Source organism: Triticum aestivum, chromosome 3A (genome assembly GCF_018294505.1).
Source record: "Triticum aestivum cultivar Chinese Spring chromosome 3A, IWGSC CS RefSeq v2.1, whole genome shotgun sequence".
Classification (NCBI taxonomy): Eukaryota; Viridiplantae; Streptophyta; class Magnoliopsida; order Poales; family Poaceae; genus Triticum; species Triticum aestivum.
In genome coordinates, this window is record NC_057800.1 from 23,875,532 (window position 1) to 23,947,620 (window position 72,089).

At 45.0% G+C, this 72,089-nt stretch overlaps 1 protein-coding gene and 1 long non-coding RNA gene across 3 annotated transcripts; both read left to right on the plus strand.

The window, feature by feature from the left end:
• The first annotated feature begins 32,182 nt into the window (after positions 1-32,182).
• Positions 32,183-37,489, plus strand: LOC123057657 (uncharacterized). 2 transcript variants are annotated; one of them, XR_006426903.1, is made up of 7 exons: positions 32,183-32,676; positions 32,943-33,010; positions 33,134-33,230; positions 34,525-34,622; positions 34,944-35,089; positions 36,525-36,685; positions 36,801-37,489. It is a non-coding gene; the product is annotated as an uncharacterized lncRNA (long non-coding RNA). The 2 variants fall into 2 exon arrangements; XR_006426902.1 differs by having other exon boundaries at positions 34,944-36,685; positions 36,801-37,487.
• Positions 37,490-45,687: 8,198 nt separating this feature from the next.
• On the plus strand, positions 45,688-49,181 carry LOC123059951 (uncharacterized protein DDB_G0286299). The gene is made up of 2 exons (XM_044482507.1): positions 45,688-47,346; positions 48,708-49,181. Exon 1 carries the CDS (start codon positions 45,771-45,773, stop codon positions 47,313-47,315), a length of 1,545 nt encoding a protein of 514 aa, XP_044338442.1. The 5' UTR covers positions 45,688-45,770; the 3' UTR covers positions 47,316-47,346; positions 48,708-49,181.
• The last annotated feature ends 22,908 nt before the right edge of the window (positions 49,182-72,089 follow it).

Genomic DNA, 72,089 nt, shown 5'->3' on the forward strand with positions numbered 1-72,089 from the left:
TGAGTTGTCATTTGATTAACAGGATCACATCATTAGGAGAATGATGTGATTGACTTGACCCATTCTGTTAGCTTAGCACTTGATTGTTTAGTTTGTTGCTATTGCTTTCTTCATGACTTATACATGTTCCTATGACTATGAGATTATGCAACTCCCGTTTACCGGAGGAACACTTTGTGTGCTACCAAATGTCACAACGTAACAGGGTGATTATAAAGGTGCTCTACAGGTGTCTCCAAAGTTACTTGTTGGGTTGGCGTATATCGAGATTAGGATTTGTCACTCCATTTGTCGGAGAGGTATCTCTGGGCCCACTCGGTAATGCACATCACTTAAGCCTTGCAAGCATTGCAACTAATGAGTTAGTTGCGGGATGATGTATTACGGAACGGGTAAAGAGACTTGCCGGTAGCGAGATTGAACCAGGTATTGAGATACCGACGATAGAATCTCGGGCAAGTAATATACCGATGACAAAGGGAACAACGTATGTTGTTATGCCGTCTGACCGATAAAGATCTTCATAGAATATGTGGGAGCCAATATGAGCATCCAGGTTCCGCTATTGGTTATTGACCGAAGACGTGTCTCGGTCATGTCTACATAGTTCTCGAACCCGTAGGGTCCACACGCTTAAAGTTTCGATGACGGTTATATTATGAGTTTATGTTTTGATGTACCGAAGTTGTTCGGAGTCCCGGATGTGATCACGGACATGACGAGGAGTCTCGAAATGGTCGAGACATGAAGATTGATATATTGGAAGCCTATATTTGGATATCGGAAATGTTTCGGGTGAAATTGGAATTTTACCGGAGTAACGAGGGGTTACCGGAACCCCCTGGGGGCTTAATGGGCCATAGTGGGCCTTAGTGGAGAAGAGGAGAGGCGGCTAGGGCAGGGCCGCGCGCCCCGCCCCCTCTAGTTCGAATAGGACAAGGAGAGGGGGCGGCGCCCCCCTTTCCTTCCTCTCTTCCTCCTCTTCCCCCCTTCTCCTAATCCAACAAGGAAGGGAGTCCTACTCCCGGTGGGAGTAGGACTCCTCCTGGCGCGCCTACTCCTGGCCGGCCGCCTCTCCCCCCCTTGCTCCTTTATATACAGGGGCAGGGGGTCACCCCAAGGACACAACAATTGATTTGATCTTTTAGCCATGTGTGGTGCCCCCCTCCACCATAGTCCACCTCGATAATACTGTAGCGGTGCTTAGGCGAAACCCTGCGTCGGTAGAACATCATCATCGTCACCACGCCGTCGTGCTAACAGAACTCTCCCTCAACACTCGGCTGGATCGGAGTTCGAGGGACATCATCGGGCTGAACGTGTGCTGAACTCGAAGGTACCGTGCGTTCGGTACTTGATCGGTCGGATCGTGAAGACGTACGACTACATCAACCGCGTTGTGCTAACGCTTCCGCTTTCGGTCTACGAGGGTACTTGGACACACTCTCCCCTCTCGTTGCTATGCATCACCATGATCTTGCGTGTGCGTAGGAATTTTTTTGAAATTACTACGTTCCCCAACAGAAGACCCGTCCGGAAGCGCGGTACGCAAACAATCCGGCGGACGCATTTGAGCAACCGAAACCCCACATGTCCGGGAGGGACCCCGTCAGGGCACGCGGCGGCTATGAGCTATCCTAGGTCGGCCTGACCGCCCCTAGGGCCTTGAGATTCACCGCTCTGCAAAGAAGAAGAACTAACGAAAAACGAGAAAGAACAAGAACAAGGGAGAAGGTAAAAGTGGTAGATTGATTTGATTGATTGTGTGTTGTTCAATCGGCCATCATCTCTCATCTATTTATGAGGCGGCTGAACTTTCCGTACAAGAAAAGGACTCCAAATCCCGTCCAAATCTTTTTAAAATTAACCGAACTCGGATTAGGTATGTCTGAGATAGCAGTTCGGTTTTTGTGTTTCACAGGCCAAATACAACCTCGGATGAAGATGTGCCCAAAAGCAAATTTAACCGCTTCAACGAGGAGAACAACTTTTGTGTTGAACATTTTTTGATTCAAGGCCATCTGAGGGCCGAATCTCTCACGCAGAACAGCCGATTGGTGGCGCTACCCATCAGACACATGTGTGGTGGGGCGCGCCATATGTAGCCTCCTGGCAGAGCTGCATTCGAATGGCTCTAACTTTTGCATACGATCTCGGATTGAGATGATTTTTATATCAAAATCGATCAGACGAGACAAAGACAACCATGTAGAACATTTTCTCATATGAGGTTGTCTTGGGGGCTTAATCAGCCAAACTGTACTCTGAATATAAGATCTTAGTACTTTTAGCATAGTTTCGACCTTCGAGATGAAATCGGACGGCGATGGCCCAAACTTCAAAGATGTTCATATCAACAATACTGAATTCTTTCATGTATATCACTTCTCCATTTGAGGCCATCTTAAATAAGTTCTTGACCATGTGAAAATCTGGTGTCAACACATGCCCCCTGTTTTTCGGCAAAGTTTGTGTGCCAAAAAATAACTTGCACATAGCTTGTTCTAAGGACGATGTCAACACTCCATCGGCCATTTTGCATGTTCTTAGGATGACAAGTTTATATCGGCCATTGCTTGCGTGACTATTCTGATGCAGGCTTGGGTGAAACTTTCTCAACTTCATTAATCCGACTATAAAGTTCCACAGATATGCATGTCAAAACCATCCATCAACCATATTGTCCACCCTTCTGCTAGGATCTTGCAGATAATGAACAATGAACTTTATCGAATCCTTTCTTTCCCAGCATAAAAATTTCATTAGTAGCCGAAGCAGTGGGTTTTGGTTCGGCCTTACCTACGTTGGCGAGAATAAACGTCAGCTATTGATAGATATATGCAATACACCATGATCAACACAGTAACCGGATGCTTCTTGTGCAAACTCATTTGCTCTTCAATTGTCATGTCTAGATATATGAGCAGTATTAAAGCAACCCAAGGTAAAATTTACATCTAGACATACCTCAAGATAAATTATAAGTGATTCGTCAAAACATTGATAACCCTTAGATATTTGTTGCACTTCTCATAACGAATCACCGAACGCCTCAATATGTATAGCACCTATGGCAACCAAATTCTTGTCCCGCTTTACAATCAAACTAAGGATGATGTTAGGATACTACACCGGCCATTCTTTGACATACTCTAAGAACGATAGATAAATATCGGCCATTAACATAAGATCCATGTAAACTTCATCCACCAAATCAATTATAGGCTAAATAAACAAATGAAATGACAAATCAAATATTTCGGCCCTTTGGATCAGAAATAAACCTGTAGCTAATCAAATATATAGTGACTTGGTAATACCCTTTCATAATATAAGAACTTATACTGCATCCATGGATCTAAATAAGACCATGGAAGGTGACCGATCGTACCTGGGGATGAATTCCATGGCAAAGACATAAATGTCATGTTTGGCGAATATGGATGATGTGCTAACCGGAGATTTTGATGGGGTGATGCAAACCTTCAGCTTAATTGTTTTTTGCTTTCATCCTTCTCTTTCTTCACTTTTGTAACACTTGTTGCAATAGAAGGTTGCACATCATTTTTATTTTGACTGCTCCTCTTGGGAACCCATGTCATGTTCTTCTTTTTCAGCTCTTATGCACTAAGCTTTTGTAGTTTCTTCTTTTGCCAATATGATAAGCCGAGTGGACACCCCGACTATGATTTTGTTTGAAGCAATGACAATTCTTGTTTTACCTTGTGCACTCTTAACTTCCTCTCTTCAGATTTGACACTTGATTGACTTGCCTCATTGCCTTTATTAGCCAATGTCAACACTTTAATTGACTCCTTTTCATTTCAGATCATCTTTTTTAACATGGTAAACTTGTTTGACCACCTCTTTCTTGTTCCTTGAGCTCATGACCGATTCCTTATGATTGAAACGGCCTTTGAGATGTGATTGTTCATCAAATGTTGATCTTTTTGGAGTTGCATAATGTTGGTTAGATGGTCTAAAATAAGATGAATAATGTGCCCTTGTATCATACATGTCCCATCATGGATATGGATTTACATGAGCATAGGGAGGTATCTACGACATTGGCATTGGTGGCCCAAAGTAAGGTTATGGATATGCTACATTGAGATTCTCACTTTGCCAATATCGATCCTCGGATTTGCGCCTAGGGGATGATCTTGATACTTCTAAATTACTTGGCCGATAAGCACTTTTCTCCTCACTCTTCTTCTGATATTTTTCCAATAGTTGCATGAAAGTGACTTTTGACCTTTTACCTTTGTGCTTACCTCAGTCTGTGCTTTCTTTTGGTTTGCTTTCATAGATCATTGGATTTTCTTGCTACCCCTAGTCCTTGGCGTCTTCATTGTAGCTTCGATGGAATTCTTGCCCTCAAGTTTATGTTCATTATGATCTTCAACAACTTCTTTACTTGAAAGCTTAATCCCATCACCTGTAGTTTTTACCTTCTCCTGTTTAAATGGATCGACTTGAAGCAACCGATGCAAAAAAACTTTTTCCATCAGGACCAATCGGAATAGACTGGTCATCTCTTGGTATTTCAACAAATTTCAATCGTCCTTTATCAATGGCCGATTTAACTATTTGATGAAACGTGTTGAAATCCTCAAAATTATGCTTGGACGAATCATGGAACTTACAATACATTCGTCCTTGGTCCGATGGCTTGACATGGTGATCAAGAATTCTAATGTAATTATTTTTCAGCAGCAAATCAAATATTTGATCCCACATGCTTGAATTGAAGGTATACTTCTTGTTTTCTAGCCGATCTTGGTGTGCGAACGGCTTTGGAGGTAAGCAAATGAATGGTTCAGATTTTACATCACCCAATTAGGTTATGCGTTGTGTTTTGCACTCTATCTTCGATGTCTTTGAAAAACAACTTATACTATCATTGGTTTTCTCAACAGAGTATAACATTGGCTTTAAATTTCTGAAACGAAAATAGTTAGAACATACATGTCTCAATTGAGACCAAATGCAAGCCAAGTAATAAATAGGAAAAGCTAACCAATTAGATATGAACTTTAGATAAAGCAATGGAGAAAGCCTTGGCTGCAACAATAAGTCACTATCAATCTTTATAAATGGTGCAATGGGTTTACCGATACGCTCAATAACAATTTTATTGCTAGAAAGTAAATTACCCTTCTCCATTGGTCTTTCAAAATTACTTGTGAAGATTTTTCTAATAGATGCATCAACAATAAAGTTGTGACCAAATCTGAAAACAGGTAAATTACTTGCAAGCCATACCTCTTCAAATATGTTGGGAGAGCATGATGGTGGTGTGACTTGAAGAACATCTTGATCCGTCTTTGGATGGCTCACTAACGTCTTGTCATTATATTTTTCTTGATTCCGTGCATAATTGCTTTGAACATCCATGTCAGCGGAACTTTGTTCGGCTACTTGTTCTTGTCATTGAGGCTTGTCAATTTCTATGGCACCGAACTCATAGGGCAGGAAGTAGGTTCCATTGATGGACCCGGAATATATACTACTTGATTAAGCTTTTTCAACCGAAGCACTTTCATGTTCCGAATTATCCTTCTTTTCATTGATTCTACCAATTGGCGATGCTTCTTTTATTTTAGCCAATTCTCTTTTTTTCTGGCGGTGAGCAGCAAAATTTGCTTTAAGTTTTTTCTCAATTTCAGCCCACTCAGGATATGATTCCCCCCCCAATGCTTTTGGATTCTTTCGGCAATAACACATTGGTGTTGTCGAAAATTTACAATTGTGTAGGGGGTGTACGATACGATGTTGTACTAGATGAAGGCATATGCATTGTTGTAAAACCATATCTTTGCTCGCCAATTCTATCAATTGGAAAAGATCCATTTTCTTGCAAAACTCTAGCTCTTATTGCATTATAATTAGGAACTAGCCCCTTATCATGTTCTTCAAGGCAAAGAGCACTAATCTTGTTATTTTGGGTTATATCCCTTTTTAACGTAGCCACTTCCCATCCGGTAAGGGATTGCTCTGCAATATTTTTAGATTCTTTGGGCAATGAGGTGTTGCCGAAATTATGCAATTGCGTAGAGGACGCATTATATGCTACAATATTAGATGATGGCATGTGCATTCTTGGAAATTTTTCACTTACTCGGATATGACCATGAATGTGTGAAGCCGAATTATGAGCATCTACAGTTGTATACGGTGCCAAAAAATACTAACATGATGTGTCGCATATGACGATTGAGAATAACTGGCCGAATAGCTAGTAGTAGCATGACCCATTCTCCCATCCATCGGCATGGTTGATCTAGTATATTGCAAATTAGTTGCCGATGAATAAAAAAGTGAAACACTTTGTTGCATGCTATTGGAAGTTCACGAGGTGTTTCAACTTGATTGATCAAACTCATCATGTTGTTTATCAGCATAACAATTTCTGGGGTTGCCGATGCATGAGAGTTGGAGTACATATGGTGCATGTTACTAGTATACTAAGAAATTGAAGCATGTAAATTACTTTGAATCGGCCTATGCACGTAATTAGATGCATGATTAAAAAGCTAGGGCTGGCCGATAGGGTATACTCATTGAACGATCTAGTAACACCATATGAATTATTTGCATCTGTAGTAGGGAATTGGGTATTCATATTACCTTTGTAGATTGCAAACCCTAGATGACGATCACTTCATAGCAAGAACGGGCTGAAGACCGTTCAAAGCTTCGTCCCCAACGGAGTCGCTAAAAAGTGTGTTCGCACATGAACACGTCATCGTGTACCTCCAACGCCGAGGGTGATGCACCGTAGCTCACGTCGAAGGAGACCCATCCGAAAGCACGGTACGCAAGCAATCTGGCGGGCGCGTTTGAGCACCTGAAACCCCACGCGCCCGGGAGGGACCCCGTCAGGGCGCCCCGCAGCGGCTATGGGCTTCCGTAGGTCGGGCTGACTGCCCCTAGGGCCTCGAGATTCGCCGCCCTGCAATGAAGAAGAACAAACGGAAAACGAGAAAGAAGAAGAACAAGGGAGAAGGTAAAAATAAAGGTAAAAGTGGTAGATTGATTTGATTGATTGTGTGTTGTTCAATCGGCCATCATCTCTTATCTATTTATGAGGCGACTGGACTTTCTGTACAAGAAAAGGACTCCAAATCCCATCCAAATCTTTCCAAAATTAACCGAACTCGGATTAGGTATTTATGAGACATCTGTTCGGTTTTTGTGTTTCACGGGCCAAATACAACCTCGGATGAAGATATGACCAAAAGAAAATTTGACCATTTCGACGAGGCGAACAACTTTCGTGTTGAACGTTTTTTGATTAGAGGTCATTTGGAGGGACGAATATCTCACGCAAAACAACCGATTGGTGGCGCTACCCATCAGACACGTGTGTGGTGGGGCGTCATATATAGCCTCCTGGCAGAGCTGCATTCGAATGGATCTAACTTTTGCATACGATCTTAGATTTAGATGCTTTTATATCAAAATCGATCGATTCGACGAGACAAAGACAACAGTGTAGAACATTTTCTCATATTAGGTCGTCTTGGGGGCTTAATCAGCCAAACTGTACTCTGAATATAAGATCTTAGTACTTTTAGCATAGTTTTGGCCTTCGAGATGAAATCAGACAGTGATGGGCCAAACTTCAAAGATGTTCATATCAATATTATGAAACTCTTTCATGTAGATCACTTCTCCATTTGAGGCCATCTTAAATAAGTTCTTTATCGTGCCAAAATCTAGTGTCAACATTATGGTACATCTAGATGTCTTCATTATTTATTCATCACCACCCGCCATCTAGTTAGCTGCTTTAGCTTCTGGGACTACTTAATCAAACGCTAGGTTGCATTAGCAAGTGTACTCGCTGCCTCGTGGCTCCTCTCCCCCAGAGAGCTTAGAATTCCTTCCCCTCCCCCCAGCGCTGCTGCCGGTCCGCCTCATCTTCAGTGGCGGAAGGGCTCCATTTTGACGTTTCTTTGAGTTTTATTAGGGTTTGCGTCCTACTCAATAAGGCGAGACGATGGCGGCTTTCTGAAGATGGAATAATGTTTTCCCCGCCCAGCCCTGTTCTGATGGTGTGTCTAGCATCGTCGATGTCTTGTGGAGGTGTGTCTTCGACAGATCCGTCCTTGATAGATTTGCTCGGATCTGGTCGTAGTTTGTCTTCGTTCATGTGTGTCTTCAAGTTGGATCTTTCCGATCTACGCTACTCTTCATCGGTGACCGTTGATGTTCTGGTGCGCTAGTCCTATGGGACATTAACACGACGACTTCCCGACTGTCTACTACACCAAATTTTTCTCGGCTCCGAGAGGGAGGGACAACGAGTACATTACTGTGATATTCACGTGACTATAGAGGCCAAAACAAATCAACTCCTCTCTGAACAAAGAACAACTTCCTACAAATTATGAATAAAGAAATACAGTCAATAAATCAAACCCTCCCTGAACAAAGTATCTTTATATTTATGGGGCACATGCAAGAGCAACGGCCATAAGAAGAAGAAAAATGCACATTCCACATGACCGTGCAAACAAGAATATATATGTATTCCGAGTTGGCACTTGTGTTAATTCTTCACCTTCTCTTAAGATCAAAGGTTGTAGTTGTTAGGAAATATTAGAAGTTAGCAAGTAGCGTTAGTTTTAGGCTACAATAGTAGTTAGGATTTCCTAAACTAACTTCCTGTAAGTTAGCGTTGCCCAAACGCTATCGATGCCTAAGGGACATCGTGCCCGTTAGAAGAGATGCGATCATTGTAACAGACGCTTGTACATGCCTGTTGGGGACATATAAATACCCAACTCAACATCAATGAAAACACACTTTTCACTTCAATCTCTTTCTTTCTTCTCACGTTATCAGCACGCATGCTTTGAAATAGAGCGAATAGGCACAGAAGAAGTACAGAGAAAACAGGTGAGAAAAGACGGCAACTTTGCCGGAACTAGTATTTGCCTTTGCAAGACCTGTCGCAAGACGCCACCGCCTCAGGTTTGCTAGCCGGAACTTCGGCATTGCTACTTACCGTCGCCAGGCGTTTGGCACTCGCCGTCATGGTCGCCCGGACAAGAACGGTGGCCTTCGCCGCTGGGTGTCCCGACGCCGCTACGGCCCTGGTGGTGGCCTCCGCCGCCGCAACCGCTGGATGCAGCGCCACCACTCCAATCTCCAATGGAGCAGCAGGGCCAAGCACCAGGACGGTTGTGCCCAGGGAAGTGACGCCGGTCATACCACAAGAGGCCGCTGCCGAACCAGTGGTTGTTGACGAACGAGGATCCCGCTGAGCTATGGCCCGTGTCGGAGTTCGTCTCGCCGTCGGCTGCGGCTCTCGTGGACGCGCACCCGCCAATGGTGAAGACGGACGAGGTCGAAGTCGCGCCCGCCGCACGCGCCCCTCGGGCTCTCCCCGACCTCAATCTCCCAACGCCGGAGAATGCATACGTGGCGCCGTCCCTCGGACTTCCGACGCCCTCGCCGGAAACACGAGTGCTGCTCCGCCGCTTCGCGTCAACCATGGCGGCCCGCACCACCGAAATCCATGCCGGGACGTGGTCCCCGGTGTTCCTCGGGCTCATCAACCGCCTTTGGAGGGCTCCGCCTCGACAACGGGACGAGCCAACGCTGAAGTCGCCGGTCACACGGCGCCGACGTGCAGCAGGGCGGCGGCCATGGGTGTATCGGGTGAGGATGAGTTCGATTTGGAGTCGGACCCAATCAACTCCTCCCCGTTTCCCTTTTGACCAGCTGTCCAATGCTCCGAGCGGTGCCGACACAGGAAATGGGCCTAACCGCCAAAAGGCCTAAGGGCATCTCCAACAGTTTGTATGTTAGCTTGTTGATAAAATATGACATGTCATCAATTAACACTTTAACATACAACAACTTCAATTGATTGTATCTAGTTTGCCCAATAGGATGTGAGATAATAAATAAGGTGCTTTCTCATTCTACATTGGAGCTTGTATAAGGGGTGTTGGTTCATGTACATATAACCTTCCTCTCTTTCCTCATTTATTGTATGACACATCATCAAAAATCCTATGTGGCAAAATCTACCAACAACTATCTTACAACCATTGGAGATGCCCTAACAGGCCACGTCCTAGACTTGCTCATATTTACATATATAATAAGAAGAAGCTGATTTACTATTTAGGCGCTCTTGCGGATTATATTTCCTGGCTGCAGTTCTGCCCCTTTAGAAGTATTAAATGTACTGTAAATTTATATGTAGGACCCTGAGTTTGTCCTTTTAATCAGCTTAACCATGTATAGTGTTGTAAATATATATTCTAGATCTTACGTCTGTTACAATTTCAAAATGTGCAATATGACATGTTAATACATTTGCCCTTGGCAGATTATAACATGTTATTTGGTACAACAATTTTATTTTTGCACTTGACATCTAATCTTTGTTGCAAAGATTTCTCATTAATATGAGATAAAAAAGGCCCAATAAAATATGTGATTATTTCGAATGATATTTGTGCAATCACAAGGTAATGGCATCAACTGTATATTACAGATTGTCCATTACCCCGAGGCATATTTAAACCTTCATAGTGCTCTTCCAAATATATTAATGTCAAAATATAACACAAGAGAGATGTATTCCATAATTTTGGAAATTATCTACAATGTGTTAACTTGAAATTCGATAATCTACATATATATGGCCTAAAATTATAAGTGTTTCTCTAGAACACATTTGTTGTTTACCAAAATAAATTTATTATCAAGTAAAATTAATCAAATGCATGATCATACATGCAGGAAATATGGCTGACATCATTAAGAAAGAATTCCAAGAACTGCAAATAGATGGAAGTAACTATCTATCATGGGCCATGGACATGAAAATATTCTTATGTGGACGTAACCTTGGTCCTTGCATTGTCGCACCCCCCCCCGAAAATGCTCCAGAAATACCCCAAATGGTAAAGTATGCAGCATTGCACTACATAAGACACCACCTCCATCCTGATTTAAAAACTGAGTATTTGATGGAGGAGGATCCATTAGCTTTATGGGACTCCCTCAAAGAGAGATATGACCAACAAAGAGCAGTAATGCTGCCAGAAGCCCAAAGAGAATGGTCTCTCATAAGGTTTCAGGACTTTAAGTCCGTTGCTGCATATAATTCTGATATGCATAAAATTAACTCCAAACTAAGATTTTGCAATCAACAAGTTTCAGATGCAGACTTAATCGAGAAAACTTTATGCACTTTCCACCCCTCGATGAGGATATTGCAACAGCAGTATCGTCAACATAAATACACAAAGTATTCTGAGCTTATATACACATTACTTCAGGCCGAGAAGCATGATGAACTTCTGATGAAGAATCATAATGCTCGCCCAACAGGTGCCATGCCTATCCCTGAAGCACATGCTAATGCTCATTTTACTGGTAAATTTGGAAACCATAAAAGGAATTTTCAAAAATTCAAGGGAAAATGGAAACAAAATAATGGTCCGAAGACCAACGGTCAAACTAAGGGGAAAGATCATTTCAAGAAGCATGATCAAAATGACAGCTCTCAAACTTGTCAAAGGTGTGGATGCATGAATCATCGTACTAATCAATGCCGAATTCCCAAGCACCTTGTGGATCTATACATGAAGTATGGACAAAAATGCGAACAAGTTCGTGGAAAGAAAACTAAAGCTCACTTCAACGCCATTCAAGATAACCCTCAAGCCGGTCCTCCTCAAAGCGCTATTGAAGTATTCAAGCCGAAGGACGATATCATCCTCGATGAAGACATGCTTGTGGATTACACCCAAGATGTTTTTGGAGACCTCAGTTCATCTCCATAAACAAGTTGATGTCACTTAGCTATTTAAATACTACAAAATGTTATATACAATATAACAATAAGTAGAATAAAGTCTTTCAAACTATGTATATTATATTGTGTGAATCAGACATAATATTGTAATGTATTTATATTTGAATTTTTAATATAAATACCTTGTATGTAATTTGATGAATATATGAATAAAATAATATTTATTCTAAAATATTCTCTTCTATTCATAGAACTTCTACGGGAAATAATCCGATGGAGGAAGAATTATGTTTAGTGGATAGTGCTACCACTAACACAATTTTAAGGGAAGCAAAATATTTCCAAACTCTTTCTAAGAGAAATAAAAAATGTTATGACCATACTGAAAGTAACAAAGCAATTATTGGTTCAGGAAGAGCCACATTCACACTTCCTATGAGTACTGCTATCGTAGTTCAGAATGCACTCTTGTATGCTGAATCTACACGTACTCTTATATGTTTCAAATATATCCGAACTAACAGTTTCCATCTAAAAATAGTAGAGGTGGATAACAAACAATATTTGTTTTTAACAAAAAGCAACGGATATGAGAAAAAAAATCCTTCATTCTCATCTGGATTATACTTTACATACATCAAACCCGTACTTTATGTTGCGTACAAACTATTTTTCGGATATTTATAACTTAAGATATTTGGCATGAATGCCTAAGTCACCCCAAAATAGGGATGATACGAAAAATTATTGACATTTCTTTTGGTCACAACATAAAAGCTGCAAAATACTCTAGTCATCAAATTTTATGTGCACCACCACATGTGCCATGATTTTTTTGAAGGACTCTCTCACCTTAAAATCATAAAATAGTCACTTAAATTTCTTGAACACATCCAAGAAGATATATGTGGACTACTCAACTATTTTTGGGGCATATATTCATTGCATCCATAGACATCTAATAGATGGTTTTATGTGGATCTCTAATCTCCACAAATTTATGATTTTACTAAATCAATCGCTCAAATTATCAGCAAAATTATCCTAACATATGGGTTAAACCCATTTGAATGCCATTTTACGAGTATTTATGATTTTACGAAGTACCTCATGTACATACCCAAAATGGCATGTACATACCCAAAATGGTGCAGCTAAATTCTTTATCAAAAGAATCAAACTAATCAAATGACCACTTCTAAGAATTTTAATTTAGCAACATCTCGTTGTAGACATGCGGTCTTACACACCGCAGATCTATTCTAGATCATTCCAACTGCATATCATATTGCTTCCCCTTGCAGTAAGTACGTGGAAATCAACAAGTATTTTCCATCTGCGAGAATTCGGTTATATACCGATATCACCACTCCAGCGTACATTAACGGACCCTCACATTAAATTTGGGATCCATGTGAGTTATAACTATTTATTTATCAGTCAATCATAAATATCTCAAGCTCCTATCAGGGGAATTGGTTATAGCATGTACACTGATTACATTGAAATAAGGACTCGTACCACAATGAATGCCGATAAATTAGAAATGTCATGGACTTTCAGTCATCATATTCACGTACTTCAAAAATCTGAACATGAAGTTCAATCATATATTTGCAACACATTGCAAATTTGCCACATACATTTACTTATGACAAAGACGTCATGAAATCACATTATGCATGCAAGCAATGTGACATACAAGTGGAAGTACCTCATACAACCCCTATTCTCCCTAAATGAGAGCAAAAGGGGGAGAAACATGGTCACATGAGAAATGAGTTCTCATATGCATCCGCGGAAATAAAGGAAATTATATCCTCGGCTAGTAAATGTAGTTCATCCTCAAGTTGAATAACACATAACAGATGCTCATCATCCAAACCCAACATAAACATGCACAGAATTTAAAGTGTTGGGCATCGAAACACCTTGACTCCATTGTTATGGGAAATCATGAGGAGTGAAAAGACCTAATATTATTTCCACACATTCCATTGATTCAACAAAATCATATAACATAAAGACTACAGTTGTCGACAAATATTTATTCTTGAATTGCTAAAACCTTTAGGGCCCTGAACCAAAGTCCATGGCAGAGTGCCTCATGCACTCATATATTGGTTCAACTAGAAGGAGGCAATTAAGAATAGCACTCGTTCAACAAAAGAGAGGTATTTACCACAGTAATACATTCTCCTCATAAGTATTTTTCCTGCTGGAAGAAAAATGATTTTTCGTTCATAACGAAAACAGTGAGATGGTGAAAAAGCGAGGCTTGTAGCACAAGGGTTCACACAGAGACCCAACATTAATTATGATGTAAAAATACCCTCTTGGTATAAGTGGAATTAAGTTTCAATATTAATATTATTGGCAATTACAAATAAACTATCCCTGCAGTTGATAGACACGGTGATTACATATGGATCACTCAATTCGGATATATACATAAACGTCCTTAAAAGACATAAAATCCGAATCCAAAAACCAATCGCAACATATATTATGTAAAACATCAAGTCACTTCATGACTTAAAAGAGTCGAAAATTGTGTGGTACAATCGACCATGAGAGTTCCTTATTCAAAAGGATACTCGGATAAAGATTGCTTACATGTAGTTATCAACAAAATCCCTCCCTGGATTCTACATGACCTATGTATATGCCGATGATTTTATCATCGAAGTCTATACAACGCATGAAAAGTGCTCACAATCATATCAAGACGGATATTATGTAGTTAAGATTCAACAGAATCATCTTCCATTATCTTTCAAGATAATACCACTTGTATTGCACAAATGCATACAATTTATATACATAACAATATTGCAAATTGAAATTTTGCAAAGTTCAGGGGGAGAAAACTCCTAGAACTAAACTTACTAATTATCATCCGATAATAATATAATGTACTCTTTCCTTATGAGTTTTCCAATATTGCTTTCTCATATGGGTTCTATTGAGTCAGTTACTATACCTACGGTATATCAAATTCCTATATTTGCTCCTTATATTTTTCACAGGATCGTCGGTGGATATCAATTATACAAGATCAAGATTAAGGATTATGAAGATCATTCAAGATTTTTTAGCACTCAAGGATATGTGAAGAATTTCAAGATGATGAAGTATTAAAAGGACCGCGTTTGTCCAAGGGGGAGTGTTAGGAAATATTAGAAGTTAGCAAGTAGCGTTAGTTTTAGGCTACAATAGTAGTTAGGATTTCCTAAACTAACTTCCTGTAAGTTAGCGTTGCCCAAACGCTATCGACGCCTAAGGGACATCGTGCCCGTTAGAAGAGACGCGATCATTGTAACAGACGCTTGTACATGCTTGTTGGGGACATATAAATACCCAACTCAACATCAATGAAAACATACTTTTCACTTCAATCTCTTTCTTTCTTCTCAGTAGTTAAGGGTGTAAGGGAGCAGCACCGTACCATTGGGGCCGCACCGTCGGGGTAGTCCTCCGTGTAGGGAAGCAACGTCATTAGGGCCACACTGGCCATCTAAGGGAGATGGGGCCGTGCTGTCCGGGTAGTCCTTTGGTAATATACTAATATTGAATAGATTATCTTCCTCCTAAAATTAACATGGCCACCTTCATGTGATTGTCTACAGGATGCAAATAAGTAGATATTTGATGTCTTTGTACTGGAATTATGTAACTTCAATATTCAATTGGGTAACTAATTGCTAAATTTTCCGGTTAATGAGATACAATATCGAGTCAAGAAGATGCAATATTAGGCATCCTTGTAGGAAAGACACCCCGGGTCTGGAGCGGCGGCTCCATTGGCAAGGCACGGCCGGCTAGCAGCCATGCGGGCGATGGATCTGGCGTCCCGGCCGCGCGGGCGGCGGGATCCGGTGGTCGTTGGCGGCCGGCGACGGTTTCTGCGGTGACCGGTGCGCGCGATCTGGCGCCTCCCCTCCTCCCCTGTTCAGCATGCGGGCCAGCCTCGTCGGGGTGCGCTTCCTTGGGTCGCCGGTGTACAGGAGGCGCTGCTGGTGGCGGGGATCTAGTTCGGGCGAAATCTCTGGTTGGCCATGGCTGGCCGCGTCGACGGCGACGCCTGAGGGCGCCGTTCCCCTCCTTGGAGGCGCCGGTATGGACTGATCCCCTCACTTCCCCTTCCCCTAAGTCTCCCGGGCGAAAGCCCTAACTTTGTTGGACGGCAACGGCGCTCACAACGCCGTTCCCTTCTTGAAGGCACTGCTTTGGGAACCTTGAGGCTAGGTGGCGCTTGTGGGTGGTGGGCGACGGCGGTGGTGCGGCCCTATCCTAGCATGGATCTGCGTCCGTTGCTTGGAGATGGACACGTGTAGGTGGAGGTCATCGTTTGGCGTCATGGTGGCATCGATGGCGGAGGCACCTACCAAGGTTGGCACCTCAATCTGCTATGAAGATGGACCAGTTGGAAGATGGCAGCGACGGCACATGTGAGTGCGTCAGACCGGTTTGTGCCCCGGACCCAGTATGTGGCTTGGTCCGGGCCTCTGGCTTTAGATGTTAGACTTAGGTGAGAGGTCTGGGTATTTGGCCCAGCTTGCACCCCTTCATCATATGGATTGAAGTAGCGGCAGATGTTGCCAAGATGATGGATTCAGGCATATTGTTGTACTACTTTGTAAGGTCCTTAAGAATAATCAATAAAATGGCCGCATGCATCTCCTAGATGCAGAGGCCGGGGGTCATCCTCCTTTTCTAAAAGAAAATCATGCACTGAAGCTTAAAATTTTATTTACTTGAGGCATCCAAAAAGCAAGTAGCATGTAGATTGGCGATGCCTATGCATGTAAGTAACTAAGTACTCACTTGTTTTGTTAAACTTTCCTGTATGAACAAGTCTTGCAGGATAGAACCTCTATACTCTCTAGTTTGGTTACTGAAATGGGAGATTACGTTCCTTTTATCAGGAACAAAAAAGTAATTGAGTTTAATTGTTCCTAAGCAAATTGTGATAGTGTACTTAAAGTTAGTCATTTGTAACGCTTTTCATAGTATATCATATGCTTAGTCGATTAGTATGCCATCCAATATATTTGTATGTGAAGCAAACTATTTATGAACCAAAGAACATGCCATTTTAAACAACTGATGATTCAGGCTCATCAGACTTTTGAGATGATAGCGGACCATTCCACTAGGGGGAGATCGGAGAACTATAGATCACAATCCAGAACCAAGTAATCAAGAAATCAAAAACCATATGGACTAAGAACCCTAACCCTGCAAATTCATAGGGAAGAGATACAAAGGAAGAAGAGGGGATGCAAGGTTTGTGCATGCAGTTCCGTGGACAGAAAGGCCACCATCTCCGATGGGAGGCAATGGTTCACAAGGTTCCACCGGGAAGTCCACATCAGGCGTCAAGTTCTAGGGTTATTGACGGTAAATTTAAAGAGCAGAGCAGATGGTGGATCAATGGAGAGGAGGGGAGAGTGGTACATTTTGGAAAAGATTCACCTTGAGGAGATGGTGGATCAATGGAGAGGAGAGGTGTCGGGATGCACAACCATCATTGGTAGCGGGAGGGAGATGGCGAATGGGGACGGGCACCGGTGGGGAAACGAACCGGGAAGGAGAGACTCTGATGTGTCGCTCGGGGCACGTCGAACCGTTTTCTCACTGAGAAGACTGATGTGGGACAGAAAACCGATAGACGAAAAAAAGCGGCAGATGTGGAACCATCGACCGGAGGAGGCTGTGGGTACTAAACGATGACGTACGAGAGATTGAGGACATCAAGAATCGTCAACACAAATTAACTCTGCAATTTCTTTAATAGCGAGCTGCATAATTGACGTCGGTACAGATGACTCAACCGTCAGTGCGTGACGCATGCGCCTATCCAGCACAACTGCACAAGGGATTCACTGTACATAATGCTTGGTTGGCCATGGAGTTGATAACAATGAGCGACCTAATGCCCTGACTGAAGCGAGAGTTTTAGACATATAATGGCCTACAGACTCCTAGAGATCATGAAGTGACCTGTGATTCTCAACCATGATACATGACATTTGCTCAAATGCTTAATGCATTGGCTCCCTTATGCAAGTGTAATAAAGCTATGTTTCTCCCGATACCACTCAAGCCACATGGTTACTGTTTGCCCCCCCCCCCCCCCCCCCCCCCCGCGTTCTCTAGCTATAGCAGTGTCTCGCATGACCTTGGTTCACAAAATGCATATACAGCTTTCAGCATGTATATTTATACATGTGAAACGAATGGGCCAAATCAATATTCAATGATCGGGACATGATCCTGAGAGTCAATGACATCACAACCCATGTACGTGTGTGCGTTTCAATGCTTGACTAACACCATATGCTACTTCATATTTAGTACCAAGCGACATAGTAAGAAATTTTTATTAATGGATCAAGTGGGGCCTTATATTTTACGTGCTTAAGTTTTATTTTGAAGTTTCGAAGAGCTTACTTGATTACTTTTTGTCCAAGAAGAAGGCTAAGGTTTGCGAGGAGTGCGGGTGGAGCCAGGATTCGGCCAAGCCCCGGGGCACAGGCTAATTTTTTGCATAGCTTTGTAAATTCTAGATTTTCAACATTGTGAACCCAATAAAATCATAATATAAGTTAAACATATGACTATAAATGGTCTGAAAAGTAATTCACAATAAACAATCGTTTTCATTACAAGAAATGTTCAAATTTGAATAATTATTACAACACCAAATTGTTCACATCACACACAAATACATATGAACAAAAATGTGGATCTATCCCCCATAGAGTTGCCAACGATGCTTAATAAGATCATGCTGGAGTTGGTTGTGTGAATCACGGTTCTCGATCTTCCGGTAGGTGTCAAGAAATGCAGTGATCTCATCTGCATCCCTGGTAGGCTTCACACAACTACCAACATTGTCATAATAAAAAATCTAAATCCATACCCCTCTCATCCTCCACGATCATGTCACGTAAAATTACACAAGCAGTTATGATGTTTCTGATGGATTTTTTATCCCAAAAGCCATCAGGACATCGAACAATGGCAAACCAAGCTTGCAACACACCAAATGCCCTCTCAATATCCTCTCGGCAAGCTTCTTGTGCTTCGGCATATTTTTGTGTTTCTTGGTTTTGGGGTCTGAGGGAGTCCTGGATTAGAGGTGTCCGGATGGCCGGACTATACCTTCGGCCGGACTCCTGGACTATGAAGATACAAGATTGAAGACTTCGTCCCGTGTCCGGAAGGGACTTTCCTTGGCGTGGAAGGCAAGCTTGGCGATACGGATATGTAGATCTCCTACCATTATAACCGACTCTGTGTAACCCTAGCCCTCTCCGGTGTCTATATAAACCGGAGAGTTTTAGTCCGTAGGACGAACAACAATCATACCATAGGCTAGCTTCTAGGGTTTAGCCTCTCTGATCTCGTGGTAGATCTACTCTTGTACTACCCATATCATTAATATTAATCAAGCAGGATGTAGGGTTTTACCTCCATCAAGAGGGCCTGAACCTGGGTAAAACATCGTGTCCCCTGCCTCCTGTTACCATCCGGCCTAGACGCACAGTTCGGGACCCCCTACCCGAGATCCGCCGGTTTTGACACCGACATTGGTGCTTTCATTGAGAGTTCCTCTGTGTCGTCACTTTTAGGCCCGATGGCTTCTCCGATCATCAACAGCGATGCGATCTAGGGTGAGACTTTTCTCCCCGGATAGATCTTCGTATTCGGCGGCTTTGCACTGCGGGCCAATTCGTTTGGTCATCTGGAGCAGATCGAAAGCTACGCCCCTGGCCATCAGGTCAGATTTGGAAGTTTGAACTACATGGCCGACATCCGCGGAGACTTGATCTTCGACGGATTCGAGCCACAGCCGAGCACGCCGCACTGTCACGATGGGCATGATTTAGCTCTACCGCCGAACAGTGCCCTGAGGCCGCACCTGTGTCCGCTCCGACCCCTAGCTCAGAGCCGATCACACCAAGCGAGGATGGGTGGTTAGACACCGCCTCGGGGGCTGCAATCTCTACGGCGATCGAGCCGAACACTAGCCCTATTCTTTGCGAAGCCCGTGACTCCAAGGAGCCGGACTCCTCTCCAGACTCTGAGCCCTCCGCGCCCCGACCGATCGAACCCGATTGGGCGCTGATCATGGAGTTCACCGTCGCGGACATCTTTCAGCACTCGCCCTTCGGTGATATTTTGAATTCACTAAAGTCTCTCTCTTTGTCAGGAGAGCCCTGGCCGGACTATGGTCGGCAAGGTTGGGATGCGGATGATGAAGAAATTCAAAGCCCACCCACCACCCACTTCGTAGCCACTGTCGATGATTTAACCGACATGCTCGACTTCGACTCCGAAGACATCGACGGTATGGACGCCGATGCAGGAGACGGTCAAGAACCAGCGCCTATAGGGCACTGGAAAGCCACCTCGGCGTATGATATATACATGGTGGACATCCCAAAAGAAGTCAATGGCGATGGAACAGCGGAGGATGACCCCTCCAAGAAGCAGCCTAAGCGCCGGCGTCAGCGGCGCCGCTCTAAATCCCGCCAAAACAAAAATGGTGATTCCGGCACGGGAGATAATAACACCCCGGACAGTGCCGAAGACAACCACCTCCAGCAAGATTTAGCACAGGAGGATACAGAAGCCAGCCCTCATGAGAGAGCGGCAGACAAAGAGGTCGAGGACGATAATTATATGCCTCCCTCCAGAGACCAGGCAAGCCTCGACGACGACGAATTTGTCGTGCCAGAGGATCCCGTAGAACAAGAGCATTTCAAACGCAGGATTATGTCCACGGCGAGCAGGCTCAAGAAAAAACAGCAACAGCTTGAGCTGATCAGGATTTGCTAGCCGACAGATGGACTGAAGTCCTTGCGGCCGAAGAGTATGAACTCGAACGCCCCTCCAAGAGCTACCCAAAGCGCAGGTTGCTACCCCAATTAGAGGAGGAAGCATTTAAACCTACGTCACCAGCGCATGATGCGGCCGACCGGCCACCTCGTGGCCGCGACAGAGAGGCCTCTCGACCCTCCACTCAAGTCGCACCCCGGCGCCACTCAAAAAATACCAAGGCATGGGAAAATGCGCTAGATCTGCGAGATATATTGGAGGACAAGGCAAGGCAAACAAGATCGATCTACGGATTACGTGGGCGCCCCACGGCATGAGACGGTACTCGTCACGCCGGATACAGTAAATCCGGCCGGGCCGAACACCGTAGACAAAGCTCGTTTGAGCTGCGTCGTGATGTAGCCCAATACAGAGGCGCCACGCACCCACTATGCTTCACAGATAAAGTAATGGATCTTCAAATCCCCAAGGGTTTCAAACCCGTGAACATCGAATCATACGATGGCACAACAGATCCTGCGGTATGGATCGAGGACTATCTCCTTCATATCCACATGGCCCGCGGTGATGACCTACACGCCATCAAATACCTCCCACTCAAGCTTAAAGGACCAGCTCGGCATTGGCTTAACAGCTTGCCAGCAGAATCAATTGGTTGTTGGGAGGACCTGGAAGCCGCATTCCTCGACAATTTCCAGCGCACTTATGTGCGACCACCAGACGCCGATGACCTAAGCCACATAATTCAGCAGTCAGAGGAATCGGCTAGACAATTCTGAACACGGTTCCTAACCAAGAAAAATCAAATTGTTGACTGTCCGGACGCAGAGGCCCTAGCAGCCTTCAAGCATATCATCCGCGACGAGTGGCTTGCACGACACCTATGACAGGAAAAGCAAAAATCCATGACAGCCCTCACGACACTTATGACCCACTTTTGCGCAGGAGAAGACAGTTGGCTAGCTCGCAGCAATAACATGACCAAGAGCCCTGGTAATTCGGATACCAAGGACAGCAGTGGCAGATCGCGTCGCAACAAGCAAAAGCGCCGCATTAACAGCGACAATGCTGAGGATACGACAGTTAATGCCGGATTCAAAGGCTCTAAACCCAGTCAGCGGAAAAAAGCCATTCAAAAGAAATACTCCGGGCCCGTCCAGTTTGGACTGAATACTCGACCGCTCATGCCAGATACATGGCACCCCCGAAAAACCAGCCAATCACACCAACAGGGATTGTTGGGTGTTCAAGCAGGCAGGCAAGTTAAATGCTGAAAGCAGAGACAAGGGGTTGCATAGCGATGACGAGGAGGAGCCCCGGCCGTCGAACAACAGTGGACAGAAAGGTTTTCCCCCACAAATGCGGACAGTGAACATGATATACGCAACCCACGTCCCCAAGAGGGAGCGGAAGCGTGTGCTAAGGGACATATACGCGATGGAGCCAGTCGCCCCAAAGTTCAACCCATGGTCTTCCTGCCCGATCACTTTTGATCGAAGGGACCACCCCACTAGCATCCGTCATGGCGGATTCGCCGCATTGGTTCTAGACCCAATTATTGACGGATTTCACCTCACTAGAGTCCTTATGGACGGCGACAGCAGTTTGAACCTGCTTTATCAGGATACAATGCGGAAAATGGGCATCGATCCCTTAAGGATTAAACCCACCAGAACGACCTTTAAAGGCGTCATACCAGGTGTAGAAGTCAACTGTGCAGGCTCAGTTACACTTGAAGTGGTCTTCGGATCTCCGAATAATTTCCGAAGCGAGGAGTTAATCTTCGACATAGTCCCGTTGCGCAGTGGCTATCACGCACTGTTCGGGCGAACCGCATTTGCCAAGTTCAATGCGGTGCCGCACTATGCATACCTCAAGCTCAAGATGCCAGGCCCTCGAGGCGTCATCACGGTCAATGGAAACACAGAACGCTCTCTCCGAATGGAGGAGCATACGGCGGCTATCGCAGCGGAAGTACAAAGCAGCCTCTCAAGGCAATTCTCTAGTCCGACCATTAAACGTCTGGACACCGTCAAGCGCGCCCGGAGTAACCTACACCAAGACCGCCCGGCACGTTCAGAGCAAGCGTAACAATGCGGCCCCAACCCCAGCCCTCGCGAACTTGCGAAACCAGTGCTGCGCGTACATAACTACCCTCTGGAAATACCATGGGCATAGGGGGAGGGGCACCATCACGGCACGCCCGAAACGCGGCTTAAACCGCACTAGGGGCTGCCAATTCCTTAAGTTTCTCTTATTTTCAGGACTCCATTCTTCGAAAGGTTTATCCGGCAGTACAATTGCCGCACAAACGATACAACTAGGGAAGCAGAAAGCTATGCCGCACTAGGAACTCTAAGGTGGTCTCTATAATGAGCAGTATACCTGTTTCGCATAACATTCCGCAGCTCGCCCCTGGAAAAGACATATTTGATAGTCCCATCTTTTTCTTATTGCACTATTTGTATCGTTCTGCTTTGATCGCAGCTTTTTTAAATAAACAATGCATAGCTTCCGTCTATTATTGCATTACCTTTTTTTACGAATATATGTTCATTAATGACATGTTGCACCCATACACTTTGCTACGGCCAATACGCCAGGGGCTTAAGTACCCCACAATACGGTGTGAGAAGTCCGAACACTTTCACAAGTGCGGCACGCCGAACTTATAGCATTATATGCATCGGCTCTGAATCATGTCTTGGGTCAATAGTTGGGTTTGCCCGGCTCCTATGTTTTGGTACCTTATGTTCCGTTATATCGGCTAAGGTAGCACTAGGAGAATTACTGTGATTGTGCCCCAGTTGAGCTGGGCTAAGCACCTCAGTAGAGAAAGCTAAAACTGACCGTCATGATGAGGCGAGAGCTGGTCGCTGTTCGAGAGGTTTTCGAGTCCCTAAAGACTTATGCCGCTTAGAGCGAGGAGTCGGCTTTGTCCGGTCTAGGCATGGATAGCGCCCCGAACTCGGTCTTCCAAACACTAGGGGCTTCGCCGAAATTTAAAATTATAGAATTCTATGGCTAAGTGAGAGTGTTCAAGCATTATAGTTCGATTGCCTTGTTCGTTGTGTTGAGCGCCTCCCTCGAAGGACCCAAGAATGGGAAAAAGAGCGCTCATGTTTATCCCGAACACCCCAGCACTCGTGCCATGGGGGCAGAAGCCGACGACTCGCCATCTCTCAAATTTGATAAACGGCCATACAGAAGGTAATATTTTAAATTTAAAAAGCATTGCTTAGCGCACATGAACAAGTTTTCAGCACACAGGACAAAACGAGCGAGTTTACTGAAAAAATACATCCATGGAATATTCATCCGCCACAAGGCGGGCACCCTTCAGAATGTCCTCATAATACATCTCGGGCTTGCGATGCTCCTTGCCCGGCGGTGGCCCGTCCTTCACAAGCTTCTCAGCATCCAGCTTGCCCCAGTGCACCTTCGCACGGGCAAGCGCCCTACGGGCACCCTCGATGCATACGGAGCGCTTGATGACTTCGAGCCTTGGACAGGCCTCCACCAGCCGCCTCACGAGCCCGAAGTAGCTCCCAGGCATGGCCTCTCCAGGCCACAGCCGGACTATGAGGCCCTTCATGGCCTGTTTGGCCACCTTATGGAGCTCGTCCAGCTGTTTTAGCTGGTCGCTTAAGGGCACCGGGTGTTTGGCCTCAGCATACTGAGACCAGAACACCTTCTCCGTCGAGCTTCCCTCCTCGGCTCGGTAGAAGGCGGCGGCATCCGATACGCTACGGGGCAAGTCTGCGAATGCTCCTGGAGAGCTCCGGATTCGGGTAAGTGACAAGTAATTCACTTTTACGTGCTTACTTTGCATAAAGAATGCCTTACCCGCCGCTATCTTTTTTATTGCCTCAACCTCCTGGAGGGCCTTCTGGGCTTCGGCCTTGGCAGACTTGGCATCTTCAATGGCCGCCGCAAGCTCAGACTCTCGCGTCTTCGAGTCAAGCTCCAAACTCTCATGTTTTTTCATGAGAGTCTGGAGCTCTTACCGCACCTTGCCAACCTGCGTCTCATGCTTCTCCCGCTCGGTGCGCTCTGTGGCCGCCCTCTTTTCGGCCTCGGACAGCGCTTGCTTAGGGCATCTCCACTAGTCCCCCCAAGAAGCCTCCTCAGGGCACTTTTTCACTGCCGGCGAGAAAAATTCCTCCCAGTCGCACCCCCAGCCTCTTAATTTTCGCCGGATTCGACCAAAAACAGAGCCGGCGCTCCCGACGGAAACTCAGGAAGCCGGGGGGCACCTGGGGGGCTTAATCTCGCCGTTTGCAGGCGCTGGCCCACCTGCCAGCGTCTCTCTACTCTCTCCTCCCTTTTCCTCCTTTTTTATTAGCCGCAGCGCTCGCCTGTACGCTCATCTGCCCGACGTTGACCCAGCACCAAGATGGACGCCGCCATGCCACCATGCTCGCCTGGCCGCCCACGCCCAGCTGCCCGGCTGCCCGGCAGCCTCAGCCTCGCCGCCGTGCTCGCCCTGTTTCTTGCTCCTCCCCCTGGTTGGTTCTTGCTCCTCCCGCAGAGCTCGCGCAGGAGGAGGCGGTGGCCGCGGCAGTCGACGAGGATGAGTTGTTGCAGGGAGATGCAGTCGGCGGGGAGGAACACGATGGCGAGGAAGCCGACGAAGCGATCGAAGGTGACGTGCGAGACGTGGCGCACCTCCGTGGGCTGCCCTATCTGCATCCCCGTAGCAGCGGTGCCGGCGCCATCCTCGGCGCGCACGCTGCTACACAGCAGCAGTGACCTCCGCAGCGCCGCAACCACCATATCCACCACGGAAACCCCTCCCCTCGCCGCCGGCGGTATCAGCGGCCGCCAGTGGATGCCAGTGGACGCGCACCCGACGCCGTTGATGGGGCGCGAGTGCGACACCCGCGGTGAGGATGAACGGCGGCAGCGCGAACGGGCCGTGGTTGTGGAAGAAGCCGAAGTGGCGGGGCGGGGAGGCCGAGCGCGCGGGACACGACGCGGCGCCAGCGGCGGCACACCACCGCGCACCGGCAGCCGCCTGAAGACCTCCAGCAGCATGTCGTGGGGCAGCGCGGACATGATCGACATCCACGGCCTCATCACCTCCGCCAGCATCTACCCCGTCCTCGAGTACATGGAGCACGACCTCGCCGGACTCGCTTCCTCCCCTGACCTCTCCAAATGGAGGGACTGCGCCACGAGCAGGGCCTGTATGCACCGGAGCGTGCCCACGACATCGCTTGTGACCTACTCGACGAAATGCTGCTGCCTACTTGAGCCTCAACATTGCTCCTGGGGGGCGCAACGAGTGGAAAGATTTGCGCCCCCAGGCAAAAAAATTCGCCGGCAGCCCCCCAGGAGGCGAAAAAATGCCTCCTGGGGGGCTCAACGGCTGGAGATGCCCTTAAGGGTCGCCACCTCAGTTGTGGCCCCGACAATAGCCGCGTTAATCATGTCACTTTTTGCAATTGCACCTTTCACATATTTCAATAAGGTATTTCTTACCTTCCTTCTCCTCGAGCTGCTGCTTGGCTAGGCCGAGCTCTTGCTCGGACCGCTCGAGGTTCTGCTTCAGCGTATCCACCTCCGCAGTCAGTGCGGCGGAGGCCAGCAGCGAAGCCTGCATACGCATATTGACTTGATTATGTTAGACTCCTGCGAATGTTATTAGATCCTCTATTCGGCTTTTCTTTCCGAACACCGAACAGAGCATCAGGGGCTACTGTCTATGCGGTAATATTTTTACATATTCTTTACTTACCGCAAAGCCTGTTAGAAGGCTGGCACAGGCTTCAGTCAGTCCGCTCTTGGCGGACTGAACCTTCTGGATCACCACACTCATAATAGTGCGGTGCTCCTCGTCGATGGAGGCATTGTTAAGTGTCTCCAGCAAATTTTCCGGTGCCTCCGGTTGGACGGAGGCCACCGACTCGGTAGGCTTGCTCCTCTTGGAAGGAGGCTACCTACCGGAGTCCGGAACCGTTGAAGGTTCCGGCGCGGTGTCCGGCTCAAGGCCGGACTTGGAGCCCTTGGGGGTTCTATCCCCTTTACGCCTGGAGTCTAGGAGGTTGCCTTGCGGCGCCTCCAGGACCACCTCCTCCTGGCTTGGAACCTGTTGGGACGCCACCTCGGAGCCATCCATAGGGTGGGGTAGGAAGCCGTCGGAAGCGAATTCACATCCGACGAGTCCAGGGAGCCGCTTGACGACTCGTCGAGCCTGGCCTTGGGCGGACTGCACAATCATGTTCGACGTAAGGAAAAGTTGTGCAATGGGGGAATACTATGAATCACTCTGGTATCTGAATACTTACGATTTCGCCACGGGCTTGGCCCTGTGCAGCCACTCCTCTTCGCCGTCGTCGGCGTTGGTGGAGCAGTCCGGAGGAGGGGTCTTCCCCCTCTTGGACCCTTCGGCCTCCCCGGTTGGGGTGGCCTTCCTTTTCTTCCCTCCCCCCACTGGGGGGGAGAGGTCTCTTCTTCCTCCTCCTCGTCTTCATGGGAGGAGTGCGCCTTGGAGTCGTCGGATGATGAATCCGACACCTCCTGGCGCCGGGCACTCTTTCAAGTCCTCGTGGCCTTCTTCTTGGCCTTTTTCACCGGCACCACGTAGAGTGCCGGAACCAGCAGCTTCGCCAAGCGAGCGTCCGCTGGGCCTTCGGGCAAAGGAGCCGGACAGTTGATCTGTCCGGACGTCTCCTGCCAATCCTGTCAAAGGTAAGGGAGCTTAGATCCCGCATGGAGTCAAACTATGAAAAACTAATACCCTGTAAAAGGTGAAAACGGCTTACCGCGTGAGCATGACGCTGCGTGTTGAATCCGCGATCCTCAGTAGCGGATGCGGTGGCCTCGGCGCCCTTGAAAAGCACCTTCCAGGCATCTTCGTATGTCGTGTCAAAGAGCCTGCTCTGAGTTCGGTGTCGCGCCGGGTCGAACTCCCACAAGTTGAAAGCCCGTTGTTGACACAGGAGGATCCGGCGGATGAGCATAACCTGGACTACGTTGACAAGTTTGAGCTTCCTGTCCACCAGGGTTTGGACGCATGTTTGGAGTCCGGTCAGCTCTCCTTTTTTACCCCATGACAGGCCCGTCTCTTTCTAGGAGGCGAGCCGCGTAGGGGATCCGGATCGGAACTCGGGGGCTGCGACCCATTCAGGGTCGCGCGGCTCGGTGATGTAAAACCACCCCGACTGCCACCCTTTTAGGGATTCCACGAAGGAGCCCTCGAACCATAGGACGTTGGGCATCTTGCCCACCATGGCGCCTCCGCACTCCGCTTGGGTGCCGCGCACCATCTTGGGCTTGACATTGAAAGTCTTGAGCCATAGGCCGAAATGGGGGCGGATGCGGAAGAAAGCCTCGCACACGATGATAAACGCCGAGATGTTGAGGATAAAGTTCAGGGCCAGATCGTGGAAATCCAGGCCATAGTAGAACATGAGCCCCCGGACAAATGGGTGGAGAGGGAAGCCAAGTCCGGGGAGGAAATGGGGGAGGAACACCACCCTCTCATGGGGCCTAGGGGTGGGGATGAGCTGCCCCTCTTCGGGAAGCCGGTGTGCAATGTCGTTAGACAAGTATCCGGCCTGCCTCAGTCTTTTGATGTGTCCCTCCGTGATGGAGGAGACCATCCACTTGCCTCCCGCTCCGGACATGGCTGGAGAAGGTTGAGGTGGGATGTGCGGACTTGGGCACTGGAGCTCGAGTGCGCGGAAATGGATAGGCAAAGGAGGAAGAAGGCGTGGATGAAAAGGTGGATCCTTATCCCCTTATATGGGCGGACGCGACTATGCGCCCCCACCAGCCTGGTAAAACTCGCTTATCTCCCAAGCACCGTAGTCAATGGTGCGGTTGGGTTACCCACACCCGTATTGATGAGAATCCCAGAATAAGGGGACACAATCTCTGCTTTAACAAGATGTGCCAAGGAAACCACCTCGCTAAACACGCTGAGGTGGGACAATAAAACGATTCGAATAAAGACTTGGCCGTCATGTGATGTCACGCTACGGAATACGTCAGCAGATTAGATTTGTGTAAATATTCTCTCTATGGCAATATGTGGAAACTTATTTTGCAGAGCCGGACACTACCTTTGTGTTCAAAATCTTCTATGAAGTACTTGGAGGAGGAACCCGCCTTGCAATGCCGAAGACAATCTGCGCGCCGGACTCGTCGTCATTGAAGCCTGGTTCAGGGGCTACTGAGGGAGTCCTGGATTAGGGGGTGTCCGGATGGCCGGACTATACCTTCGGCCGGACTCCTGGACTATGAAGATACAAGATTGGAGACTTTGTCCCGTGTCCGGAAGGGACTTTCCTTGGCGTGGAAGGAAAGCTTGGCGATACGGATATGTAGATCTCCTACCATTGTAACCGACTCTGTGTAACCTTAGCCCTCTCCGGTGTCTATATAAACCGGAGAGTTTTAGTCTGTAGGACGAACAATAATCATATCATAGGCTAGCTTCTAGGGTTTAGCCTCTCTGATCTCGTGGTAGATCTACTCTTGTACTACCCATATCATCAATATTAATCAAGCAGGACGTAGGGTTTTACCTCCATCAAGAGGGCCCAAACCTGGGTAAAACATCGTGTCCCCTGCCTTCTGTTACCATCCGGCCTAGACGCACAGTTCGGGACCCCCTACCCGAGATCCGCCGGTTTTGACACCGACAGGGTCACTGATGGTCTTCACAAATGTTGACCATGGTCTGTAAACACCGTCGGCAAGATAGTACCACATGGTATAGTCATGGCCACTGATTGTACAGTTACAAGCCGGAGCTTTGCCACTAGCTAGTTGAGAAAATAGATGGGATCGCTGCAAACATTGATATCATTGAGAGACCCAGAAAAACCAATGAATAAATCATGTGAGGCCATGGCTTCAATCACAATGGTGGGTTCACGTTTGTGGCCGAGGTATTGCCCTGCTCAAGCCACCGGGCAGCTCTTCCAGCTTCAATGCATGCAATCAATACTACCTAGCATGCCCGTCCATTCCCTCTTTTCGTGCATTGCCATGAGTTCCTTTGTGTCTTCCTTGTTTGGAGCTCGAAGGTACTCCGGGCCAAAACTCCGGATCATTGTCTAAGCAAAGACATAGACGCATTTGATGATGGTATCTTCTCCAATGCGAAGATGTTCATCGGTGTAGTCGGCGGGAACACCATATGCAATCACTCTCATCGGTGCCGATATTTTTTGATATGCACTAAAGCCAAGCAAACCAGCGGCATTCCTATGCCGAGTGAAAAAACGGCAATTCTGCTCGCAAGCTTCAATGATGCACACGAAAAGAGACCTACGCAATGCACACGAAAAGAGACCTACGCATTCGGTTCGCCTACGAAATAGATGAGCCGGATATGTCGGTACCTTAACGAAGTAGTCCTTCATGAGCATCTTGTCGCCAAGAGCTCGGTTGCAAGGAATGCATAACCGGTCAACCGTGGATCTGTGGCGTTTTTCTCCGGGCCCTTCTCAAATTTGTCCACGAGATGTAACAACACTGTGATGCGTCGCTGGGGGCGCGTTGAACCGTTTTCTCACTGAAAAGACCGATGTGGGACAGAAAAAACGATAGACGAAAAAAAAGCTGTGGAGCCATCAGCCGGAGGAGGCTGTGGGTACTAAACGCCGACGTACGAGAGATCAACTCTGCGGTTTCTTCAATAACGAGCTCCAGAATTGACGAACGTACAGATGACTCAATTGTGAGTGCGTGACCAGCACAAGGGATTCATTGTAGGTACTGCTCGGCTGGCCATGGAATTGATAACAATGAACTAGACCTAGTGCCGTGACTGGACCAAGAGTTTTAGACATACAAAGGTCTACAGACTACTAGCAATCATGAAGTGACATGTGATTCTCAACCATGATAAATGATATTTGCTCAAACGCTTAATGCATTGCCCCCCTGATGCATGTTTAATACATCAATATTTCTCCCGATACCTCTCAAGCCACAAGAATATTGTTTGTCCCCCCTTCTAGCTATAGTGGTGTCTCGCATGGCCTAGGTTCACAAAATGCATATCCAGCTCTGAGCATGTATATTTATACATGTGAAACGGATGGATCAAATATACATTCAATGATCGGGATATGATCCTGATAATCAATGACATCACAACCCATGTACCTCTGTGCGTTTCAATGCTTGATTGACACCATATGCTACTTCATATTTAGTAGTACCAAGCAACATAGTAAGAAAATCAATTATCTATTACTATACTAATCCTAGACTCCCTAGAAAGTCCCACGTTATTATTATTATTATTATTATTATTATTATTATTATTATTATTATTATTATTATTATTATTATTATTACTATTACTATTACTATTACTTTACTATTACTACTATACTAATCCTAGACTCCCTAGAAAATCCCTCATTAATTAGAATTTACGAGCTGTTAATTTGATGGGACCGAATTATAACGGTGTGGATCAACCTGGAAACAGAAGAAAAAAAATCACATCTCAATCTCCATCTTTTTTTTCTTTGAAGGATCAATCTCAATCTTTTTTTTTGAAGGTTCAATCTCAATCTTTCTAATGCTCCAAAAATCTCATCTCAATCTCAAACTTTTTTTGAGGGATCAATCTCAATCTCTCTTTTTGTTAGGAAGGATCAATCTCAATCTTTCTAATACTGCACGACAGCTTATACCACACCAACCTTTACACGCCAACCAAATGTTAATTCGAATTTACGAGGCGTTAATTTGATGGGACCGAATTATAACAGTGTGGATCAACCTGGAAACAGAAGAAAAAAATCACATCTCGATCTCCATCTTTTTTTTTCTTTGAGGGATCAATCTCAATCTTTTTTTTTTGAATGTTCAGTCTCAATCTTTCTAATGCTCCAGAAATCTCATCTCAATCTCAAACTTTTTTTGAGGGATCAATCTCAATCTCTCTTTTTGTTAGGAAGGATCAATCTCAATCTTTCTAATAATGCATGGCAGCTTATACCACACCAACCTTTACACGCCAATCAGAGAAACTGGTCTCATGTAACGGTTCTATAAACAGAAGGAAAAGAAAATGTCATCAGAATCTGAATCTTTTTTTTTTGAGGGATCAATCTCAATCTTTTTTTAGGAAGGATCAATCTCAATCTTTCTACTAATGCTACACGACAGCTTATCTCTACTCCTAATGGACGAGTTGGTTGAATAATCCTCCCACTTTCGTCTGGTTTTTTTTCGTCTGGTTTATTTTCGTCTCACCTTCCACCACCACTCCCATGTTAATTTTTCTTCTTCACACTTAAAACCGAATCGTGTCTGATACTCCTTCCATTTATTCGTGCTTGCTTTGGCAGGTGTCGATTTAATTCAATCATGTAAATATTTGGTAATTAAGAATTCAAAAATAATACCATATACAGGAGATCACCTTCCAAACAAATCACCTCCCTCTCCGATTTATTTCTCCCACCGATCTTCTTCCATACTTAGCTCCGCTCGGAAAAAAATACAGCCGTCGAAGCCACCGATCTCTTTCCATACTTAGCTCCACCTTTGCTCCCTCCCACACACTTTTACGTAGCCCAAGAAATCCTCTCGCACGATCCTCGCAATAACTACAGAATATATCCTTCCCCAATTATCGCTTTCCTTGCCCGAGCGAGATCGTGGTCCCTTCTCCCCTCCTCCCTCCCACAGCTCGCTCAGGTTTTCTTCCGCTACACCTATCCTCTTCCGGCCTCTTCCTGGAGCCCTCGGCTTCGTGCTCGTAGGAATCGGAGGCGGTGACGCTCGACGTTGTCACGTCGAGGCTGGATCTAGGGGACAGGCAGGCGGCGCTCGTCACGGGAAGAGGAGCATGTAACTCATGGAGTCAAAGCTTGTGTGGGGCCGTTTGGCGACGCTCGACCGCGGCAGGGAGGCGAGGACGCGTGAACGCATATGTGCCTGCTCGCCGAGCGTCGCGACGTTGACGGGCTGGGGCTTGATGTCGAGGCCCTCCGCTTCCTGCACCTCTTCGTGTCGATGGCCAGAGGCACACACCGGTACTAGAAACACGATGGCCAGAGGTATACCGTTACTGGAAACACAATCCTGAATCTCTTCCGTGTATGTTCCCAAGGGTGTGTGTTTAGTTGTTTACCTCGTATCTTATCTTTGTCTATAGTCACCAATAGGATTAGAAGTCTGACTGCGCAGAATCTGTATTAAACAGTACATGCCCTTATTATTTCTAACATAAAATCTTGTTTTGTTGACAGTAAGCAACCACCTAATTTTAGGAAGTACCGTGTGGTGGCAAAAAAACTGATATTCAAGACTTCGTTTTCTACAGATGATGATCCAAAATGCATAGAAACATGGGTAGAGATGGGAAACTGTGAAAGCGATGGGAACTATCTGGTACGAACAGTGTCATCATCTTATAATGCTTCATCTATGTACACCATAATGATGCATCTTACGTATCTATCTATTGTATCTGAAACCTTAATGCAATTAACTGTTGATTTTGCCCTACAACAGGAATACAGGATTGAGCGATCTAGCAGATACTTATGAACTTCTGAAGCTCGGTTGTTCAGATTATCATGGATGAGATGATAAGGAAGCGCCTGATATAGTAAGTGTCGATCTTCCGGTCTTGGCATTTTTAGATTCCTTGAGGTAGCTCAACAAATTTGCTGCAATGCTTTGTAGGATCATTTTGCAGATTTTACTGAAATGGTACCTGGTTTGAATTTGGTTATTTGCTCTATTTGTTTATTTATTTTCCTAGGAACAATCTGCTGTTACAAGCTTTGCTCTTAATTTTGATGTAAATCTCATGTTACCAGGTCCGCCATGACATGAATGCACCGTTGTCCCACTATTTCGTTACACCGCAGTACTCATATTTTACTAGCAATCAGCTAATCAGTGACTGCAGTGACGTTCCCATCATCATGGCTCTGCAAATAGGTGTCCGTGTAATTAAACTAGACATGGTGCTAAATTCTTCTAAAGATGATACTGATATTCTCCATCGAAGTACTGAATATGACTTCCATGGATAGTACTCATATTTATGCCTACCAATCTTTGTAAGTGTGGAACCTATATAATTCTCTTCGTATAAAATACTACTCCATCCATCTCAAAATACTAAAGTTGAACTCAACCAGCGATACTTATTTTGGGATGAATTGAGTACTATTTTGGGAAAGGCATCTAGCTGAGTTTTAATAAAACTCTTCAGATTTGTATGTTGAGATTGTCTTCAGCAAATAATATTTCTATGAGATGTAGATTAACGACAACTAACAAGGACTGCCATGATTAGAGCTACGATTTTGCCCCATGTTTTAGTATGCATTCTTGCAAGCAACAAAGGTAAGGACATTGGCATCATGTAGTTTCGGGTAGTGCATGGTTCTATTTAATTAGTTTTTTCACAAAATGGCTAATGGTGCTGGTTGATTAAATGTGTATGTGCATTGAACAAATTGGTCAGAACTGACAACATCATTAAATTCAGAAATTCTGATACAAATAAAGAAGGAGAACAAATGAGCTTCGTATGAATGAGAAAAGTGAGAATGAGCTTCGTATGAATGATGCATGACAAAGTTATCGTATTTACATGCCTGAGTACAGTATATCCTATACACAATATTGTATAGTTCAATGTTAAGTGAGTAAATATACATTTGACACCAACATGTTTGGAAATCCCAAGTCAATCTATTTTTATAACTAAAAAAATTGGTGATTACATGAAAGCATATATAATAAATTCAATTCATTTATCGAACATTTTCTGAACGGGATGTGGCTGCACCGAGATGGCCTGAGCAGGGGAGCACGACGACAATGCTGACACTCTCTCATTTGATTTCAGATTACTGTGCTCACTCCTATCTCTCGCTTGCTTGCAGGCTTTCAAAATTGAAGTTGGGTCGCCGAATTGAGGCCAAGGCCCATGTTGTTCTGCATTTTTACAGATGGTCTTCTGTGATCAAATTGGCGTCTCAATGTAAGGACTGAAGTGATATAGTTATCTTGTTTCAGTTGTTTGCTTTTGCTTATTGATAGAGATAATTATTCCCTATTCAGTAGAGATGCTGTCCAATGAGAGAGTGTCCATGGCGATTTTATCCCGTCCACCCAGCAGTATGAAACGAGCACACACATATGTGTTCTATTCCATCCACCTAAGTTTATGAATCGATCTTTCTTCAAGATATTTATGGAATTTCACCGGTTTCTATGATTTAGTGTTGTGTTGTCAATGTCATCAGGCTCTGGATGATTAGCATTCCACCAACTATATTCCATATATATATGTATTCTTCAGTTCAACAAGGATGCTGATATGATGATTGAGGAAATGAAGCTTAGAGTTGTCTACACATTGCCCAGTGGAAGCTCAGACAACAACGGAGTTACATCTTTGGCATACAGGAGCTTCAGGAACTTCAGGCAGGGCACTATGATTTCTCGGTGAGATTGGCTAGCTTTATGTTCTATGTAGGAAACATATGTTTTGCTAATAAATTTGTAGTGCAAAGGCTAACTGTATCTGCACAAGAGCCGAACCTGAAGAAGTTGAGGGCCCATGCAGCGATTTCAGAACCTAGGGAAAACTAGACTGACTGGTCTTCAAGAAATAAAGGGCAACAGTAAAAAATTATCCATTTATATTGAATTAGGAACAATCTTCTAGCACACACATCTGGTTTGACATTTTGACATTTATATGGATAGAAACATGAGCAGACGCCTACGACCAGACGCCATCGCTTCACACGGTCGCCTTTCGGCCATAAGATTCACCGGCGGGGTACTTGGAGCAGGGAGCCACGGATAGAAACTGACACACCTTATATGCATTATGCGGAACAATCGGTACTACTTGTTTTAGGAGTATGGTTCAAAAATTTGGTACCGACAATGATTAGGTTCCAACGATTCAGTAACCCTTATTTATATGCAGGATAAATTCAGTAGGAAAAGTAACCAACAGAATCTGGGTACAATAAAATGGAAACAAATTACTTCTAGCCCGAACATTAAATTCCAGCATAATTCTTTTGTGTCATTATGTGTGTCTGGGTGTAACATATGCAACTTTGAAGGTGACGCTGGCGAGGCATTACTATATCTTTCTAAGCTTCCACTCTGTGTTATTTTGTTTGTTCTGGAGATTCATAAATATTTCTATTTTCCGCTTCAGTATTCACTGAAAGGCTGGACTACGTTTACCTTTTGTTCTTTAAAATGGTAGTGTTTGTAATTCGTTTCCCGACATTTTGTGCATCTTCTCGATTCTGGTGGATTGAACTCATGTAAGCTAGCTTTGTAACATTTGGCTGCACGTATAAACTGATCTTAACACATCCGTTTGGACTTTTGATTTTATTTTGTCCTCGTAATTTGCAGATTCACATTTTCCCACCTTTTTGTTTGTTAGTAAAATACTTTAGAACTTATATACTAGCAATAGAATATTAGGACAAACTTTGGGTGGCACTAGGTGCAGCAAAAAATGGTGCCATGGCAGCGGAATTGGACTGACGCTACAGTTCCCACTTTTAAAGGTTCGGTTGACCTTTTCCATGTCATTTATCTTGTGATTGTAGCCCATTTCTTTTGTAAGTGATCAACATTAATACTTGGTTTTGTTACTCAAGGATGTTGGACACTGGTTAAGTATTACAGGCGGATTATGTTGGCTTAGTTTGCTACAATTTATGCCCGTTAAGAGAATAGTGGATACAACTATAATATCTATGTAGTGCATTTTTTAGTAATGTAGAAGCTTCTAAATTATTGACTGTGAGTATCTCACACAAACTTATCTACTTTTTCTATGCTTTGTGATTCTATCGTGCCCTATCTTTAGAAGTCACTCTGATTCAGTTAATTCAATGCCCAGCAATATCATCAATTCAACAAGCAGTTACTCGAAATTCCATCGCCCCAAATGGCATAGGATACCTCGGGCGTCCAACTTCTGGCATAAGTTTTTGTGCATTCAAAAATTTAGGAACCTGAACCACAAGGGCAAATGGAAGGCACCTTTGATCGGTAATCCAGGTAACCTCAGCTTCCCCACTACTATACATCCAGACTTCTGCCCGTTTATCTCTTCTGCTAAACTATAATATAGTGAAGCATCAAAGCTCATACGATTTTTCCCTTGTTTGTGCAGAGTACATGGATGATTCTTACACCTATGCTTTTGATAGGCTGATGCACATTGGCGTTGAGCCAAGGTAGGTTAGTGCTTCACAAGGACCAGCTCTAAGCATGACTTGTGCAGATATGGGAAAGAAGCCTAGGTAGGCCTCCTTTCTGAAGAAAAAATATATATGGGAAAGAAGACTAGATGAAAAATCTTGGGGAAGACTTTGGTGAAGAAGAACAAGGTGAATTTTATCTGTTCAACAAAATCAAGTTTGTTCCTGCACTTTGATGTTATGAATCACTGTGTAGTAAGCAGGAGTGCTTCTCAATCAATATTTTATATGTTTGTTAGAAATTGAAGAAACAAATATCTATCTGGCAGTCTATAATGGGTTTTGAGGCTGGTTCATTGCTACACATATAGTGGAGAGCTTCCTAAAAATTGGAGGGGACTTGTTGTAGCCTTATAATGTATTATCTCGGGTATTACATTTCTCATTCCATTTGCCAACATTTTGAATGAGTTTAAATGTTAGCACTCTTAGACAATTGACAATGTTTATTCAAAAGATTATACTGCAGTTCTACGTGAGTTTCTCATCATAATTCTTTAAATTTCAAATCAGATACAAGTGCAACAAAATATAGACATGACAAGCTACTGAGCTCTCACATTTGAATGCTAATGTTCCTTTGTAGACATGGGTTTATTACCATGGTGCTAGCATTAGGTTCAACCTTCTAAACTTTTTTTTGCTTTTCTTTGTTATTTCGTGTCTTCTTGCGGTCTATTTTCTATTATATAAAAAGTAGTATTTTTCCATTTAGCTTCTTCATGGTCAACAGGATTCACTAATAGCATGGGCTGGAATTCGTATTGGCTTTGTACAGAGGAATAGCAGTTTCATATTTCTCATACTTGCTTTCCATGTTATTCTGTTGCTGGCTCATAGTTTCACCAATTTACAGTAGCAGGCTTCCAGCTATCTTATGGTTCTATATTTTGTGCATTATTTATCTCTCATGCATAAGAAATTACGCTATACAGAAAGTTGACTTTCAAGAAACAATTATTCCACAACACTTTACGTGGATTCTAAAATGAACATTGAATGTCAAGAAACATTTATTCCAGAAAGTTGCAGTTTGCTTAGGAAACATACAATTCTTGTTGTAAGTAATAGTACTACTGTAACAACTTTTTCGTATTTTTAATTTATATTGGGTGTTGTCATGGTAAGAGACACTTTTGTATTGTGCATATATTTCTTGCTATTTGTTTTCCATCTTGTTGAAGTTGGTAAAATATTTAGACGTCACCTACCCGAGTTTCTGAATGAATGTTGAAGTTTTGTTTGTTGATCTGATAATATGCTAGCCTAGCATCGAACATATTAAAAAATACCACTGAAATTAATGTATTGTGTAATCATGTACATATGTTTGCCTATTCTCTTGTTAGGTGGCATCAACTAAAGCAAGGCTTGGTTTATAAAATGGATGCAAAGCAATTAACATGTTGAATTTTACATGGGAGGAGGGGGTGCACTATATCCTCCATATGACTTTATTCACCAGTTGCTATGTATATTCCTGTTTCCTTTGGCAAGAAATGTATATTCACAGAACTCCTTAATTTGAAAACCATCATGTTGTTATATCTTGACACTTGTGCTTGTGATATAATTCTTGTGTATTCTGAAGTTAAAACACACACAGTACAAACGCCGATGTTTACAAACAGGTACACACACTCATCCTTATGAACGCATGCATGCACACTCTACCCATATGAGCACCTCCAAGATACTGAGCCAGTTGGTCTTGAGATTATCGACAAAAACATCGCCCACATGACAATCGTCACTGTTTTCAAATGTATGTGACAATGAGAGAATATTAACGTGAGGTGTTTATTGAATTCATGCTCCAGCCAACTCATCAAAAAATCTGAACTGATGAAGCGAGATGGACAATATATTTCAACTAAATGTAATGCACTATCACGTTTAGGCTTATTTAGTGCTTAGATGTGTGATCGATGTAGAACGTAGGATCTTCTATTTTAATACTGCGTTGGTGGGGTCTTGAACTCAAAAGACCTCTTGGCTTGGATACCATATTGATTCATGCTTCAGCCAACTTATTCAAAAGTTTGAACTAATGAAGAGAGATGGGCAATATATTTCAACTAAATGTAATGTACTATCATCCGTTGATGGAAAGGATATGAACAATGAAAGAGAAGAGAGATGACTATGTGATAGCAAGGTCGGAGGTGAGGTCCAAGGTTTGTCAGAAAATAGGAGGCAGCTAGGGAGAATTAACATTTTTTTTATTTTTTTTGCGGGAGAATGCACATGATGTCACGTCTTGTTGCGATGGTGAATATGGAGGAAATGGAAAGGAACGAGATATGAAATGTTACCTTATGTCTTCCCACAATCTTGGTATATATCTAAAAGTATATATTACCTGTATATGTAGAAAAGTTGAGGGACAACATCTTCGTGGAGAAGATAAAAGATGGCCACAACTTATGCTCTTGGACTCATCTATATTTCTTTTGTGCCCGTAGCAACGCACGGGCATTCTACTAGTACCTGTAGAAAAACACAACAACCTTTACACACCAATCAGAGAAAAAACTGCAAGCCATTGATCTAGCGGACTGGATTGTGTGAGCCCTAATTATAATGTCTCAGATTGAGAAAGAAACTAGAAAAAAAGATGGACCATTGACGATGTGGTAATAGAAAAACACATCTATCGCTAATCCTACGAAGAGAAAGAACGCCGTCGGCCATCCTCGCGTTTCTTATTGTCGATAAATTCCCGTGAGATGTACAAGTACATGTGCTGAGCACTTGATTAATCTTCTGGTCAGGTGTGCAAGTGCACAAAGCTGGCTTGATCGATCTTGGTCCCTGGTCTAGATGTTATGCCCATCGATCAGTCAAATTGAAAGAGGAACAATGCATGCATGTATTATACTTCCTATATACATGGGGTCATCGGTGCTGCAGGCCTTCAACGTGTTGTGCGGCAAGGAGTTTAGTATAGATAATTTTTCAGCGGAGGAGTCTTGCTTGGTTGCCTTCTTCAATGTTAAATTCTTCCAAGCTTCCATGATGTAATTGTTCATTCTTTTTAGTCCTAATTAGTGTGGTGTTATATTTATTTCATTTTTACAGAATAGTATATACACTATATAATATAATTTAGCAGATCCAAATGAGGTTGGACTAGCTCAGAATTGTCACCATTGATGGGACAGCCGACCATCAAACACATGGGTGCTTCGGACATTCAAGGTGACGCACAACGGCACAAGCGCCATGAAATAATAGTACCGGACGTTCGTTCCTTATAAGCCGACCATGGGGTTGGCCAGCAAGAGGTATGTAATCAACTGGCAATGAATGGTAGTAATACATATATGACTAGGTAAATATATTGGTTTGTACATTGTTATTACTGTAGCTATACATCGATTGATATATGCCGATGGCTCGACATATTAAACCTGTATGCGTACATTTTGTTAGTTCCGTCAGATGCGCACCTATGGAGAAGTAGCTCGAAGCAGGCAGCTGGATGGATCTTCATGGAGGCTAGCTAGCCTGATGGATTTATAGCCAGGTGCAAACATGCTCGCAAGAGAACACAAGTGGAATTAATTGGTTGCCACGTGCATGTATAGTGCTGATTACTGTATTTCTTTGTGTTAATTTGATCTCATCGTGTGATTACAAGCTATATCCTAATTTCACATATCTAACTCGGATTAAGACTTCTGCTCCAATACATATTGGTATTCACATGGCGTTAAACTTTAACACATGCAGCAAGTACAAATTCGTCATGCTATTGATCTACCTTAACCTACGATTTATGTTACTATTAAAACAAGATAAATATCCTCCCAATCTTATTATTAGGGTTTGGTCATAGTTATAGCCATGTTTATTCGGCTAATCAGGCCTTCAACTCTGACGTGTCTATATAAAGAAGATGATGTCCCAAAAATCCATCCAGAGTAGGGATGAAAATGGAGCGGAAACGGACGGAACTGAGTGCTATCATATTTGTTTTCATATTTTTTTGCAGAAGCGGAAACGAATACAGAAATCCCGGAAATGAATACGGAAACAGATACTACCGGAAACGGACATGGAGCGAATACAAAGAGGATACGGAAACAGAAATAGGCATTGATCGGAACTTAAAAACCCCTTGAATCATAGAGAAATACACACAAAAACAAACAAATTTAATGAGTTGTCAACATGGCTACAAAATAATATCATTATGTTAGCAACTTAGCATAGTATTGTAGTAGTACCGGACAATTGCATATAGGGTCAAGCTGAGTACATGTGTGGTAGTAGAAGTTGAGCCTTAGATCTATTCTACTAATTATGTCATTGTGTTCTCTTTGGTGGTTGGGCTATGAAGCAGCTATAGGTCTATAGTAAAAACAGAAATTCCATATTCACGGAAACGGAAAGTTTCATTTCCATGCATGTCCCACCGGAAAACACCGTTTTGTTTTTGTTTCCGTTTCCGCATAAAAAATTCCATTTCTACTTCCGTTTTGCAAATTTCCGTTTCCGTTTTCATATTTTCTCTCCGTTTCCATTTTTCCTCCGGAAAAACGGAAAGTTTCCACTCCATTTTCATCCCTAATCCAGAGTTCCAAACCATGATCCTCTTGCATGAAGACGAATTAATACATCAATCTCGTGCTTTTGAACCAGTACATCTATACCAATATAAAAAGACCAAAAGGAGCAGATCCAACTGATCTCGCCCATCGAACTAAGTCAATCCAATGACCTAGACTGCTCCAATGGCTAGCGTTAAACGTGTTTAACGTGTAATTAATGTCATACCAAATATTGAACTAATCATATAATAAACACACAAATAATAGCATACCTAATATCCACAAGCAATTAATATATTACCTAAATATACCAATATAAAAAGACCCAAAGGATCATATCCAACTGATTTCGGCCATCGAACTAAGTCAATCCAACGACCTAGACTGCTCCAATGACGAGCGTTAAACGTGTTTAACGTACAATTAATATCATACCAAATATTGAACTAATCATAGAATAAACACACAAATAATAGCATATACCTAATATCCGTGTGCAATCAATATATTGCCTAAATATTAACGTGCGTTGCACGTGCGCATTTACTAGTGAAGAATAAGGTATTCAGAAGTTATCATGTATTTGATCAGCCCCATTTTGATCAATTATTTTCTCATTCAAAAGCCAGGGCAAAAAAGCAACTTGATCATCATTATTTTTTTACTTCTTTTTTTTTCAAATTAACTCCCGCTTCCCCAGTGTACATAGATTGAACACCACACAAATTGATCAGTGAGGAATCTTTGGCCGAACACCGGAGTTGCCGTGGGCACGTTCATCAATGAATTTGAGTTTGACCGAAATATCCACCACTGTATGATATTTGGGGTCAATATTATAGACGCATGTGTCCGACCACAGTTAAATACATCGACCAGACATACGCAACAGTTTCACATTAAACCACGGATGTATCGAATTGCATAGATGTGGCCATACATTACTACTGATGGATATATTATTTTGCAGGCCTTCTTTGCTCCTTTCTCTCCTAGACCCGCTACAAAAGTGGTCAACATCCACATGAGACAGCGCACACAAGATATGATTGTCAACGCAGGATGCTAGGATGAAGTATGCGCTTCTTAGCTTAACTATTCAACTTTTTTTTTTGAAACAAGATTAACTATTCAAAATAGACCCTTGGCAAGTCTTCTTGTCTCTGTACTACGTGTAGAAACATAACTAGAAGAATTTATAGGACGAAACTTTCTTTCAAAATGCATGTCCACTATCAATACAAGGCCAAGGATCGACAAACATTCCTTTGGTTTTATTTTGTATAATGAGTGTGATGTACCAATCTGAGCCGCTGAGAAATGAAGGATGGAAATGACTCAGCCTCTAAAATATTCCCCTCCACAATAAATAAAATCATGTTTATACATATTGGTATTTAAAAATGTGGTACAAGTGCATATACTGCGCAATCTGCTTTACTACAGATTTCCATGACTCTTTGGTGACATAAGCTCTCTATAAGTTATATATGTGTTCTCCTATTTGCACTTTTTAAAGTTATGATGTCGTTTAATTCAAAATTATTTGGCTCACATGAGTAACAAGCATTGTTCATTTACGCTCAGTTAACTGGAAGGATATCAAGTGTCAAGAATGATCATAAATATATGTGCCCCCTTACTACTTTTTTCAAGAACGGGGTTATTTATCAATAAAAACTTATGATTAAGGGAAAATATTTTTTGCAAATAGTAGTTCTCCAAAATAAAATACTACATCATATCACTAAGAGGTGATGTTGTTCTTATTCGTTTCATAAAGGACTAACAACGACAACGTGACTATTCGGAGATAGTTAGTGTTCAAATCCATGTATGCATGAAGGAATGCTGGGATTTCTAATTATCAGTGTTCATAAAATTAAAATAGAAACAATATACATATATGCAGGTAGCAGCTTATCTCAAAGCATATATCTTTAAACACCAAATTTAGTTCATCGATTAGTCAAACGTACGGAAAACTTACTCATAGAAATACACCCCTTATGAATTACTATCTTCTATAATATGGATTCTAAAATAATAGCAAATACCTAGCCCGTGCAAACGCATGGCTTCGCGACTAGTTTTATTAACAGATCAAGTGGGGCCTTATATTTTACATGCTTAAGTTTTACTTTGAAGTTTTGAAGAGCTTACTTGACTACTTTTTGTCCAAGAAGAAGGCTAAGGTTGCCAGGAGCAGGGGCAGGGCCAATTGAGTCAATCCCCGGGCCCTAGGCTTGCTACAGTGTTTCTACATTGTCCATGATGGTACAGTGAACAAAGTATTTATTCTTCACGTCCCAGCCCCCCGTACAGTGAACAAAGTATTTATTCTTCACGTCCCAGCCCCCCCCCCCTGCCAGGAGCAGGGGCAGGGCCAATTGAGTCAACCCCCGGGCCCTAGGCTTGCTACAGTATTTCTACATTGTCCATGATGGTACAGTGAACAAAGCATTTATTCTTCACGTCCCAGCCCCCCCCCCCCCCCGCCCTGGGTCCTGTATCTGCCACTGGCGTGGAAAGAGCAGATCTTAAGCCCACTCTATCAGACAAGGCTAAGAAGAATCCTAAGGTTGGGGCGGAGAAGACGATGCTTGAGCCCGCTCTATTGGGCAAGGTCAAGAAGGCTCGAGTTGGGACGGAGAAGGCATCTCCTGAGCATTTTAATATCGCAAACATGTTTTCAAATTTGCAACCATTTTATAAATTCATGAAGTTTTCTTTAAATTCAGAACATATTCAAAGTTCATAGATAATTCTTAAATCCACATGCATTTTTAAAAGCCATGACATTTTATAAATCACCGGGGAAAAAGGCTAAATAGAAGCCTATCTATTTAGAAAAATCATTGGTCGGAGAAGCCAATCTCGAAAAACGAAAGCTAAAAAAAACAATCGGCGGCATTTCCTAAAAGAAAACAACATGGCATAGGCCTACACGAAATTTCATTCATGCCCTCAATGCTCTAACAAATTCATAGTGCGGCCATCGCGTCGCTGCCACCTCCTCTTTTCCACTTCTACCCAACACCCTCTGCTCGCCACCCTCTCCGTCGCTCCTGCTCCTGAAACCCTAGCGGGGAGGATGGGCCACAAGCACCACGAGCTGTCGCCACCAGAGTCTTCCTCCAAGGAGTCCAGCTCCTTGGACTCTATCGTCGTTGGTGTCGCCTGGAGGTCGGGTGGACAATGCCCCACTATCATTGGTAGAGGGAGGGTAGAGAGTTAAGGGATGTAGTCTCGTTGGTCTCTGGTCACCACCGGTTGTCGGCGTCGCTGCGGGGCGGGAGGGAGATGGCAAATGGGGACATGCACCAGTGGCAAGACAAACTGGGAGGGAGAGACGCATGATGTGTTGCTTGGGGCACGTAGAACCGTTTTCTCACTGAGAAGACCAACATGAGACAGAATGATCAACAAACAAAAAAAAGCGGCGGTGGTAGGGCCATCGATCGAAGGAGGTTGTGGGTACAAAACGGCGATGCCCGAACTCCCTTTAATAGTACAGATTGGGGACATCAAGAGTCGTCAAAACAGATTAACTCTGTGGTCTCTTCAGTAGAGAGCTGCTGAATCGACACCCGACACCCGTACACATGACCTGTGATTCTCAACCGTGATACATGACATTTGCTCAAATGGTTAATGCATTGCCCCCGTTATGCAAGTGTAGTAAAGCAATATTTCTTCCGATACCTCTCAAGCCACAAGGATACTGTTTGTCCCCCTTTCTATAGCTATAGCGGTGTCGTGCATGGTCTAGGTTCACAAAATGCATATCCAGCTCGCATCATGTATATTTATACATGTGAAACGAATGGACCAAATATATATTCAATGATCGGGATATGATCCTGATAATCAATGACATCACAACGCATGTACGTGGGTGTGTTTCAATGCTTGATTGACATCATATGCTACTTCATATTTAGTAGTACCAAGTAACATAGTAAGAAAATTTCATTATCGGATCAGGTGGGGCCTTATATTTTACGTGCTTAAGTTTTACTTTGAAGTTTCAAAGAGCTTACTTGACTACTTTTTGTCCAAGAAAAAGGTAAGGTTGCAAGGAGCATGGGCGGAACCAGGATTTGGGCCAAGCTCCAGGCCCCGGGCTTGTCCAAGAAAAACAATCGGCAGCATTTCCTAAAAGAAAACAACGTGGCGTAGGCCTACGCGAAATTCCGTTCATGCCCTCAATAATCTAACGAATTCACAGCGCAGCCACCGCGTCGCTGCCGTCTCCTCTTTTCCACTTCCACCCAACACCCACCCCTGCTCGCCGCTCCTGCCCCCGAAACCCTAGCGGCGAGGATGGGCCGCAAGCGCCGCCAGCCGTCGCCGCCGCCGCCCCCGCCTCCGGAGGAGGAGTCTTCCGCCGACGAGTCCAGCTCGGCGGAGGAGGAGGAGGAGGAGGAGGAGGAGGCGGAGGCCACCCCCGCGACCCAAAATTCCCCCAAACCCCCTTCCGCCGCCACGGCCGACGACGCCGAGGCCGACGCCGATTCGTCGGATGAAAGTGACGAGGAGTCCTCCGAGTCGGGCAAGATCGACGCCGAGGCCTTCGAGCTGCGCCAGATCGCCTCCTCCAAGCTCGAATCCGACGCCGGTGAGCCCACGCCGCCGGCCAAGGACAAGAAGAAGGGTAAGTCTTTGGCGGAGCCCTCTCCGTCCGGCACGGCCAAGAAGGCAAAGGCCGGGGCGGCGGAGAAGGCACTCTCCGAGCTCACTCCTGCCAGCGAGGGTAAGAAGAAGCACAAGGCCCAGCCGGAGAAGACTGGGCCGTGGACCAAGCTTGAGAAACCCGGACAGCCCAGGCGCTGGACTACTGAGGACGAGATCAAGATCCTGGAGGCTCTTGTTCGCCACGTCAAGGCCAATGGCACCCAGCCGGGCGCTCGTGAGCTTATTACTGCGGTTGGTGCCAGCCTCGAAAGGAAGAACGTCACCAAGACGGAAATGTATGAGAAGGTGCGGAATATCAGGCAGCGATATGAGAAAGCGGTGAGCACGGGCGCTCTGCCAGAGAAAGATGATGACCTCCGCAAGTTCAAGCTCTCGGAGCAAGTGTGGGGAGAGAATGCAAAGCAGATCGCTGCAGCCACCATGGCTCAAAATGAGGCTGCTTCCTCAAAGAGCAAGAAGAAGGGGCAGACTAGCAAGGAGAAAACAGAGGGCTATTCAAAGGGTGGTACAGCAAAGGAGACCACTGCTAGCGCCGATGAAACAGAGGGCTATTCAAAGAGTGGTACAGCAAAGCAGGCCACCAAAGAGAAGGCAGACGAAGATAGCAAGGGCGGGTCATCAAAGAAGGCTAGCACTGCTGATACTCCTGCTAAGAGTAGAAAGCGGGGAAACCAAAAGGAGGAATTGGAAGGCGATGTGAAAACTGGCACTACAAAGGAGACCGTGGATACTACCGCTCGGAATGGTGGAACTTCGGTGAGGAGCAAGGGTGTAAAGTCTGACAAAGAGAAAACGGATGAAGATGTAGAGAACCCCACGCCAAAGGAGGCTATGGGTGATGCTCAAAATGGTGGCACCCATGCTCTGTTTAAGAAGGAAGGGGAAACTCATGAAGAGAAAATGGACACTGATGCTAATGTGAGAGGCATGCACAAAGGGTTTGATGAATTGCAGAAATTGTACCCCAACCTTACCTCTTATGTGGAGGACATCCAGGCCCAACATCCATGTGGGGAGACACTGAAGAGAGCATTTGAGTTCATGGACGACGAGAAGGCATGTGCTTTAGAATCCAAGATCAAGAAGCAAAGGGTAGCTGAGTTGAGGATAGGGATGCGCCGTGCTGACACAAATAAGGAGGTGACCAACATATTCATAGGACTGCTGGACTAAACCCTTCTGTTGCTGTCAAGCCATTTATGCGGTATATCATTCTACTTACGCCTGTGCTATTATGTCGTATCATGATGATATATCGAAGATTTTTATATAACTCAATGTGAAGCATCCTACTTATCTAGTTTACTTTAAGTAAGTCTAGCTTTATATATCTGCAGTCCAAATTCCACCCACCCTAAAAGGTTAGAAAGATTAGGCGGATGCAGGTGAGTTGGACGTTTGGTTGGACATATATCCAGTGTAATTTTGTACCGGCAGTGAGGCCCTGTGAATTTGTGGCTACTGAAAGTCTGAAACAAGGGCCAAGGGACACGAGATGGATTATGCATCTCATATCTTATGCTTCTATAGTTCTATTTAAATATGGCTGCATCGTATTTAGATACACAGTTTCTTTTGCAGTACTAACTTGTAAATCTTCCTGCAATTATTGTGTCGGTTACTGTTATTGTATTGTGGCTGTCAAAATATTGTTCAGGATCAAACTGCTGGTGTCTTTGATTGTTAGTTAGACTTTCTAGTCATTTTAGTTACTTACATTTAACCTTATGTCTCAGTTTTCAAGCAACTTATAAAGTTATATAAGTCGATTAGTTAAGTGAATTTAATATCGTGTTGACAACGTTTTTTTTTCGGTAACACTGTGTTTTGGACAGCAGTACATAGTTTCAGGAAACTGTAATCTCTCTTAGAGATCATTTTTTGTTGCTTCCCCTTCAGCATCCTAGAAAGTACAACTGTTGCATTTTTGTTCATGTTAGTTCTTAGATCTGGCATTTGACATGTCGTGTCTTGCGGAAAAAGGGCTGATTTCCTGAAAGTCAGCAGACATGCAAATTCAGTTGGAAGTTCGGACTACAGAGAATGCTAAAGTATGGTGTCTTAATACCTGAAAGGCTGAAATTGTGTTGGGAGGTTCATTGTAGAGATGTTGTCTAAGTCTGTTATTTCAGCAACTCTGGAAGTTGTCGTTCACACAAATTGACAGGGTCCCTAGTTTTTAGTTTCGATTTCTTTGTGCCTTATTGGATCGTGGATCAATTTGTAGCAGCTTCAAAAAGTGCGGAACTCGGTATCTTGGCCGAATGTTATGCCCCTTTCCTGCATCATCATGCAGAAGCTAGCACGGATATGTGGTATTGTTCTCTGTGTTGAACAAAGTGACTAGAGCTATTTCTTGTAAGCCGTTGGTTAAATATGCACTTGTGTTTTTGCAAATGGTGATCCCAGATTAGCATGTGCATCCATGATTTGTTTGATTTGTGTGCACCCTTCCTGTACTGAAATTGTATTTCTGTTGAGATAAGTGTGTATTTACATGTCACAGTGGTATACAATGTTCCATTGCTGATGTAACTTCCGGTTCTGTTTGCTTTTTATTGCCAGATTGCTGGGTAAGAAGACTGACTGATGTAGCAAAAGGTTGATTGGACGTGGAACCGATGGATGAGCATGAGACATGGTGATGAGCTACTGTTGTGGCCGGCCGTTGTCTTGTTTATGATGGTTGGTGGTCAGCTGACTCATACTGTCTTATGCCAGTACCCATGTTGGTGTCATGTCTAGGAAATGCAGCGTCATAATGCTGACCATGACTTGGAATTCCGTTTCTTCTGTTCAATGAGTTAGGTCTTATTGGCCGTGTAATGTTGCTTCTGAATTCAGTGGTAGTAGAGGCCTAGAGGCCGGAGGCCGATGATCAGGCGTATTGGCTTTGGGTTGAGGCTGCTGGATTAAGAGCCTTCTTTTGTAGTTCTAAGCGCTGTTTTGGAGCTGTCATGGTTGGATGTAATGCTGTGTTTGTTGGAGTTTGTTTTGGTTTCAGTCTTCTAGTGTTGAACTTAAGTTCATTTTGGATGATGAAAACTCTTCTTATTTGGGCATAAATTAAAGCATGAACTTGTACAAAACGTTGCATCCCCATCCCAACGACTCACGAAGGATAAAACAGGCTGCTAGGCGAAACAGTTCCACCTACCGCCGGTGCGACGCGGGCTCCTACTGCTCTAGCCACATCTTCAAGACAGTACACAAGCGGTCTGTCAGAGAGCTGTAGGCCCGCAGACTCGTAGCATTCATCAAGCGAGTTGTGATTCTCGGATTGCTTTGCCAAAGTTTGCTCCAATTATCATTCCTCTACTTCCTCTACACGACTGAACCGCAGCAATATCTATCCTGATACCTCTCAAGCCCCAACGTACTTGTTTCTTCCTCCATGACCTATCCTTGTTGTATTACGAAACTCATCGGGCTCGAATCTGAAAATGTGTATGCATTTCTTGGCTTGTGCATTTATACATGTGAATGGTTGGAGCAAATCGCACCTATATTCGATTATCCCGAGACGATCATGATAAGTAATGAATTCAATGCTTGGTTGGTCTTATATGCTACTGCATATTTAATATCAAGTGCTACACTGGTACTCATGCATACATCCATAACCTATTTATACATCATCTGACATTGTTGTCAGGTTACAACAAATGCATATTCAACGACTTAATTACACATCTATCTGACATTATTGTAAGATATCCGTATTGAAATCCTGAGCAATCGGCCTTATCTCCCCCTTCTGAATAAAACTATATAAATGACATGGAGCACACATTAATTTACATAATGAAGGATGCCAATACATCCTAGAGGAGCCACTGCTTACCTCAACAGTCTATGTCAATCACATATGCATTCACCAATAGTCAACTATCACTAGTGCAGAACCGGGCAATAGCACCGGTTCGTAAGGCCCTTTAGTGCCGGTTTGGTAACTGACGCTAAAATGTAGGCACTAAAGCCCCCCCTAGTACCGGTTCAGCACGAACCGGTGCTAAAGGGCAACCACGTGGCACGAGCCAGCTTCGGGGGCAGGGAGCCCACGTGACACCAACCGGTATTAAAATGTTGAGGGGGTTGGGTTTATGATTTCTTTTTCATTTAATTTTGTGTTTTCCATTTAATTCTTTTTCGTTTGCTGGTATTTTACGATACTACATATTGTACACGTTATGCATATATATAAATAAAATTTATAGTAGAATCGATCATAATATATATATATATATAGGGTCGCGCTATTCTGCACCCTGGTTGAGGAATAGTTATTCTTCACCCCCTTCTATTTTACCATCAATGCACCGTAATTTTACATTCCGTAAGTTTTGTCTTATTTCCGACGTAAAAAGAGACTGTAAGAAAATATATAATCGCCGTAAAAAATATTTTATGTTATGTAAAATTACAAACGTAAAAATATAGTCTAAAATATACATAAACTACAAATTTTCTTGTCTTATGACCTATATTTTTATTTTCTTATGTCAAATTTTACGTAGTGAATCAATAGGAATGTAACTATTTGAATTCTAAACGTAATTTAATTATGAAATGATCATAAGATTACCTCGGGTGAAGAATAACTTATTCTGCACCCTGGATGATGAATAGTGACACTATATATATATATCATCGAATGTCTCATAACCACCATTAATTAATTCACACATACACACACACACACACACACACACACACACACACACACACACACACACACACACACACACACACATATATATATATATATATATATATATATATATATATATATATATATATATATATATATACAATTTCTCCTAATTGGTGCCTTCGGAGCACGATAACAATTGGAAGTGGTTCATGAAGGCGGTAGCGGGTAATAGTATTCTCCTTTGGGATCTATGACCTGGTCGAGCAAAAATCCCGCTATTTTCTCTTGAATTGCTTCTATGCGGTCCTGTGCTAGGAGCTTGTCCCGCACCTCTTTGAACTGTTAAGAAGGAGATCAATATACATGTGTATTAGTTGTGTGACTAGATATCGATAATGGTGTAAAAATTGTGAATAGTGTTTTGACAATCGATATCGTACTCACTCCGGTCTTTGAGATTTGCTTCTTTCGGACGCCATCATGTGAATATTCTCGCAAACGTAGTATGCACATAGATCATTCCCCGACGCCTGCTTTAGGGCCTTTACGAGAATGAAATTTGATCAGATAATAATTAATCAAGCATGATAATTAAAGAGATGACAGCTAGCTAGTACTACTTAATTACTTACCTTGGGTCGATACCATTTCAGACTTTGTTTCCATGGGCCTGGAGTGACCTTGATGAACTTTGCCCAAGCCCTGCCCGCCAACAAAGAAAATGAATAAATAGATTATTAAATAGTTGTTATCAGGAAATGACGAACTAATTAAATAGGCCGAGATATAGTTAATAATGATTGAAATTACCTGTTGACTATCCCCTTCATGATGATGTAGTCACTTTCTTAAGTAGCGAATCTAGTACTTCAACTGTTCTTCATCAACTTTAATGATTAACAAGATCCAGTGAAATCTGCATGCACACACGTTTGCATGTCTTAATTAAGCGGGCATATGTAAGCAAAAACATGTAGCTATAGCTAGTAGGGAAAAACAGAATTTGTAGTACAAGACAGTGTGACTCACTGAAAGTTGCAAGGAAGTAGTATATCTTCATTGTATTTGAGTTCCTTGAAGAACTGTAGCATGCTTTCCTCTACACATTTTGCATGATATGGATATATTTTCCATGTGTATTCATTAATGGTATTTGGGTCAAAGAACCCAATGCCATAGCGTCTACCTTTTTTCATTTCATAAATCTTCATCCTGCATAATACCACAAAAAAGAATATAGTAAGGATAATTACAGGTAATGATTGATCAAAATGATCAGCTAGCTTGAGACTTAAATTACAGAAAGAAATCACTTACAGACAATAGCAACTGACGATAGATTTGTCGAGTGCATCTTTGTTGTATAGCTGAAAAAGTTCTGAATACTCAACGGTCACAGCTTTCTTATGGTAGTAATGCTCCTCGTTGACATTCACCATGAGGGACTCTCGATTGGAAATCTTGGTAATGTCCATGTATCATTGATGCAATTCATACATTCTCGTTGGGAGCTTATTGACCTCCTCTGGCTCGACCAAAGGTTGGCCCCGGGCATATTTCCGTTTTATTTCCTCCTCTCTAGTCGGAGACATGGGCTCGATATCGAGGAGTTGTCCAACAGTGATCCCGATCGATTCAGCCTGCGCAATATGCTCCTCGGTTATTAGCACATCGCCCATCCCGGGAACATTAACGGTTTGCCCACAATAATATTGGGCGCGCCTACTCTCATGTGTTGTTGCACAACAAGCGGGGGGATTGATTGCGCCATCTGTTCTCCCAGCTGGGGAATGGTTTTACCGCTCCTTTTGCTAGCTGATTTGCTCGAGCTCGAGCTCGCCTCTTTCTGTAGACGTGCTCGATTTAACTTCCTGAGGTGGCGCTCATAGTCTGTGTCAACAGGCTTGGGAGCTGGTGGTCTAGCCATACGAATGAAGTGGTCTATCTTTTCCACAGGCACTTTCTCCCTTGGCGGCAGTGGCGGTTTCGGTGCAAAATGGGCTTCCACCTCGGCCTTCGATATGGCTACGTTTTCCTCCTCGGACTTGTCGTAAGGCCTCTGCGGAAGAGGCGCGAGGCTTGGACCGCGAGGCTTGGACCATATTGAAATCGCTTGCCTCCGCCTGTACCTGCAGTACTACCTCGACTTGTACCGCTACGCACCATAGTTGAGGCGGCTCTCTTCCATGATTGCTGAGGCGGCGAAGATGGCTGGCGTGGCTGAGTTGGAGGAGGAGTGGCCTGAAGCTGTGCCGGACTTGGAGGAGGAGTGGCCTGAAGCTGTGCCGGACTTGGAGGAGGAGTGGCCTGACGCTTTGCCGGACTTGGAGGAGGAGTGGCCTGAAACTGTGCCGGACTTGGAGGAGGAATGGTCTGACGTATTGGTGGACTTGGAGGAGCGGGAGTCTGCTGACTCGGTGGCAGACTGCGACGAGGAGTCGGATGACGCAGTGTCGGTGGCCTTCGAAAGATGATGCAATCCTTTCTCCATAGGATGATACGATGGTTGGCCTCTCCTAGTGTGTGCTCATCGTCACCTCCAGGAATGTCAAGCTCTAGCCCCGAATATTGGTCCACCACCTCATCAACCAAGACACGAGCATAGCCCGCTGGAATCGGGTTGCAATGGAAGGTTGCCTCGGGGGGATTTGTAAAAGCAAGGGCGTCCGCCACCTTCATGGATATGTTCTTCATTTTGAAGTGTAGCTCGCTGTTAGTTTCTCCATGATGTCATCCACTGGGTAGCTATCCAGCAATGCGTCGCCCGGGGCGGAACCCACGCTGCTTCTCGGCATGGATGGGACGGTGCTATCCATTGGTGGATCATTCGCTAGCTGCTGAGACCCCCTTTGCTGGCTAAGTGAGTCGATCTGCTCCTGCTGCCGCTGGAATTTGATTGCCAAGTCCGCGTGCGTTGATTCTAGGCCTTGAAGGCGTTCATAGTCTAGCTTCCTCTGCTCCTCCTCCATCTTCCTCTTCTTCTCCTCCACAATCTTCTTTCTCGCACGGGTTCTGTAGTCGGCGTTCCAGTCCGAAAACCCCTCATACCACGGAATAGCGCCCATGCCTCGTGTTCTTCCCGGGTGTTCAGGATTTCCCAGGGCACGCGTAAGCTCGTCGTTCTCTCTGTTGGGCTCGAACAACCCGGATCGAGCCTCTTCTATTGCAACAAGTAGCTTATCTTCGGCTCCGTCCAGACATGCCTTCTTCGAAACTTTGCCTGTCTTCGGGTCCAAGTCCCCCCATGCGCATAGAACCAAGTCCTGCACTTGGGGGGCCAGCTCAATGTTTCTGGAGTGACACCTGCATCTAGCATCTCTTTCTCAGACTTATCCCACTTAGACATTCCCACCGCATAGCCACCTGGCCCCAGCTTATGGAACTTATCCTTTTTTGCGGCATTGGCCTTGTTTATTCTCGACCGTTCCTTAGATAATTCCGAATCCTTGAATTTCACGAAATCGTCCCAATGAGCACTTTGGTTCTCTAGTGTTCCCTCGAATACTGGAGTCTTCCTTCCTCCGTTGACGTACTTGGCCCATTCACGAATCTTGTGGTTCTTGAATGCAACCGCCATCTTCCTAAGAGCAGCGTCCTTGACTTTCTCCACATCTGCATCTGTGAAATGATCTGGTAGGGTGAAATGTTCCATGAGCGTTTCCCAAAGCAAATGTTTTTGTCTGTCGTTGACAAAAGTAACTCCTGGACGTGGCTTTGCTGGCTCTCTCCATTCTTGAAGGAAGATCGGGAGTTGGTCCTTCACAAGAACTCCGCACTGACGAACGAACTTGTCGCAATCTTCTTAGGCGCGAATGGTTCGCCATTAGGTCTGATTGCCTCGATATTGTACTTTACGCCCTCCTTCAACTTTTTGTTCGGGCCTCGTTTCGTCCTGTTGCCTGAAGATTTGCTCGATCTGGATGGCTGAAAGAAGAAAGATCGATTCGTTAATATATCTTCAAGTAATTTAAAACATGTGATGATCACCAGATGCCTGCTTATATAAATATATATACCTCACCGGTCTTTGTTGTTTCAAGATCAACATTTTCTTCGTCATGTTCATAGCTCATGACTTCATCAATTCGGTCGTCGCGATCGAATATCATATCACCCTCTCCGGTGTTGTTTAGATATTCGGAGCCGTCATAATCTTCTTCATTCTGATCATCATCTGGCCCGCGAGGATTGCGTATGATATTGAATAGGGCCTCTTCTCCCTCTCTGTCGGTATTGTTCGCCATAGGTTTTGTTTAACTAATCCAAAAGAAATATATTCAAATTACAATGCATGGATGCAATCAATTAATAAGGAAAAACTGAATCAATCATAGTACATAATAAGCATCATCAAATATAATCTCGAATACGTTGTCTCGAATAATAGATATAATCTCGAATACATCGTCTCGAATAAATAGATATAATCTCGAATACATCGTCTCGAATAATAGATATAATCTTGAATACATCGTCCGATCATGCGGCGCGGGCGGTGGACAACCAAAGAGAAGGAACCCTCACAGGATCATAGCTGAAGTGAGATCCCTGAAGAAACTGCCAGGTATTGGAGAACCTGCCGCCCTCTAATGCAATCATGTAGCGATGGCCGGCTCCCTCCGCACCAAAACTGGCCCACGCGGACGCCACCAAATGAGACCAGGGTCGACGACCGGGGCCTGGTTCCTCATCAAGCGGCGCGCCCCTCCAGGCAGCACCTCCCAGTGCCAGCCTGGCGGAGCCCAGTCCCGGACATGGGTCAGCCGGACGTCGTCGCGGACGGGTCGACGGCGAGGATGCGGGCCGGGCATCATCGAGAACAAATACTAGCTATATGCCAACAAAAAGTAACATTTTTTTAATGATTGGATTTTGATAACTAAAATTTCTAACATTTCTATATAACTAACATTCCTATAACATTTCTAACAATGCTATATAACTAACATTTCTATAACATTTCTAATACTTCTATAACTAAAAAACAGAAAAAAAAAGTTATAACATTTCTATATATATAACTAACATTTGTATAACATTTCTAATATTTCTACAACTAAAAAAAAGAAAAATTTCTAACTTTTTTATAACTATTTCTATAACTAAAAAACAGAAAAATTCCTAACAATCCTAACTTTTCTATAACATTTCTAACAATGCTATATAACTAACTATTTCTATAACTAAAAAAAGAAAAATTTCTAACTTTTTTATAACTATTTCTATAACTAAAAAATAGAAAAATTCCTAACAATTCTAACTTTTCTATAACATTTCTAACAATGCTATATAACTAACTATTTCTATAACTAAAAAAGAAAAATTTCTAACATTTTTATAACTATTTCTATAACTAAAAAACTAAAAAAATGTATGTGTGTGTGTGTGTGCTCACCGGCGAGGCGAGAGGCGAAGGGGGGCGGTGACGGGGACGGCGACGGGCGCGGCGACGACGGGGATGGCGACGACGGGGATAGGGACGGGGCGGCGACGACGGGGACGGGCCGGGGCGGCGACGACGGGGACGGGGCGGCAATGACGGGGACGGGGACGATGCGCGGGACGGGCCGGGACGGCGCGGCGGTGACGACGGGGACGGCGGGGACGGGGACGACGGGGCGGCGACGACGGGGACGGGGCGGAGACGAGGGATATGGAGACGGGGGCGGCGGGCGACAGGGCAGAGGAGAAGAAGCAGATGAGAAACTGAAATTTTTGAAGTGTTTAGTTATATAGGATGGACCTTTAGTACCGGTTGGAGTCACCAACCGGTACTAAAGGCCTGTTTTGGCCAGGCCAAGCGGCGGGAACCGCACACCCTTTAGTACCGGGTGGTGGCTCCAACCGGTACTAAAGGGGGAGCCTTTAGTACCGGAAAGGGGGAGCCTTTAGTACCGGTTGGAGCCACCACCCGGTACTAAAGGGGGTGCGCTGGCAAGGTGCTGTGCGGCAAGTTTAGTCCCACCTCGCTAGCCGAGGGGCGTCCGCACTGGTTTATAAACCCCCGTGCGGTAGCTCTCTCGAGCTCCTCTCCAAAGCAGGCCTACTGGGCCTACATGTTCTGTGCTGCCTTGTGGGCCTACTAGGCCTTTGCGGGCCTGCATCCTGGCCCAACAACAGGTTGGGTTTCTAGTTGTATGCAGGCCGCTCTGGCCCAGTAGGCGGGCTTTTTTTTTGCTTTATTTATTCTTTAGTTGTTTTTTTGTGTATTTAGAGTTACTTTGTGAATATTTTTGCTTTAGGTACAAAAAATTACAAACTTTCTGTTAGTGCCCGTAATTTTCAAATTTGAATAGTTTAAATTTTGAATTATTTGAAATTAGTGTGAATCACTAGTTTGTGAATAACTTAACTTTAAAAATCAGTAAAGGCATGAAAGAATTTGTTTGCATAGAAAATTTCTTCGCGTTTCAAATGCCAAAACACATAACTACCCTAACTATTACAGAGATTCCCTCCTGGGTGTGAAACACAGAAGAAAGTGATGATAGTGAAGCCGAACACATCCCAGATCTTTGGGTGTGAAACTTTTTCTTCGCGTGTGTCCCTTTGCGCCGTAACCATGGAAAATCTTCATCATTTAACGAGATGCTCGGGTCAATATTCACTGTGAATGAAGCAATTTCATCAAACTTTTCATAATCTTCTGACATGTCTGTCTTGTCATCCACTCCCACGATGTTTCTCTTCTCAGAAAGAACTATGTGCCGCTTTGGCTCATCGTACGATGCATTCGCTTCCTTATCTTTTCTTTTTCTTGGCTTGGTAGACATGTCCTTCACATAGAAAACCTGTGCCACATCATTGCCTAGGACGAATGGTTCGTCTGCATACGCAAGATTGTTGAGATCCATTGTTGTCATTCCGTACTGCGGGTCTTCCGTTACCCCGCCTCGTGTCATATTGACCCATTTGCACCGAAACAAAGGGACCTTCAAACCACGTCGATAGTCAAGTTCCCATATGTCCTGTATATAACCATAATATGTTTCCTTTCCTGTCTTGGTTTCTGCATCAAAGAGGACACCACTGTTTTGGTTGGTGCTCTTCTTATCTTGGGCGATCGTGTAAAATGTATTACCATTTATCTCGTACCCTTTGAAAGTCATTATATTCAAAGATGGTAACTGGGACATCAAGTACATGTCATCTTCAATAGAGGTGTCATGCATGGTACGTGTCTGCAACCAGCTGGCGAAACTCCTGGTTTGTTCACGTGTAATCTAGTCATCAGACCGCTCCGGGTGTTTGGAGCGTAGCAAATTCTTGTGTTCATCCATATACGGAGCCACCAAGGCGGAATTCTGTAGAACTGTGTAGTGTGCTTCAGTGAGAGAATGTCCGTCCATACATATTATTTGTTCCTCTCCTAGCGTGCCTTTTCCATCCAGTCTGCCCTTATGTCGCGATTCAGGAACACCAATCGGCTTAAGGTCAGGAATAAAGTCAATACAAAACTCAATGACCTCCTCATTTTCATGGCCCTTGGAGATGCTTCCTTCTGGCCTAGCAAGGTTATGAACATATTTCTTTAAGACTCCCATGAACCTCTCAAAGGGGAACATATTGTGTATAAATACAGGACCCAAAACGTTAATCTCTTCACATAGGTGAACTAGGACGTGCGTCATGATGTTGAAGAAGGATGGTGGGAACACCAACTCGAAACTGACAAGACATTGCACCAAATCATTCTCTAACCTTGGTATGATTTCTGGATCGATTACCTTCTGAGAGATTGCATTGAGAAATGCACATAGCTTCACAATGGCTAATCGAACGTTTTTCGGTAGAAGCCCCCTCAATGCAACCGGAAGCAGTTGCGTCATAATCACATGGCAGTCATGAGACTTTAGGTTCTGGAACTTTATCTCTGCCATGTTTATTATTCCCTTTATATTCGACGAGAAGCCGGACGATACCTTAATACTAAGCAGGCATTCAAAGAAGATTTCCTTCTCTTCTTTGGTAAGAGCGTAGCTTGCATGACCCTGATGTATGCCGTATTTTTCGTGCATACGTTGCTGGTCCTCCCATGCCTCAGGTGTATCTTTTGTCTTCCCATACACGCCCAATAAGCCAAGCAGGATCACACAAAGATTCTTCGTCACGTGCATCACGTCGATTGCGGAGTGGACCTCTAGGTCTTTCCAATAGGGCAGGTCCCAAAATATAGATTTCTTCTTCCACATGGGTGCGCGTCCCTCAGCGTCATTCGGAACAGGTTGTCCACCAGGACCCTTTCCAAAGACCACCTTCAAATCCTTGACCATATCATGTACATCAGCACCAGTACGGTGGCGAGGCTTCGTCCGGTGATCCACCTCACCTTTGAAATGCTTGCCTTTCTTTCTTACGGGATGCCTGCTCAGAAGAAATCGATGATGTCCCAGGTACACATTCTTATTACAATTAGCCAAATATATACTATCGGTATCGTCCAAACAGTGCGTGCATGCGTGGTATCCCTTGTTTGTCTGTCCTGAAAGGTTACTGAGAGCAGGCCAATCATTGATGGTCACGAACAACAACGCCTTTAGGTCAAATTCTTCCCCCATGTGCTCATCCCACGCACGTACACCTGTTCCATTCCACAGTTGTAAGAGTTCTTCAACTAATGGCCTTAGGTACACATCAATGTCATTGCCGGGTTGCTTAGGGCCTTGGATGAGCACTGGCATCATAATGAACTTCCGCTTCATGCACAACCAAGGAGGAAGGTTATACAAACATAGAGTCACAGGCCAGGTGCTATGGTTGCTGCTCTGCTCCCCAAAAGGATTAATGCCATCTGCGCTTAGACCAAACCATATGTTCCTTGCGTCATCTGCAAATTCCTTCTCATACTTTCTTTCGATTTTTCTCCACTGCGACCCGTCAGCGGGTACTCTCAACTTTCCATCTTTCTTACGGTCTTCTCTGTGCCATCGCATCGCCTTGGCATGCTCTTTGTTTTGGAACAAACGTTTCAACCGTGGTATTATAGGAGCATACCACATCACCTTGGCAGGAATCTTCTTCCTGGGGCGCCGGCCCTCGACATCACCAGGGTCATCGCGGCAGATCTTATAGCGCAATGCACCACATACCGGGCAAGCGTTCAAATCTTCGTACTCACCGCGGTAGAGGATGCAATTATTAGGGCATGCATGTATCTTCTGCACCTCTAACCCTAGAGGGCAGACAACCTTCTTTGCTTCGTACGTACTCTTGGGCAATTCGTTGTCCTTTGGAAGCATATCCTTTATCATTACCAGCAACTTTCCAAATCCCTTGTCAGATACACCATTCTCTGCCTTCCATTGCAGCAATTCCAGTGTGGTGCCCAGCTTTTTCTTGTCACCTACACAATTCGGGTACAACAATTTTTTGTGATCCTCTAACATGCGCTGCAACTTCTTCTTCTCCAAATCACTTGCGCAGTTTCTCTTTGCATCGGCAATGGCCCGACCTAGATCATCAACGGGCTCATCTGATGCCTCTTATTCAGCTTCTTCCCGCATTGCCGGTTCAGCTTCTTCCTGCATTACCGGCTCAGCTTCTTCCCTCATTGTTGTATCATCGTATTCAGGGAACCCATGGCCAGGATGGCTGTCGTCGTCCTCTTCTTCTTCATTGTCTTCCATCATAACCCCTCTTTCTCCATGCTTGGTCCAAATATTATAGTGGGGCATGAAACCGGACTCAAACAGGTGGACGTGAATGGTTCTTGACGTAGAGTAATTGCGACCATTCTTACAGCCAGCACATGGACAATGCATAAAACCATCCGCTCGCTTATTTGCCTCAGGAGCAAGCAGAAAAGTATGCACGCCATTAATGAACTCGGGAGAGCATCGGTCATCATACATCCATTGCCGGCTCATCTTCAATACACAACACCGAAAACATCAAATTAATACAATACATAAATTCATACATAAAGAGCATACAACACTTCAATGCAACAAACAAATAACTCTCTAGCTAAAGAATTTAAATGCAACAACAAATGCGATCAAGATCGCAACTAAGGTAACAATTGATCCAACAGCATAATGATACCAAGCCTCACTATGAATGGCATATTTTCTATTTCTAATCTTCAAGCGCATTTTCTCCATCTTAATCTTGTGATCATCGACGACATCGGCAACATGCAACTCCAATTCCATCTTCTCCCCCTTAATTCTTTTCAATTTTTCCTTCAAATCCACGTTTTCTCTTTCAACTAAATTTAACCTCTCGGCAATAGGGTCGGTTGGAATTTCGGGTTCAACTACCTCCTACATACAAATATCTATGTCAACTTGATGGGCATAATTTGTCATAAACACGAAATGCAATGAATAGTTCTAAAAGAGAATATACCGCATCCGAATCATAACCCGGACGAGGGCCGACGGGGACGGATATCAAAACCATGGCACTATGCATAACAAACAACGTATGGGTAAGATAATTATACGAGTAACTATATATCCAAATCACACAAACATCATTTTTATATAAAACTTCATGAACAAGAGGCTCACCACAAGGTGGTGCCGGCGACGGGACGTTGCGAGCGATCGACGGTGGTTACGACGGAGATTTAGAAGGTACTAAGTAAACTACACCTACATATGCAAAACTAAGTGTTATTTTTGACCTCAAATTGCATATAAATCAAATACTAGCACATATACATAATTCCTCCCAAATTACTAAACTCAAAAATCAATCACTATATAAAGCATTACACGAGCTAATCTAGCAATGAGAGATGAAAGGAAAGAGTTGCTAACCTTTGTGATCATTTGAATGGATGGGGGCCTTCAAATCTTGGGCAAAATGTGTGATGAGCTTGAGAGGAAGAGCGAAAAGAACAGAGAGGAGAGGGGAAAGGGGAAGAACAGAGCGAGCTCGAGTGGACGAAGGGTCTATGTAGGACGACCTTTAGTACCGGTTCGTGATACGACCCGGTACTAAAGGTGCTGGAGGGGCCCCGGATTGACAACATCCTGCCACCACTCACTTTAGTACCGGTTCGTGGCACGAACCGGTGCTAAAGGTTCGCCATGAACCGGTACTAATGAGAGCGGCACGGCTAGCCGTTGGAACCGGCACTAATGTACACATTAGTGCCGGCTCAAATTCAAACCGGCACTAATGTGCTTCACATTTGACCCTTTTTCTACTAGTGTATATGTAAATCAATTGTCACCTTCATCGTAAAAAATAATAATCAATTGTCACCCATATATAGATAATCATATTTGGTTACTTAGTTTCCCGTGCATATCAAACATCTATGCTAGCTCATATATTTAGGCTAAGGCAGACTCAGGGCATGCTAGCATGTCTTTTTTATAATCAAAGCACACAAGAATCAACGGTGTCTTCATCCACATCCTATTATCGTCATCGCCTTTGAAAATACATACATGGTTATAGGTAATGCCACATCTGCGATAGATGTAACCAAAGAAGTTGGATAGCTTTGTATGACTTAACTGTTAGAAAGGAGAGAGGGATTGGTGGAATAGTTTTTGTATTGCTTGAGCCTCGTGGGCATATATATAGGAGTACATGATCTACTTGGAGTACAAGGCAAGCCAGAATATTTCCTAGTCTAACCTATGTTTCCTAATACAATCACGTTACTCAACATCCCCCCGCAGTCACAACGGTAGCGACACAGACAGTGAGACTTGAGAAGAATCTGAAGGCAAGCCGACGGACACCCCCCCCACAGTCGTAACGGTCGACGCATCGTGGAGTCATGGCTAGAGTGGAAACCGACGAGGTTGCTCAAGTAGGCGTTAGCCCTTTGTGCCGTTTGTCGATGTAGCCGAGAGCATGGGTGGTGGAGCCGTGGTCGAGGTAGCCGTGCGAAGAATGCCGTGGTCGATGTCGAGTCGGGGTGGCCGGTGTCGAGGAAGTCGCCATGGAGCCGCGGGCGCAAGGGGGCGCCGAGTTAGCATGGGCGTAGTGGTATCGAAGTAGTGATGCGCCAGTAAGGAGATGTTGTTGACGATGCGTCGCGACAGGTTTGCCAAACCCGGGGACACATCGTAGACGAAGGCACGCACTGGTGTTGCCAGCATCGGGCATGTGTAGACGGATGAAGATGAAGTTGACAAAGCGCCGCACCAGGCTTGCCAGGCCCGGGGACACGTCGTGGACGAAGGCACGCATCGGTGTTGCCAGCACCGGGCATGCATAGACTGGGACCTGCACGAACTGTACGCCATGTTGAAGAAGTCGGAGAGGCCGGCAGAGAAGGACTCGACGACGGTTGCGGCGCCAATCGGCGTGAGGCCAATGTCGCCCGCGGTTGTCGGAGTAGATGAAGCGGTCAGGGTAGATGCCGGCGAAGCTGGCGACGGGCTGGTGCTGGACGAAGACGAAGGGGGGTGGACGGGCGGCTGCGGCGGCTACGGGGGTACGGCGGCAGCGGCCGAAGAAGAGCGGCGGTGGTGGCTTGACAGTGGGGGCGATGCTCAAAGTAGGCGAAGAACCCTGACAGCGTGACGAAGACCGGCGCGGACGGTGGCGTTCCCGCGCCAAGGAAGATGGCGCGACGCATACCATGGGAGGTCGACGCGCGGTGACGACGGAGTGGACCGCGGGCCGCGGCGCTATGGCCCGCGCGGCGGCGGCGGGCAGGTCAGGGCGACGGCGGAAGACCTCGGGGCTGTCGTAGGGACCGTGGGCCATGACGCTATAGCCCAAAGGGGCGACGCAGCGGCGGAACGCAGGTCGGTGCAACCGCGGGGACGGCCTCGGGACGGCGTTGTGGACCGCGTGCCACGCTCGCTACGGCCCGACGAGGCGACGCAGCGGCGGCGCGAGGGTCGGTGCAGCCACAGGGACGGCTTGGAGCCTGGGCGGCGGCGGACCGCGGGCCGCGACGCTACGGCCCGAAGGGGCAACGCAGCGGTGACGCGGGTCAGTGCAGCCAGGAGAAGAACCACGGGGCGGCGGCGCTGCGGCCTGATGGGGCGACGCAGCGGCAGCCCGTTGCTCGATCAGTAGAGGGGCACGCTGAACTCGGGACAGTCTTCACTGGGCCTGCGGAGGCGCGCGCAGCCGACGGGCCAGGTTGATCGCCTGGCGTAGATGAGGCAGATCGCGGCGGCGGGCGGGTGATCAATCCGATCGCGCGCGAGGTCGGGGACGCCGCTCGGTGGAGACGGGGTGGCGGCGGAGTCCGAGATGAAGCTGGCGACGGCGGGCAGCAGGGCGGCTATGATTGGCCGCCGCATGGCGCGAGGCCGCCGGGTCAGGGTGATGCAGGAGTCCCGGTCGGAGCAGGGCGGTGACGGCCGGCGCAGGGCGACACGCGGACCGCGGCTAGCCCTAATGGGCCGCCTCGACGCGCGTGGCCGTTGTGTCGGACGATAGGCCGGTGGGTCGCGCCGGAGTCGGAGTAGAGGCGCATGGGGGTCAACGGCGGCGGTGGGCGATGCAAACCGATCAAGATTAGATCAGAAAACCAAAAAGAAATCACCGATGAAGATGACCGGCGGGAGAGAGAAAACCCCAGAGCAAGGGCTCGGAGAAAAAAGACTCTCTAGGGCAGCCGGCCAACACGGCCGACGGACGAACCCTAGGTACGGGCGGCGCGGCTCCCGGCGGCGGTCATGGAGGCCGACCGCCCCAGGGGCGGCACGCAAGAGAGGGAGCAGCGGCGGCTAGGGTTTAGGATCGACTTGCGATAGATACCATGTTAGAAAGGGGAGATGGATTGATGGAATAGTTTTTGTATTGTTTGAGCCTTGTGGGCATATATATATAGGAGTATATGATCTACTTGAAGTACAAGGCAAGCCAGCATATTTCCTAGTCTAACCTATATTTCCTAATACAATCACGTTACTCAACATTAACGCCTGGCTCAGGTCACCTGAATCAGCTCTAGTAACTCAAGGCAAGAAACAATACCCATTTTTTCGTTTGAGGAATCACCAGGGGGCAAGACGCCACACCTGGATATATTTCTCGACAGGAGGCCGCTTCCGTATTCTCAGTGGTGGTAGAGGCTGGAGGCCGACGATCAGGTCGTAAGGCGTATTCCCTTGGGTTGAGGTTGCTGGAAAAAGTGCCTCCTTTTGTAGTTCTAAACGCTGTTTTGCAGCTACCATGGTTGGATGTTGTGTATGTCAAGAGTTTGTTTTGGTTTCAGTCCTGTAGTGTTGAACTTAAGTTCGTTTCGGATGATTGTTTGGGGGTGGCGGCGGAGTCCGAGATGAAGCCGGCGACGGCGGGCGGCAGGGCGGCTATGATTGGCCGCCTCATGGTGCGAGGCCGCCGGGTCAGGGTGATGCAGGAGTTCCGGTCGGAGCAGGGCGGTGACGACCGGCGCAGGGCGACGCGCGGACCCCGGCTGGCCCTGACGGGCCGCCTCGGCGCACGTGGCCGCCGTGTCGGAGGAGAGGCCGGCGGGTCGCGCCGGAGTCGGAGTAGAGGCGCATGGGGGTCGACGGCGGCGGTGGGCGACGCAAACCGATCAAGATTAGATCGGAAAACCAAAAAGAAATCGCCGATGAAGATGACCAGCGGGAGAGAGAAAACCCCGGAGCAAGGGCTCGGGGAAAAAAAGACTCTCTAGGGCAGCCGGCTAACACGGCCGACGGACGAACCCTAGGTACGGGCGGCGCGGCTCCCGGCGGCGGTCATGGAGGCCGACCGTCCGAGGGGCGGCGCGCAAGAGCGGGAGCGGCGGCGGCTAGGGTTTAGGATCGACTTGCGATAGATACCATGTTAGAAAGGAGAGAGGGATTGATGGAATAGTTTTTGTATTGCTTGAACCTTGTGGGCATATATATATATAGAAGTATATGATCTACTTGAAGTACAAGGCAAGCCAAAATATTTTCTAGTCTAACATATGTTTCCTAATACAATCACGTTACTCAACATTAATGCCTGGCTCGGGTCACCTGAATCAGCTCTAGTAACTCAAGGCAAGAAACAATACCCATTTTTTCTTTTGAGGAATCACCAGGGGGCAAGACGCCACACCTGGATATATTTCTCGACAGGAGGCCGCTTCCGTATTCTCAGTGGTGGTAGAGGCTGGAGGCCGACGATCAGGTCGTCAGGCGTATTCCCTTGGGTTGAGGTTGCTGGAAAAAGTGCCTCCTTTTGTAGTTCTAAACACTGTTTTGGAGCTACCATGGTTGGATGTTGTGTATGTCAAGAGTTTGTTTTGGTTTCAGTCCTGTAGTGTTGAACTTAAGTTCATTTCGGATGATTGTTTGGGGGTGGCGGCGGAGTCTGAGATGAAGCCGGCGACGGCAGGCGGTAGGGCGGCTATGATTGGCCGCCTCATGGCGCGAGGCCGCCGGGTTGGGGTGATGCAGGAGTCCCGGTCGGAGCAGGGCGGTGACGACCGACGCAGGGCGACGCGCGGACCGCGGCTGGCCCTGACGGGCCGCCTCGGCGCGCGTGGCTGCCGTGTTGGAGGAGAGGCCGGCGGGTCACGCCGGAGTCGGAGTAGAGGCGCATGGGGGTCGACGGTGGCGGTGGGCGACGCAAACCGATCAAGATTAGATCGGAAAACCAAAAAGAAATCGCCGATGAAGATGACCGGCGGGAGAGAGGAAACCCCGAAGCAAGGGCTCGGGGAAAAAAAGACTCTCTAGGGCAGCCGGCCAACACGGCCGATGGAAGAACCCTAGGTACGGGCGGCGCGGCTCCCGGCGGCGGTCATGGAGGCCGACCGCCTAGGGGCGGCGCGCAAGAGCGAGAGTGGCGGCGGCTAGGGTTTAGGATCGACTTGCGATAGATACCATGTTAGAAAAGAGAGAGATTGATGAAATAGTTTTTGTATTGCTTGAGCCTTGTGGGCATATATATATATATAGGAGTACATGATCTACTTGAAGTACAAGATAAACCATAATATTTTCTAGTCTAACCTATGTTTCCTAATACAATCACGTTACTTAATATTAACGCCTGACTCGGGTCACCTGATCAGCTCTAGTAACTCAAGGCAAGAAACAATACCCATTTTTTCGTTTGAGGAATCACCAGGGGGCAAGACGCCACACCTGGATCATGGTGGTAGAGGCTGGAGGCCGACGATCAGGTCGTCAGGCGTATTCCCTTGGGTTGAGGTTGCTGGAAAAAATGCCTCCTTTTGTAGTTCTAAACGCTGTTTTGGAGCTACCATGGTTGGATGTTGTGTATGTCAAGAGTTTGTTTTGGTTTCAGTCCTGTAGTGTTGAACTTAAGTTCGTTTTGGATGATTGGTTGCAGGAACAGGATTCCAGTATCGTGCCTGCTGGTTTTGCATGGGTGCGTGATGTGGCGTTTTATCGGTTTCTTATTTGAAATCGGAGAGGAGAGCTCTTCAGTTTGAAAGAAAGAAATGAGTGATTCTTATTTATTGAGTCTTGCTTCGGTACCCCCCGGGCAAACATAGTATGGTCATTTGATTATAAGGTATACACATCTCTGTATGTGGCACGTACGAGCTATATACACAACCGATCCGCCAGCCCGTCACACAAACTGACGCACACACCCTTCGTCTTGGGCCTGGTCCATTTTTTGTTTCCTTTTTTAACCTTCAAAAAATAGTTGTGTGAGGTAGGATTCAAACTCCCAACCTCTTAGTTTACTTCGACATGCTGTAACCAACTGGGACAACTATCTTGCGGTGTCTAGTTTTTTTTTCTTTTGCGAAGGTGATAGAGTTTTATTTCACAATCATAGGGTTACAATCGAGAGGCAAGAGTTCCTCCACGCACGGTGGTCCTCGATCCAGCCATATAGTAGTGGCACGTTCCATATGACTGTACGTAGCCAGACGATCTGCTACCCTATTTTGCATACGACTAATTTTCATAGGAATAAACTCTCTATCTACCATAAGATGACGAATCTCATTAACAAGATGCCCATAGGCTGATCTCGTTAAACTAGTACTAGACAAGGCGGACAGGGCCGTCGAGGAGTCCGACTGTACGATGATCGGTTGCTCACAATGCTGGATCACGATCGCCATGCCTTGCATTAGCGCGTGTAGTTCCGCCTCGAGTGCTTTGTTGCAATTGAAGATGTATCGATAAGCAGCAAAGACAACACTCCCGTCATGCCTCTGTAGTATCATACCAGCTGCAGCTGACCCATCCGCCTGAGAGAAAGACCCGTCGACTGACAAAGACACTTGGCCCGGCGGAGGCGGCGGCCAAGGAAGGGCCTGCGGCGCCGCCTTCGCGACCACACGTTCCTCCTGCACCATTGGTATTTTGCCCTTCATGATCTCGTCCGTCGGAAACCTCCTGGCAAGGTCCAGCGATTGCATGTAGCTCTGTAGATACAACACCGTAGACGGAACTGGTGGCACATCTGTCCCGTGCGTTAAGTCATTCCGGAGCGACCATAGCCGCCAAAGCAACATGATCACACAGTCCCTCATGACGATCACGGTGTCTAGTTACTTCTTTCATTCTTTTTTTTGTTTGGCCCTTTTATTCTTCAATTTTATCCCTTTTTTATTTTTCTTCGTAGAACACATTCTTGTCCCCGCGTTAACAAAAATGAGTCGTGTGCGTGGCGTTAAACACATACAGTTAACGTAAAAAAAATTGAACGCAAAAGGTGAGTCGTGTTTCAATAAATGATGAAGGAAATGTCCGCATGCACAAGATGGATCGATGATTCATTCCGCGTTGTCTATATGCATGCCAGTTCTCGTCGCATGAGTCACCATGTTAGTCCTAAAAAACTAAACTAAAGGCAAACAAAAAATGAGTCATGTTTCAATGAACGAATGAAACGTGCACGACTAGTCCGCGCTGAGGGATGGAGCGAGGGATCCGTGCGTCGTTTCAGTGACTAGCTACCTACGCTTTTTTCTTTTAATAATAATCCAAATAAAAAACTGCATACACTCTTTTCTTTTTCATTTGCTTAAATTCATAAAAAAAATCTTAAATTCATGAACTTATTTTTTGAGTTCGTTATTTTTTTTTCAAATGAATGAATGTTTTTAGTTTTGTAAACTTTTATCAATTTCGTGAACTTTTTTTGTCAAATTCATGAACTTTTTTCAAATCGATGAACTTTTTTTAAATTTCATGAACTTTTTTCAAATTTATGAACTTTTTTGTCAAATTCATGAACTTTTGGGTGAAATTCATGAACATTTTTGTCAAATCCATGAACTGTTTTCAATTTTGGGAACTTTTTTGTCACGTTCGTGTACTTTGTTCAAATCTTTGAATGTTTTTTAAACTTGTGAACTTTTCTTTTATCTATGAACATTTTTAGTCGGCAACTCAGGCTGGCAATCGGGTCAAGTTTGGTCGGGTCGACCTCTCCCACACTCATGCCCGAATCCCTTGTCGGGTCTGTCACCCGCCTAGGACCGTACCCATGGGTGACCCATGCCCGAACCCATTGAGTAACCCGATCAACTCGGGCACCCATCGGGTCTGCCATTCTATTATGTTTTCTTTTTACTCGTTCAATGCATGCCATGGTTGACGTATTTCCTCTTGACACCCCCTAGTCTCCTTTATATAGTAGAGCCCCACCTACTAGACGCTAGAACAAGCGAGGTGGTACTAAACAACCTGCTCCTGTGATCAATCAATTCAGTGACATGCACGCAATAGACTTTTTTTTAGGGTAGCAAGCACTTTTTTTAGACTGTATGTTGCATGCCTTCAGCTTTTGGAGGTTCAATAGGCTGAAATATTGCATTGTTGCTACGTTATTTAGGGTGAAAATGGTGACCCATATCCTACCCATTCGGGGCGGGTGCCCATGAGCTCAGGCACCCATGGGGCGGATTGCCGGGTTGACCGTCAACCGTGTAACCATGCTGCCCTATTATATTGTCAAGATTTCTGCCTCCTTCCGTGTAACCAGGCGAGATGGGACTAAAACCATGAACGACACAGTGTGCTGCCTACAGGTTTGAGTAAGCTAGAAGGCCATGTTCGACGGAGAGTGTTCGATGGAGGGTGTTCGAGTACCCCAGAAAGCTCCGTTTGAGAGCACGTTTTTTTGGAGATCCGTCAAATGACCCCAATTTTTTTACAGGATCTTATATGGCCAATTAAAGGCACCATGCCAAGTTGTTTTGGTTTTCGACAAATCTGGAATTTTCTCGGTAAAAAAAGTCTAATAATGGTCGGACCAGTCGCAACTTACATATAGTGTCGAAAATAGTTCAAATCTGACATGAATGCCTACTATGGGCATGTCCACCTTGCAAAAGTTGGCGTTATTTGAAGGATGTACAAACATAGATCCTGTTCAACAAAAGGGTGTTCGGATAGACCAGAAAGCTCCGCCCGAGAGTACATTGTTTTCTGACATCCTTAAAATGGCTACAATTTTTTCCATGGCCTTGTATGAACAATTAAAGGCATCATGCCAAGTTGTTTTGGTTTTCGATAAATTTTGCATTTTTATGGAGTTTTCTCAATAAAAAGGCCGATAAATGGCCTGATGTGTCGCAACTTGCATATGGTGTCAAAAATTGTTCAAGGATGCCTACCATGGGCATGCCCACATGATTGCAGAAGTTGGGGTTGTCTCAAAAATGTTTAAAACTAGATCATCTTCGACGAATGGTGTTCAAATAGGCCAGAAGGGCCCTTTTGAAAGCACATTGTTTTGACATCCGTCAAATGACCCCAATTTTTACCACTAGTTTCTGTGACCAATTCAAGGCATCATGCCAATTTTTTCAGTTTTTTTGACAATTCTTGTAGTTTCATGAGTTTTCTCCGTGAAAATGGTCTATAAATGACAGGACACGCCGCAACTCGCATACGATGTCAGAATTCGTTCAAACGCCTCATATGTCCGTGTCAAGCCGCTGCAAGAAGTTGAGGCCATTTATCTATAGTCCAAAAAAACCAACAGTTTAGAAAAGTGTGCTAGACAAGGCCAAACGGGTGCATCCGTGAGTATGTAGTTTTTCCTATTTTGAATACCTTTGTTATTTGCAATTTCCGTCATTATCAACCAACACGAACATTTTCTTATATCCTAACCATTTCTGAAAAATTGTCAATAATTTTTTAATTTCAAATTGTGTATGAAAATTTTACAAGCTTGAGAATTTTTCCAAAAGTGTTAACAAAATACCAGCAATATATGTTGAACACATATTGCAAACCACACACTTTAAAAAAATGTGTCTACTTTTCTTAAACACAGACATTTCTTAAATTTGTGAACAAAAAATAGAAAAACAAGCACATTGTTAAAAGATTGTAAACAACATTTGAAAACAAGAACATTTTTTGGTATTCCAAACAATATTCAAATTTTTGGAACAGGTCTAAAAAATTCAAAAATGAGATAAATGAATTAAGGAGAAAAGAAAAGACAAACAAAAGCTTAGGCCTTGGCCCAACTAGGTGACCGCATCATTCTCATCAGGCGCCTGTTTGGCCGACCCAAGTGTTCGCGGATTTGAGAAAAGTTCATCAATTTGGGAAAAAATATTCATGATAAAAAATTGTGGGCTTTAAAAGTAAATTCGTTAAAACTGAAAAGAGCAGGTTTGAAAATAAAGTTCACTAATTTAAGAAAATGTCCAAGAATTTGAAAAGTTCATAGAACTCAGAAAAAGTTCATGATTTAAAAATAATTTGCAAATTTAAAATAGAAAATAAATGGAAAATAAAAAGGAAGATAAAATTAGAAAAGAAAAACAGACAAAAATACAAAACATGCTCGTATTGGTTATTGTTATATTTGAAAAAGAGAAAAAAATGATAAATAGACACAACAGAAATTAGTCTAGTTGGTTACCTCGCTTGTACTAAGTGTATACGAAGAGGGGAAAAATGTAAAATGGGCCGGCCCAAGGCGATACATACACACGCCGCGCATTGCGCTTCGTGCAGTCGACGTAATTTAAAAAAAAAGACCATCCTACCCTGTATTATGAAGTGGTACTTCCACACAATTTTAAAAATAGTTCATATCATTAACCAAAAAAATATTATATTTCCAAAAATGTCACACATTGGTTAGTATTATATTTGAGGAAGAAAAAAGAAGGTAACTAGACACAAGAAGGAAGTAGTCCAGTTGGTTATTGCCCTTGTAGTAAGCATAGATGTGCCCAGTTTGAATCTAATGGGGTGCTCATTTTTTGAAGGTTTTACAGAACATGAAAAAAAGTGTAAATTGGACCGGCGCGCCCTTTTGAAGGTTTTACAGAACAAGGAAAAAATGTAAAATGGGCTGGCCCAGGGCGGTACGTACAGGCCACATATCGCTTGGCGCAGGCAACGTACTTTTGATAAAGACCATCCTACGCTTTGTTGTGAAGAGGTATAGAGATC

Coding starts and splice junctions, on each gene's coding strand:
- LOC123059951 (XM_044482507.1), top strand. CDS start 45,771: ATGGGCCGCAAGCGCCGCCAGCCGTCGCCGCCGCCGCCCCCGCCTCCG.